Raw genomic sequence first — 66,383 nt, 5'->3', positions numbered from 1 at the left:
GGGCTCTTCACTGGCCATGGCAGAATACTGACATTCTGTCTTACAGGAAATCATGCACAGAACATATACATATATATATATTTGCTGTGTAATATTTTTCTACCATTCACTGCAAAGTTTACCCCGCTATAGTTACTTCCACATTCCAAACTCAGAAAATTAGAAAAGGGTCTTGTTACACTGCCCCCAAAAACACCAACACACTGATCAAACAAACCCCAAGGATAATTGGAATTTGGTGTATGTTCTTGCGTTTTTTTTAGGCCAAATATTAGATATTTTGGGATTTTCCAGTTCTCCCCTTCGTTTTGTGATCAAAGTTGGTGGTATTTATTTATTTTTCTCTCTTTTGTCCCCAAACACCTTTCATTACACATATGGCAGTGGGTTTATTTGCAATGTTTGGGGACTGAGTGATGTTTGAGGTCCTGTTGAGTTTGATATGGGGCACCTCTTCATCCCTGTCCCTCTGAGCTAACAAGCCTCTGGAGGAAGAGTCCCTCTAATTAGTGTCAAAAACAACACTCAGTATCATCCCGCTGTCTCAGTTTCTCCCACGGGGTCTAGGTTGTCATTGCTGTTCCCAGGACAGGAATATGTGTAGAAATGGGGGAAGATAAATCCTTTGTATTGTTCAAGGTCTAGCAATATTTTGGATTTATGGCAATTGTAGAATTTAGACATGTGCCTATTTACTATGTAATTACAGTAACATTACATGAAAATAAGCAACAATTTAATGTAATGTAAAGTAAAACGCTAACATGAAAATGACATTGGAATTATGTTTATATGACGCAAAAGTGCCAATCTGGTTCATCTGAAAATAACTGGATTACTGTGGCAGAAAAATCAACAAGCACTTAATTTGAAGTCAGCATTATTTCTGCCTCTCTTTTCTATTGCCACGCTGTTATGATATGAGGACACTGACAGTAAAGTAGCTCTTTCTTATATGAAAGGTGGAGCAGGGAGCCAATGGAATGAATGAAAGGGAATAATTGTTCCCCAGTCCGGCTGCCTTTGATTACCTGCCAAGCTCAGCCTAGCCTTTAATTAAAGTAATTAACCTGAGATAGACAGAGTAAAAAATTAGACGGAGAGAGAGGGTCTGAGAAAGAAAATGAAAATTGAGTGTCACGAACAGGAACATTTGTTAAAATTGAATATTATCTAGATCTCTGTTATCTCCAAAGGTTTGTAATAAATCCTGTAAAATACAGTTTGTATGCAATTGTTTAATAGTTTTTTTCTAAATCTGCTCTCCTGTTAAACCTCCTATTGTCTTAAGAAACCACCTCATTTTGTCCTTCGGGTCAATTTTGACCTGTTTTGAAAACAATTATAAAACAAATTGTTTATTAGTGTACAATGCCACTAAAGACCCCCCTCAAAGAAAATCTTAGTTGTGGTCCCAAAATGTATTATAATATAGAAAAAAATGGTACATTCTGAATATGCATAAATAGTTATTTTTCAAAAGCAATTATATATATATATAGGTGTGTGTATATATAACACACATATATATATATATATACACACACACACAGGTGAAACTCGAAAAATTAGAATACCGTGCAAAAGTTCATCAATTTCAGTAATTCAACTTAAAAGGTGAAACTAATATATTATATAGACTCATTACAAGCAAAGTAAGATATTTCTAGCCTTTATTTGATATAATTTTGATGATTATGGCTTACAGCTTATGAAAACCCCAAATTCAGAATCTCAGAAAATTAGAATATTGTGAAAAGGTTCAGTATTGTAGGCTCAAAGTGTCACACTCTAATCAGCTAAACACCTGCAAAGGGTTCCTGAGCCTTTAAATGGTCTCTCAGTCTGGTTCAGTTGAATTCACAATCATGGGGAAGACTGCTGACCTGACAGTTGTGCAGAAAACCATCATTGACACCCTCCACAAGGAGGGAAAGCCTCAAAAGGTAATTGCAAAAGAAGTTGGATGTTTTCAAAGTGCTGTATCAAGGCACATTAATAGAAAGTTAAGTGGAAGGGAAAAGTGTGTAAGAAAAAGGTGCACAAGCAGCAGGGATGACCGTAGCCTGGAGAGGATTGTCAGGAAAAGGCCATTCAAATGTGTGGGGGAGCTTCACAAGGAGTGGACTGAGGCTGGAGTTACTGCATCAAGAGCCACCACATACAGACGGGTCCTGGACATGGGCTTCAAATGTCAAACGTCTTACCTGGGCTAAATAAAAAAAGAACTGGTCTGTTGCTCAGTGGTCCAAAGTCCTCTTTTCTGATGAGAGCAAATTTTGCATCTCATTTGGAAACCAAGGTCCCAGAGTCTGGAGGAAGAATGGAGAGGCACACAATCCAAGATGCTTGAAGTCCAGTGTGAAGTTTCCACAGTCTGTGTTGGTTTGGGGAGTCATGTCATCGGCTGGTGTTGGTCCACTGTGCTTTATTAAGTCCAGAGTCAACGCAGCCGTCTACCGGGACATTTTAGAGCACTTCATGCTTCCTTCAGCAGACAAGCTTTATGGAGATGCTGACTTCATTTTCCAGCAGGACTTGGCACCTGCCCACACTGCCAAAAGTACCAAAACCTGGTTCAATGACCATGGTATTACTGTGCTTGATTGGCCAGCAAACTTGCCTGACCTGAACCCCATAGAGAATCTATGGGGCATTATCAAGAGAAAGATGAGAGACATGAGACCAAACAATGCAGAAGAGCTGAAGGCCGCTATTGAAGCATCTTGGTCTTCCATAACACCTCAGCAGTGCCACAGGCTGATAGCATCCATGCCACGCCGCATTGAGGCAGTAATTAATGCAAAGGGGCCCAAACCAAGTACTGAGTACATATGCATGATTATACTTTTCAGAGGGCCGACATTTCTGTATTTAAAATCCTTCTTTTTATTGATTTCATGTAATATTCTAATTTTCTGAGATTCTGAATTTGGGGTTTTCATAAGCTGTAAGCCATAATCATCAAAATTATATCAAATAAAGGCTTGAAATATCTTACTTTGCTTGTAATGAGTCTATATAATATATTAGTTTCACCTTTTAAGTTGAATTACTGAAATTAATGAACTTTTGCACGATATTCAAATTTTTTGAGTTTCACCTGTGTATATACACACATGTACACACCCTTCTCCCCCGATCGCTCAGTTTGGCCAGGCGGCCAGTTCTAGGAAGACTCCTGGTGGTTTCAAACTTCTTCCATTTACAGATGATGGAGGCCACTGTGCTCATTGTGATCTTCAATGCTGCAGAAATGTTTCTGTACCCTTCCCTAGATCTGTGCCTTGATACAATGCTGTCTCGGAGGTCTACAGACAATTCTTTGGACTTCATGTCTTGGTTTGTGCTCTGACATGCACTGTTAACAGTGGGACCTTATATAGACAGTGTGTGCCTTTCCAAATCATGTTCAATCAACTGAATTTACCACAGGTGGACTCCAATCAAGTTGTAGAAACATCTCAAGGATGATCAGTGGAAACAGGATAAACCTGAGCTCCATTTGAGTGTCATGGCAAAGGCTGTGAATACTTATGTACATGATTTTTTTTATTTTTTTTTTTAATACATTTGCAAAGATTTCAAACAAACTTCTTTCACGTTGTCATTATGGGGTATTGTTAGTAGAATTTTGAGGGAAATAATTAATTTAATCCATTTTGGAATAAGGCATTAACATTACAAAATGTGGAAAAAGTGAAGCGCTGTGAATACTCTCCAGATGCACTTTATGTATATGTGTGTGTATATATATATACATACACACACACATACATGTATGTATGACTGTATGAATGAATGAATGAATGAAAATTGCTTTTGAAAAATAACTATTTAAAACAAATTGTTCCTACCATTGTCTTAACGGTTCATTTCGACCTGTAATTTTGACCCATATATATATACAATGTCACAACCTTTGGTTTCAGTTCCAAAAACTATGCGGTATTTATAAAATATTCTTTACATGTGCCGGGTCAAAAATTAACCTCAGAAATAAGAGGATTAGTGGGTGAATGGATGCCTTTTAACAACATGTCCAGGGCATATTACATATAAGATTTGCCTTAATTCTAACTAATAAAAAAATAAATCTCTTAATATTAAAATATGTTGTAGATATCTCTTTGTTCCCTCAGGCACAGGAAGGTCTAGGGCCATTTAAGTAACAATTTAGATAACAGTAACTATTGCACATCAATGTCCCACCGCAGAGAAAATTACTGGTGGGATGGGAGAAAAGAGGAAATACTTTACTAAGGATGGAGAAGAGGTAATGAGGTCTTACTTGCCATTTACTCTTCACTCATTCTCTTACACGCCAAGAGTAGAGACAGCCATGGGTTAAATGATGCAACACGGAATAGCTCTGAACCAGTTAAGTTCCCAAAGCTTCCCCGGTAGAGCAAGGCACTAGCAATGCCAAAGACATGGGTTAATTTCCCATGAAACACACACTGACAAAAATATATACACTGGAATGCACTGGAAGTAGTTTGGATTAAAAAATCATCCAAATACATTTAAATATAAATGAACAAAACTTGTGACACATCAAGCATTCCACAAACTGTCACATCTGACTAATTTATTTGTCTCAGTAATATTAGTAAGGCTCTTACTCTAACCTTAGTTCTACTATCTGTCTTTCATTCTCTCTTTAGATGCCCTCTCGTTTTGGCACTGCTGTGCGGATCTTCACTACCACCTTGTTTGCAGCAGTGGTGCTTTTTGCCATCCTGCTGGCCTATGTGACAGGTTACCAGTTTATCCACACCGAGCAGCATCACCTCTCTTTTGGCCTCTACGGTGCCTTTCTTTCCCTCCACCTCCTGCTGCAGAGCCTCTTTGCCTTCCTGGAACACAGGCAAATGCGGGGTACCACCAGACCCCAGCACCTGCGGCACACCGTGGCCCTCTGCATTGCAGCCTACCAGGAGGATCCGGACTACCTCCGCAAATGTCTGCGGAGCGTTCGGTGCATTTCCTTTCCCGGCCTTAAAGTAGTGTTGGTGGTAGACGGGAACCGACAGGAAGATTCCTACATGATGGATATCTTCCAGGAGGTTATGGGGGGAGTGGAGCAGACAGGCTGTGTGGTGTGGAAGGGGAATTACCATAGCGACGGTGATGGAGGAGGAGGGAAGGGCTCACTGCATGCAGAGGAGGCTGCACAGGTGGCCAGGGTGGTGCGGAGCTGCCGGTATTCCTGTATCATGCAGGAGTGGGGAGGCAAAAGAGAGGTGATGTACACAGCCTTCAAAGCCCTCGGAAATACTGTGGATTACATACAGGTGAGTCTGCAGACACCAATGGAATTGCTCAAAAGCTGCTTTCTTTTTTGTGTGGAACATAAAAGGTTATTATTAAGTGAATAGTGATCTAGTCTGTCAAACTGAAAAAGGATGAAAAAAGAAAACACAGTACATAAAACCACAGAAAAAGTAGCCAATATGACTCCTGCACCATATTACAAGTCTTGTCATGAACAGAAAGAATATTAAGGGAATAGTTTATCCAAAAATTCTTTCATCATTTACTCACCCTCGTGCAATCCCAGATGTGTATGACTTACTTTCTTATGCTTAACACAAACAAACATTTTTACAAAAATATCTCAGCTCTGTAGGTCCTCACAATGCAAGTGAATCGTGACCAGTACTTTTAAGGTCCAAAAAGCGTATAAAGGCAACATAGAATTCATCCATACATTTTGCACTTCAAAGTTTTGGACACTGTTGACTTGCATTGTATGTATCAAAGCTGATATATTCTTCTAAAAATCTTAATTTGTGTTCAGCAGAATAAAGAAATTCATACACATCAGGGATGGCAGGGTGGGGAGTAAATAATGAATTTAAGTCGTTATTCACTCTCAAAGCAAACCATATTAATAAAGTCAATCAAACTTTTTTTTAAATCACCTTTTGTGCTCTACAGAGGGTTTGAAGTAAATAATGACAATTTTCATTTTACAGTTACATTTTCTTTAAAAAGACCCAGATTCATCCTGAATATAAAATAAAAGGGAGACAGCCTTTCCAGAATGTCTCCCTAAAAAAGCAAAAAAGTAAAGCTAATTTGGTGTCTTAGCCAAATCAGTAAAGGGATTCCACACACTTGGCACAGCTTCTTTGTGAGCACACTGAAAGACAAAAATAACCATATTTTAGCAGTACTTCATTGCCTTAGGTTTTCCTGGCATGTCCTGTTACTTACAATTTAGGTTACACAATTCTGTAGGGCCACCATCCTGCAGACTTTAACGCTGCCTAAACTAACTCAAAAACACTTGAACAGACTTTTAAGGTCATTGTGATTACTTTAAATTACTTTGAAAGGTTGAAACTAAACTCAGCAACAATCTACCAGTCTGCTATCAACTCATAGTCTCCTCTGTGTCTCCTCAATGTCATTGTAATCCAAATGTGTGCAGCAGTGAGGTCAACGGTCAGTGTTACTATTTTCCTGTCACCTGTAGTCCTGCGCACACCTGTGTGCTGTCAGCAGCCTTTCATTGTTTCTGCTCAGGATATGATTGATATCTACAGAAACAAAGATGACCTTGAAACATCTGATGGTAAATGTCTGTGGTACCTATAATTGTTTTTGTAACAGTCAGTTATTGTTCAGACAGTCTCCATCAGTGTCAATACTTGCAAAAGATACGTTTTTTAAAAAAAATAATAATAATAATAATAATAACACATCTCTTGAATGTGTGTGTAGGTGTGCGATTCGGACACTGTACTAGATCCAGTATGCACTATTGAGATGCTAAAGATTCTGGAGGAGGATCCGAAAGTGGGTGGAGTGGGAGGAGATGTTCAGGTGAGATTTTTCCTGATGCAAATACTTTTTTAGACCTAATTGTGTGGAAATACAACTTTCACCATAGAAGTAACTCATCTGAGGAGTTTTGTGGTAAATTTCCTCCTGGTTGGTTGTGGCCACCCACAGAGTGTTGTTCTTCCATTGCTTGTTTCAGATCCTAAATAAGTACGACTCCTGGATCTCCTTCTTGAGCAGTGTCCGTTACTGGATGGCCTTCAATGTGGAGCGGGCCTGCCAGTCTTACTTTGGATGTGTGCAATGCATCAGTGGCCCGCTGGGAATGTACCGCAACTCTCTCCTCCAGCAATTCCTGGAGCCCTGGTACCACCAGACTTTTCTGGGCAGCAAGTGCAGCTTTGGTGATGACCGGCACCTCACCAACCGTGTCCTCAGCTTTGGCTACAAAACCAAGTTCACAGCACGCTCACAATGCCAGACTGAGACCCCCACTCAATACCTGCGCTGGCTCAACCAACAGACCCGCTGGAGCAAGTCTTACTTTCGAGAGTGGCTCTACAATGCCCTCTGGTTCCACAAGCACAGTCTCTGGATGACCTATGAGTCTGTGGTCACTGGGTTCTTCCCATTCTTTCTAGTGGCTACAGTGATCCACCTGTTCTACCGAGGTCGGTTGTGGAACATCTTGCTCTTCTTGCTAACAGTCCAGCTGGTGGGCATGGTAAAAGCCACCTACGCCTGCTTCCTACGAGGCAGCCTGGTCATGATCTTCATGTCATTGTACTCACTGCTCTACATGTCAAGCTTGCTACCAGCTAAGATCTTTGCCCTGTTGACTATTAACAAAGCAGGCTGGGGCACATCAGGCAGGAAAAAGATAGTGGTGAACCTGATTGGAGCAGTGCCAGTGACCGTATGGGCAGCCATTCTGCTCGGTGGCGTGGTTTACACTATCTACTGTGAGGTGCAAGAGCCCTTCAGTGAGACAGAGAAGGCCCTTCTCATCACTGGTACTATCCTCTATGCCTGTTACTGGCTCATATTGCTAGTGCTCTACCTGGCCATAGTGGCCAAGCGCTGTAACAAAAGAGAGGAACAGTATCACCTGTCCTACGCTGAAGCCTAACATGGACTCTCTAAAATATCTTTAATGGTGCTGCAGGACATGCTATAAGGGTTCATTTGAAATGACCCTGTCTCTACAAGGTGCTGCAATCCTGGATTTAATTATGGATCCTGTCCTAGGCCATCGGATGTGAGATGGTTTAAAGCTACTTGAGAGGTTTCAACAAGTTGCCATGGTCAAGAGGTTTTGACAGAGCTATAATTTGCATCAGTTGAAATCAGGAATGGTGCTTCTCATGACTATAATGCAAACACTGAGGTGGTCAGCCAAGGTGGGAGAAAAAGTTGAGCCAAATGTTAATGATGGAGTGAGAAGCTCATGTATTTAGGTTGTCATATTATGTTAAAGGGTCATATTGGTGCTTGGACTTATAATTATACTAAATGTGAACAAAACGTTAAAGGAATAGTTCACCCAAAAATGAAAATTCTCTCATCATTTATTCGCCCTCATGCCATCCCACATACATATGACTCTCTTTCAGCTGCAGAACACAAATTAAGATTCTTAGAAGAATTTCTCATTCAAGTGAATGGGATTTTGAAGACTACTGGTTAAATCAATGTCTTCAGAAGTGATATGATTGGTTAAGTATGGGTGAAAAAAAAAAGATCATGTTCACATTCTTCTTGTGTTTTTGGTGATTCACATTCTTCATGCATATTGCCCCCTACTGGGCAGGAAGAAGAATTTCTAGCAAAAAATGCGTTAAATGTTGATCTGTTTCTCACCACACCTATCATATCACTTCTGAATATATAGATTAAGACACTGGAGTCAGAGCTGAAATATTCTTCTAAAAATCAGAAATTATGTTCAGCAGAAGAGTCATACACATCTGGGATGGCATGAGGGTGAGTAAATGATGAGAGAACTTTAATTTTTGGATTATCTATCCCTTAAAGTTTGTTAAAGTGTGTACTAACACACAATGAGCACCGACAATATATAAGACAATAAGCTGATAGTATTTGCCAAAACCAGTCAGTATTTTTTTTAGTGTTTTATCAGACAATCCAGCAGAATTCTAAATAGAACCTTTCGTGGTGCTGCTGATACATTTGTGGTTAAAAGTATAAGGACATTCAAGAGAGATTAAACATCTGCATTTAAATATAGGTTTTATGATGCTTTATAAAGATTAACTGCACTGATCAAATTCAGATCAAGTGCCCATAGATGTGTCAGTCAACCAATGAGGATTGAATAGTGAATAATGAATAAATTGCAAGAAAGAGAACTCAGTTTCTCTGCATATTGTGTTTAAATGTTTTTGTTTGGTTTGTTTTTAATCTTTATTAAAGATGGTGGAACTAAAGCTGTCACCACCATAGATCTCAATCCAAATATTTGCTTGGTGGTCGGCCAATGTGGGTTTTTGCAACCACCTTGATCAGTTGTTTTAACTATTTCCTATAACTTATAAACGTATAAGTTTGACTGAATAAAAGGTTAGCTAGGGAGATAAATAGGAACCACTTCACCAGAGAAACTTAGTTATGGCCAAGCCATATGTTTGAAAAGATTCCTAAAAATTCAGTTTATAAATTACCTTTAATTATGCATTTATATATGGAGCAAAGGTACACCGATTCAGGTTGTTTTTTGTCACCCTGAGCTCTCCAAATGGAACGATTAGTGAATTTACTTCAGCAGCATTTCTCCATAAATGCTAAGGCTAGCTTTTACAGCTCCCTTCCCCCATAAAAACACACATTAAATTCTGGCCTTTTTTCAGAGTGCAGAAATCTAAACACTGTGACTAGTGTGTGCATTTGTGCATGCACAAATTTAAAGAGGAGCTTGAGCTTATGAAACATTTGCTCTTTCTTACATGTGTAATAACTACATGTCGTAACAGTGGATCACTGTGGACTGCCGAGGACTAGGCTGCAACAATACAGTGACAGTTCAGAAATGACAGAGTGCATTTATTCATTTTAAAATCTAACTTGTAATCTAACTGTTCGCATTTGTTTGTGTTATAAGATTTAATGCAGTTCAGTTCAGACTGGGTGCCAAATTGACCAGATTTACATTCTCCTCAGGAACACAAGAGTCTTTTTTTTTTTTTTTAATGATTCAAAATGAGGAATGTGGATAAACAATATACAACAAGAAAAGGAAACTGAGCAATATTTACCATGAAATATAGTTTATTTCAGTCATTCTTTCAAGTATATTGTAAAGTAATATATATTTTTGTAATGTAAAATTCAGAGATATTTTAAACATGCAGGAATCCTGACACATTGATATTTTCATAGGAGACCTTGACTTAAGGAAAACATGTTATTTTCATTATTATTATTTTTTATATTTTCATTTTTAATTTCAATTTATTTTCATAACACTTATAAAATGAGTATTAAAATGGGAATTATACATTATTCATATTCCAACATGGTACATTTCACTGAGGAAATGTAGTGTTTTTTGTTTTTACTACATTTTACAGATCACCACTGTGGCAGCTAGCATCAACTTAAAGAATCCAAAAGTATTGGTGAAACATTTAGCAACAGATAGCCTAGCTGTCACAGCCAACCTATTACTTCCACAGCATTCAATACCTAAATTATGATTATAAATGATAAAGGCCATTATGGTATTTTAACTTCACATGACTTTTACATGTTATATGTATTTGTGTACATCCTAGAGTATGTAAAATGATTCCTGGACATTCCCTTATTGTTATTTTTGCAAACACTTGTAGGTGAGGTTTTGATCAAATAAAACTTCCAATTTTATAATGTGTGATTTGTTCGTTTTCTTTGTTCTTACTGAATTATTGTTCACCTGACAGGTAAAAATGTTTTAATGGAAAATAAATTACATTTTTCTTCAATAAACACACCATGAGAACATTGTCAGTCAACAGTAAATCTGCTTACATTCGTCCAATGTTCAATAACACTGTTAAATTCACATCTGTGTAAGTACACCATTGAAACCTAATTCACAGATTTATACTGTGAATTAATCAGTGATCAGATAGTATTAATACTCAATGAGACAACTTTTCATCCTTTGTGATTTCAAACAGTTAAGAGGTTACTTGAATCCAGCAGTAGAAATGATTACAGAAGTATGGATTCTGAATGTCTGTGCCAATCAGTCAGTCTGTTATATTGTGAAATCGGCTACACTTTCTTCGGTACATTAGTGGTGATTGGTTTGGGTCGGTTTTTAAAGAAGAGCTCCTTTTTAATGAAGGCAGAGACTGTGTAAGATGTTGGTTTCTCTTGGTTGGTTTCCAGAGTTTCCTCTGCATTCTGAGGGAGTCCCGAGTGCTTCATCAGAACAGGAAAGGGCTTCTCCAGTTTGACTTGTTTGCAATAAAGCATGTGATGTCCAAATATAAGGACCAGAACACCCTTGGAGAGAGGACAGAATACATGGCAGGCCATTAACTCACAGTAGGAATGTCACACCAAACACTGAAAAGTTTATATACCCAAGTTGCTTTTTGCAGGTTAAAAAAAAAAGTTTACATTTATATTTGTAATTTTTGCACTTTTTTGTCCTCTTAATCTTGGAAGATTTTTTTCTATGGATATTATGTGTTATCCTTTTCTTTCCTTGGAGACCATTAAATCACAAATTTACCATCAGTAAATAGATACAGAAGTGTTTTCATCATTTCAGACGAATTTCAAATCAATCAATTGTCCTATCAAATAGGACAGAATAAATGACAATTCAAGGGGTACTGCAGGAGTTAGAGTACTTAAAGGTGCACTGCACTCAGTAATTTGCCTGGATGCTGCATCATTCAAATACAGTAGTTCCCTTACGACTCAGTCCACTCGACATTGCGTTTATTAATGCATATGGGAGTGCCTTCACACACAACCTATTTGAAACCTCTCTACAATATTCTAATATTGGCTATTGTGTTGGAGCCCCGCCTGTTTTGGCGTGAAACTGACCGCTATAAAAACAGGTGCACAGACACCATTTCCTCAGAATTTCTTCCTTCAAGACAGCGATCATCTCTTGTCTCAAAGCCCTCTACCCTTCACCGTCGATATGCACGAAGTCAGCGGACGAAATCTTTACGGCAGCGAGAAGACTCTCCGCTCCCCTGCAGTGCTCCGGCGAACATCTCTCTACCTCGCTGGTGAACGGACCTCAGCATCCTGATTCTCCGGCGCGTGACCTTATACGGCATATGCCATCCTCTTTAATGTGGATCATGGGAAAGAAAACAGTTAAGCCCAATTACCCCCTGTGGAGGAGGCGGTAGCGGCACACCTCTTCCCTGGTGGGAAAAGCTTACTCAGCAGCAGAACATGCTGGATCAGCACTCCACACATTGGCGGTGCTCCAGCGCTCCTGACGGGCACAACCCTTTGAAGCGGAAAGCAGAGCCTGCGATTCCCTACATTTGCATTCATTGCAAATGCACGGGATGCTCACACATTCTCAATAAAGAGCCCCTTTTTCCTCTTCAAAGCACACACATTATGTGCAACTGCTTCCAATAGTGAGCGTCGCATCATATCAATGGTGAGCAAACCAAATTGCCCTCTGTCCCATTATGCAAATGCGTGGTGAGCCCTAACGGGTATTTTAGAATGGGTGCAAAAATTATCGAACATGGTTATACGATCCAATTTTGCACACCGGCCACCCCATTTCAACAGCATTCTGTCTTCCACGGTTTCGTCCGATGACACGCCAGTGTTATGAGCCTAAATATCGTGAAAAACTCTATAGAGATTGCGTAAAATTTTCAAACACAAAAATGGTTTTACAGCTTTATTTTCTTGTTCCAAAGAAAGACGGCAGGCTTCAGCCAATCCTGGATCTGATGCATTTAAATCACACACTTATAGAGCGCCTATTCAAAATGATTACTCAGAAATGGGTCTTATCACATGTATGCCTCACGATTGGTTTGCACTGATAGATCTGAAGAATGCGTACTTTCGTATCCAAATTGTACGACATCACAGGATGTTTTTGAGGTTCGCGTTCGAGGGAACAGCGTATCAATTCAAAGGCCTGCCCTTCGGACTGTCTTTGGCTCCTCGCACATTCACAAAGCACATCGGTGCGGTTCTCGCTCCTCTAAGACTGAGCGGCATGCGCATCTTAAACTACCTCGCCAATTGGCAGTTACTGCCGCAATCGGAGGCTTTGTTATGCCAGCACAGACTTACTGCTTCAGCCATTCAACATTGTCAGTCTCAGTTCAAACTGGGGAGAACATTTCCACTGAAGCTTGTTTCAGAAAGCATTGGGATTTGTGGCGGCGGCATCATTCCATTAGGTCTCTTACACATGAGAACTCTTCAGTGCTGGCTGAAGTGCCGTGTGCCGCGATGTGCTTGGCACCAAGAACGTATGTGCATCACTATATCCCGCCGCTGTATAGCTGCTTTAGCACCACATTTTACCAGCGAGGTGTCGCGCTGGGCCAAGTGTCACGCAGTGCCTAAGGCCATCCGCTGTATTTCTAGCCTTAAATGTATTTCAGTCAGAAATATCAAACTGTCATGTCCTGGTTCACTCAGACAACATGACAGTTATAATAAACCGCCAAGGTGGAATTCAGGAGACTTCATCCTCAAACTGTATTGAGGATTTGGGAAAAATCTGTCAAAGCAGAAATCGATCTATTTGCCTCAGTGCAGAATACCCACTGTCCCCTCTAGTACTTGAAATCCCAAGTTGTCAGGCAGAAAGTGGTGACCACGGATGCTTCCAACACAGGTTGGGGGGTGGTGTGCGATGGACACCCAACTTTTAGAACCTGGACAGGTGCGAGGAGGGCGTGGCACATCAACCGCTTAGATCTATCGGCTGTAATTCTAGCCTTAAAGGCTTTAAGTCAGAAATAGTGAGCTGTCATGTACTGGTTTCCTCAGTCAACATGACAGTTGTGGCATATATAAACAGCCAAGGCAGAATTAATTCACCACCACTGCCGAGAATGACGCATCACCTCCTCCTATGGAGCGAGCATCATCTCTCCCTGAGAAATGTCCCAGGCTGCCTGAATTACGGCACGGGCCTACTGTCACGCTAAGGGGTGATACCGGGCGAATGGAGACTTCCTCAAATTATACTGAGGATTTGGGAAATATTCGGCAAAGCAGAAATCAATCTATTTGCCTCAGTGGAGAATGCCCACTGTCCTCACTGTTATTCAAAGATCCAAGCCCCACTGGGAAGGGACGCAATGGCACACAAATGGCCAGTGAAACGCAAATATGCGTTTCCTCCGGTATGCCTGATCCACTCTGTCATATGCAAAGTCCGAGAGGACAAAGGTATGCAGTACGATAAACAGATTAGTGCAGTTGTGAAGGCGAGCTTTTACCAGTTAAGGCTCCTGAGTAAGGTCAAACCATTTCTGTCCAGAGCTGACCTTGAAAAAGCCATTCATGCCTTCATCAGTTCGAGGATAGACTACTGCAATGCCCTCTACATTGGATTGAATCAATCACTTCTCAATAGGCTTCAACTGGTACAAAACGCAGCAGCATGTCTCCTCTGCAATGCCACCAAACGCTCACATATCACCCCGATCCTCCGCTCGCTCCACTGGCTCCCGGTGCGGTTTAGGGTGGAGTATAAGGTCCTGCTGTTCGTGTTCAAGGCCATTAACGGTTTGGCCCCGGCCTATCTCACAGAATTACTAACGGTCCACCAACCAGCCAGAACCTTGCGCTCCTCTGAACACACCTCTCTGGTGATTCCAAAGTCTAAATATAAAAAGTTTGGAGGTCGGTCATTTGCCGTCCAGGGCCCAAAACTGTGGAACGCACTTCAACCACACTTACGAAGTATCACCATGTTGAGTGTTTTTAAATCGCAGTTGAAAACACATCTATTTAGACAAGCTTTTAACACGTAGCCTCCGACTTGACTCGATTGCTATTTTTATGTACACTTACGTTTTTTATATACTGTTGTCTATTGATGTTTTTACTGGAAAGCGCCTTGTGCACCTTTTGGCTGTTGTAAGGCGCTCTACAAATAAAATTTGATTGATTGATTGATTGATTGACAAGGAAACGGTTCTATTAGTTGGACCGAAATGGCCAACCAGCCATGGTTTCCAGAAATGATGGAGATGCTGTACAGCTCACCATGGGAAATACCACTGAGGAGGGATCTCCTCTCTCAGGTGCAAGGCACAATCTGGCATCCCCAGCCCCAGCTGTGGAACCTGCATGTGTGGCCCCTGAACACACGTCAGAACTGACGTGTTCAGTCATGAACACCATTTTACAAGCCAGAGCACCGTCCACAAGACACCTCTACGCACTAAAATGGAAGGTGTTCACTGATTGGTGTCTCTCACACAGCAAGGACCCAGTAAACTGCCCCATACATGAAATTCTAATATTTCTTCAAGAACGATTAAACACCGGACTCACCCTGTCAAGTGTATGTGGCAACTACAGTGCATCCGAAAGGTATTCACAGCACTTCACTTTTTCCACATTTTGTTATGTTACAGCATTATTCAAAAATGGAATAAATTCATTATTTCCCTCAAAATTCTACAAACAATAACCCATAATGACAACGTGAAAGTTGTCATTATGTTATAAAGAAATTTATAAAAAAAAAAAAATTAAATCACATGTACTTAAGTATTCACAGCCTTTATTTACCATGACACTCAAAATTGAGCTCAGGTGCATCCTGTTTCCACTGATCATCCTTGAGATGTTTCTACAACTTGATTGGAGTCCACCTGTGGTAAATTCAGTTGATTGAACATGATTTGGAAAGGCACACACTGTCTATATAAGGTCCCACCGTTAACAGTGCATGTCAGAGCACAAACCAAGCCATGAAGTCCAAGGAATTATCTGTAGACCTCCGAGATAGCATTGTATCAAGGCACAGATCTAGGGAAGGGTACAGAAACATTTCTGCAGCATTGAAGATCACAATGAGCACAGTGGCCTCCATCATCTGTAAATGGAAGGAGTTTGGAGCCACCAGAACTCTTCCTAGAGCTGGCCGCCCGGCCAAAGTGAGCGATCGGTGGAGAGGGCCTTAGTCAGGGAGTTGACCAAGAATCCGATGGTCACTCTGACAGAGCTCCAGCATTTCTCTGTTGCGAGAGGAGAACCTTCCAGAAGAATAAACATCTCTGCAGCACTCCACCAATCAGGCCTGTATGGTAGAGTGGCTAGACGGAAGCCACTCCTCAGTAAAAGGCACATGACAGCCCACCTGGAGTTTGCCAAAAGGCAACTGAAGGACTCTCAGACCATGAGAAACAAAATTCTCTGGTCTGATGAAACAACCTGCTCATAACCTGGCCAATACTATCCCTACAGTGAAGCATGGTGTGGTGGCAGTATCATGCTGTGGGGATGTTTTTCAGCGGCAGGAACTGCGAGACTAGTCAGGATCGAGGGAAACATTAATGCAGCAATGTACAGAGACAGACTTGATGAAAACCGGCTCCAGAGTGCTCTGGACCTCAGACTGGGGCGAAGGTTCATGTTCCAACAGGTCAACGACCCTAAGCACACAGCTAAGATAACAAAGGAGTGGCTACGGGACAACTCTGTGAATGTCATTGAGTGGCCAAGCCAGAGCCCAGACTTGAACCCGATTGAACATCTCTGGAGAGATCTGAAAATGGCTTTGCACCGACACTCCATCCAACCTGATGGAGCTTGAGAGGTCCTGCAAAAAAGAATGGGAGAAACTGTCCAAAAATAGGCGTGCCATGCTTCTAGCATCATACACAAAAAGACTTAAGTATGTAATTGGTGCCAAAAGTGGTTCAACAAAGTATTGAGCAAAGGCTGTGAATACTTATGTACATGTGATTTTTTTTTTGTTTTCTTCATTCACATTGTCATTATGGGTTATTGTTTGTAGAATTTTTAGGAAAATAATGAATTTAATCAATTTTTGAATAAGGCTGTAACATAACAAAATGTGGAAAAAGTGAAGCACTGTGAATACTTTCCAGATGCAATGTAAATCTTCATATCACGCACATGAAACTGGCACCTCTATAGGCAAGCATGATTTAATCATAAAGTTCCTTAAAGGAGCAAGACGATTAAACCCACCTTGGCCGGCTACAGTCCTGACTTGGGACTTTGAGACTTTGGCTCTGTTGATTTGCACATGCTCTCCATTAAGACCACACTACTGCTGGCTCTGGCCTCAGTAAAACAGGTAGGTGACATGCATGCATTATCAGTCGACAATTCATGTTGAGTTTGGCTCTGGTCTTTCAAGAGACACTGTCAAACCCAGGAAAGGCTATGTACCCAAGGTCTTGACCACACCCTTCAAATGCAGGTGGTTTACCTTCAAACCTTCTTCCCTCCTCCTTTTAATTCAGATGAGGAACAATCATTGCATTAGTTATGCCCTGTGCGGGCACTACTCATACTGTCTTATCAGCCCTTTATATGCTATGGAGGATGCACAAAAGGAATGTCTGTCTCCAAGCAAAGACTTCTCACTGGATTGTCCATGCAATTACCCTGGCTTATGAGTCAGACTTGCCCAATTGGTGTTAAAGCACACTCAACTAGAGGCATGGCCTCCTCATGGGCATGGATGAATTATGTATCCTTACAAGACATATGTTTTGCAGCAGGATGGTCCTCGCAAAAACACATTCCCAAGGTTTTACAACCTAGACATAACGTCTCTTTCTTCACAAGTCCTCTCTGTTTAGAGCACTTGCTGGGGCGGCTGTGGCTCAGGTGGTAGAGCAGGTTGTCCACTAATCACATATTGCAGTCGCAGTTTGATTCCTGGCCCACACGACTCCACATGCCGAAGTGTCCTTGGGCAAGACACTGAACCCCAAGTTGCTCCCAATGGCAGGCTAGCACCTTGCATGGCAGCTCTGCCGGCATTGTGTTTGAATATGTGTGTGAATGGGTGAATGAGATGCAGTGTAAAGCACTTTGAATACCGCTATGGTTAAAAAGGTGCTATATAAGTGCAGACCATTTACCATTTAACAATTGCTATTCATTGGCCATATATATATATATATATATATATATATATATATATATATATATATATATATATCCCTTTAAGTACAGGCTCCCCATCATTTACACATCTGCCTGCATTCAGGCCGTTATAATTTATGTTTCCACTCTGGGAAGTTATGTTGTGTAGTGCGGCGTGATGGGATTTTGTTCCCCATATGCGTTACTAAACGCAATGTCAAGTGGACTGAGTCATAAGGGAACGTCTCGGTTAGGTACGTAACGAGACATTGCAAATGCTAGTCGCACTACAAGACTCAGAGTTCTTGAGGCACGAGCGATGCGCTCCTTGTTCTCAGTCAGAAATTCTGAGGAAATGGTGTCTGTGCACCTGTTTTTATAGTGGTCAGTTTTATGTCAAAACAGGCAGGGCTCAAAAACAATAGCCAATATTAGAATATTGGCATTATTTTAGAGAGGTTTCAAATAGGTTGTGTATGAAGGCACTCCCATATGCGTTAATAAACGCAATGTCTCATTCCCTTTGTGTCAGGGAAACAAGGTTATGTACATAAACGAGACGTTTTCAGATAACAATACCATATAGAAATACAATATGCACCGTGTACCATGACTAATTTAATATATAAAATAAAGTGTCCAATAACAGGAAAGTTACTGAGATTAAGCAAGTAGTATTTGGCTAGTCATGTGACGTTAACATGTCTGCCCCAATAAGGGCACCATATTTAGAATAAAATAGCTTTTATAAGGTTACTGATATGACTGAACTCTTCATCTCACATGAGTGGAAATTATTTTATACAGATGTTTCAAAATAACCATTAATTTCTTTAGAAGTAAATATTTTTAAATGAGCGAGTGAACCTTTAAGAAATGTAAGCAAACAAACTGATCTGTGTAGACCATTACTTCTTTCTCAGGAATTCACCTAAGCAATATATTATTAGTGTAAAACAAACCTCTTTTGTGTAGTGGAAGTCTCCCATCAGACGTCCAGCTAGTCATGTGTTCTGTCTGAACACCCACCACTTCTCCCTGAAGCTCCTCCTCAACTGCATTACTGCAGAACACATCATAAATTAGCTCCAAGAAAGGAACAAGCACTTTTATATCCTGATGTAAAAACAATGGACCTACCTTGATATGACTATCTGAACCATTTTTTTATGACCAGATTCTGACCAGGATTCACAAATCACACTTATTCCTGTGTTGACCTTAATTGGGGGATCAAATATTCACCCAAAATTCCGCATTTGATAATCTACGCGAATGTATAGAGATATCCTCTGACATAATGAAGCTCTCACAGTAGTCACTCACTTTTTAGACAGCAAATATTCCACCAGTAGCTGTTTTGTTCCACTAGAGGGCAGTTTTGAATGTCCCTGTTCAACTTGCTTTTGGCAAGAATTTCTGAGATTGAAAATGAAAATGATTTAGTCCTCAACGTCTTAAAAATTTTTGTTAATTTATGTGACATTTCAAAAATAAATCATTTTGTAACTAGGAAAATATATTTTTTTCCCTCAGGATATCCATCTCATGAACAGTTAAAACTGCCCCATTGAGCAATAATTGTGTGCAATTACAGTCCTCTTTTTATATTTATCCAACACATCCAACCTCTTCTGCCACTGCATTCCCTTGCACTGTATACAGGTGCTGGTCATATAATTAGAATATCATCAAAAAGTTGATTTATTTCAGTAATTCCATTCAAAAAGTGAAACTTGGATATTATATTAATTACACACAGACTGATATATTTCAAATGTTTATTTCATTTAATTGTGATTAAAACTGACAACTAATGAAAATCCCAAATTCAGTATCTCCAATTATTTGAATATTACTTAAGACCAATACAAAAAAGGATTTTTAGAAATGTTGGCCAACTGAAAAGTATGAACATGAAAAGTATGAGCATGTACAGCACTCAATACTTAGTTGGGGCTCCTTTTGCCTGAATTACTGCAACAATGCGGCGTGGCATGGAGTCGATCAGTCTGTGGCATTGCTCGGGTGTTGTGAGAGCACAGGTTGCTCTGATAGTGGCCTTCAGCTCTACTGACACGGAACACTGTGAACAGCAAGCCACTTTAACAATTAACTTTTGTGTCTTGCCACTTTGTGCAAGGTGTCAATGGTCGTCTTTTGGACAGCTGTCAAGTCAGCAGTCTTCCCCATGATTGTGTAGCCTACAGAACTAGACTGAGACCATTTAAAGGCTTTTTCAGGTGTTTTGAGTTAATTAGCTGTGGCACCCGGTGTCTTCACAATATTCTAATTTTCTGATATACTGATTTTGGGGTTTTTCATTAGTTGTCAGTTATAATCATCAAAATTAAAAGGAATGAACACTTGAAATATATCAGTCTGTGTGGAATGAATGTAGGCTATACATTATCCAAGTTTCACTTTTTGAATGGAATTACTGAAATAAATCAACTTTTTGATGATATTCTAATTATATGACCAGCATCTGTATAACAGATTTGTATTTAGTTTTGCACGAGGTATGTGTGTGTCTGTATATAAATAACTCAGCAAAAAAAAAAGGAAACGTCCTCTCCTTCAACTGCTTTTATTTTCAGCAAATGTAACATGTGTAAATATTTGTATGAACATAATAAGATTCAACAACACTGAACAAGTTTCGCAGACACGTGACAAACAGTAATTGAATAATGTCTCCCTGAACAAAAGGTGTCAACAGTATCTGGTGTGGCCACCAGCTGCATTAAGTACTGCAGTGCATCTCCTCCTCATGGACTGTACCAGATTCTGCCAGTTCTTGCTGTGAGATGTTACCCCACTCTTCCACCAAGGCACTTGCAAGTTCCCAGACATTTCTGGGGGGAATGGCCCTAGTCCTGACCCTCCGATCCAACAGGTCCCAGAGATCCGGGCTTTTTTTTACATGTGGTCTGCCACTGTGAGAATGATCAGCTGTCCTTCCTGTCTCCCTGTAGTGCTGTCTTAGAGGTCTCACAGTACGGACTTTGCAATTTATTGCCCTGGCCACATCTGCAGTCCTCATCATGCAGCATGCCTAAGGGCGGCACATTCACACAGATGAGCAGGGACCCTGGGCATCTTTCTTTTGATGTTTTTCAGAGTCAGTAAAATGGTCTCTTTAGTGTCCTAAGTTTTTATCTGTGACCATAATTTCCTACTGTCTGTAAACTGTTAGTGTCATAACGACCGTTCCGCAGGTGCATGTTCATCAATTGTTTATGGTTCATTGAACAAGCATGGAAAACATTGTTTAAACCCTTTATAATTAAGATCTGTGAAGTTATTTGGATTTTTATAAATTATCTTTAAAATAGTCTTTTAATATCTTTAAAAAGGGACATTTCTTTTTTTGCTGAGTAAGTGTATATATATATATATATATATATATATACTGTCTTATAGTGTTTTCTATATATACTTTATCTTCTATAAAAACTGTTTTCAATGTATAAATATTTTGTATTATTATTATCTGTCTTGTTGCTGTTTTGTATTGTTGTGCACAGGAAGCTTCTGTCACCAAGACAAATTCCTTGTATGTTTAAGCATACTTGGCAATAAAGATGATTCTGATTATATTCATCAGTAAGTGGAGAGATTTAAAACGACTCGGTTACTAACGTAACCTCGGTTCCCTGAGAGGGGGGAACGAGTATTGCGTAAGTAGATTACGCTATGGGAAAACTCCGTTTCTCGAGAAATATTGAAGTCTTTATGTAAAACGCATTGCAGCTGCACAGCAGACAGTAATGAGCAGGCAGCTCGGTCATTGGCTGTGCGGCAACTTGCTCGAACCAATGACGGGCGACTCTGAACGCTGCGACCAATGGGCGCGCACGCTGCTCAGCGCTCAGAGCCCGCAGAAATTAGCATAGCCAGGCTATATAATGGGCACCCCGTCATACGAGTTCCTTTAGGTTCAATCGACTGAAGCTGAACTGACCAAGCACAAGCACGGCAGCTTACGCAATACTCGCTCCCTCCTCTCAGGGAACCGAGGTTACGTTAGTAACCGAGTCGTTCCTCATCGAGAGGTCTCTCCTATTAGCGTAAGTAGCTTACGCTATGGGAACACCATGTAAAACGCCGTGCGTGCTGACTTCGCTCTATAAAGCCAGAGGCAGATGCCTGAGCCTTAAAGCAAAGTGATTATTCCACGAGCCGCCAACGGCGAGCTACATAATGGGATAGTATAGAGCCCTTCCAAGGTGGTCCATGGTGGGGCGCTCATAGTACAAACACAAGCACATATCTTATGTACTGAGTTTTCTATGTACTGATATGCATAAAAAATCCTTTAAGTCAGTCAGAGACGGACCTTGTAAGGGAGGAAATAATGCTCAGCATATACATACTCCAGTCCATTCTACAGTCAGGCTGATAGAATGTTGGAATGCATTTTTCTATGTACTGATATGCATAAAAAATCCTCTAAGTCGGTCAGAGACGGACCTTATAAGGGAGGAGATAATGCTTAACATATACATACGCCAGTCCATTCTACAGTCAGGCTGATAGAATGTTGGAATGCAATGAGGGGACCTGTAGGTTATAAAACCTGATAAATGTTGAAGGCGAGGCCCAGCCCGCTCCTGCACAAATATCTTCAATGGGTATCCCACTCGACCAAGCCCACGAGGAGGCCATGCTCCTCGTAGAGTGAGCTCTGACGCCTAAGGGGCATTGAAGGCCCTTGGCTTCATAAGCTAGCGCTATAGCATCCACTATCCACTAGCGATATTCTTTGCTTTGAGACTGCGAGACCTTTAGTGCAGCCGCCAAAGCATACGAATAATTGTTCCGTCTGTCTGAACAGGGCAGAACGTTCCAAATATACTCTGAGCGCCCTGACCGGGCAGAGTAAATTAGCGTCGCTTTTGTCTGCTGGGGACGATAGCGCTGCCAGAGATATCACCTGTGCTCTGAAGGGTGTGGAGAGCACTTTAGGAATATACCCGTGCTTTGGCCTAAGGACAACTCTGCAGTCGTCAGGTCCAAATTCCAGGCAAGCAGCGTTGATGACAGCGCTGCAGGTCGCCCACTCTCTTGACTGAGGCGACGCCAGCAAGAGCGCAGTTTTGAGCGAGAGCTGTTTAAGGTGCACGGTTCGGAGAGGTTCGAACGGGGCACTCTTGAGTGCGTCCAGGACCGTGGCCAGGTCCCAGATCGGCACCGAGGGGGGCGAGGAGGGTTCATCCTCCTAGCCTCTTAGGAAAAGAATGATTAGGTCGCTTTTCCCTAATGAACGCCCTTTATCAGGATTGTGTGACGCCGCTATGGCAGCCACATAGACTTTGAGCATGGAGGGTGTGCGGCCCGCCTCCAGCAGCGCTTGCAAAAAGGCGAGTACGCTTGGTATCTCGCACGATTTGGGGTTCAAGCTCTTGGTATCACACCAGTCACTGAACACTTTCCACTTTTGGGCATATAAGCCTGTAGAGGGTGCTCGCGCCTCAGTGATGGTTCTCAAAACGCCACTGGGGAGGTTCTCGAGAACCCGTTGAGGGGCCATGCATGGAGGGCCCACAGATCGGGGTGGGGATGAAGAATCATCCCGTTGGCCTGCCTGAGGAGGTCTAGCCTCAACGGAATCAGCCATGGGGCAGATTGCATCATCTGCATCAGTTCTGGAAACCACGTTTGGTTGTTCCAGAGTGGGGCTACCAGGAGCACTGCACATCTCACTTCCCTGATCCGACTGATGACCTGAGGTAGCATCGTGATCGGGAGAAAAGCATACAAGGGGCGGCTCGGCCAGACTTGGGCGAAGCGTCCGTGCTCTTTGAGAAGAAAAGGGGCATTGCGCGTTTTCCCTGGAGGCTAAGAGGTCGACCTCTGCCTCGCCAAAGTTTTGCCATAACCACTGAACCGTCAGGGGTGGAGAGACCATTCTCCTGGGAGAACCTTGTCTCTGGACAGCATGTCTGCTCCCTGGTTCAGGGCCTGGCACATGCGCTGCTCTCAGCGAGCGCAGGTGGTGTTGTGACCATAAGATGAGCTCCCTGGCCATAGAGTGCAGGGAGCTCGACCTGAGTCCACCCTGGCGATTTATATACTGAAACTACCGTCATGTTGTCCGCTCGGACCAGGACGTGTTCGCTTTTCAGGTACGGAAGCAGGGCTCTGAGAGCCAAGGCGACCGCTTCATTTCCAGACAGTTTATATGTAGGCGCTTTTCCGGTTTGACCAAAAGCCGGATACAGGCCTGCCCTCGTAAAGGGCCCCCATCCTATTTTGGAGGCATCTGTCGTGATCATTTTTCTCCGCAGTATTTATGCCCAGACTCACGCCGGTTTGATACCAGTTGACGGCTTTCCAGGGCGTCAGGGCTTTTATACAGCCGTGATTCGCTCTGATCAAAAAGTGGCCCGAGCGCCACGCGTGAGTGGGGACACGGCTCTTGAGCCAGCGCTGGAGAGGACGCATGTGCAACAATCCTAGCTGGAGTACCGCTGATGCCGAGGCCATGAGACCAAGTATTCTTTGAAATCGTTTGACGGGGCGCAGCGCTCGTTCTGAATGATGTTGCAAGGCGTCGAATAGAGAGCGTGCGCTCTGATGAGAGGCACGCTGTCATCTGTACTGAGTCTAGCACTATTCCCAGAAAAGAGATATTCTGGCTGGGGGATAGCACGCTCTTTGCAAAATTGATTCTCAGATCCAGGCATTCTAGATGGCTGATAATCCAAGATCTGTGCGTCGTTAACTGACCCTCTGATTGTGCTATGATTAGCCAATCATCGAGGTAATTCAGTATTCGCACTCCCGCTGTCTCAGGGGAAAGTGCCGCGTCCATACATTTCGTGAATGTACGGGGGCCAATGATAGGTCGAATGGTAGTACTGTGTACTGGTATGACTGTCCCTCGAAGCTGAATCTCAGAAAAGGCCTGTGATGAGGCGCTATCGAATGTGAAAGTAAGCGCCTTTCAAATCCACTGATAGAAACCAATCCCCGGGCTGAACTTGCGCGAGGATATGTTTGGTTGTTAACATTCTGAACGAGCTGAATCATTAAAGCTTTGTTCAGATGTCTGAGATCTAGGATGGGGCGGAGGCCACTGTCCTTTTCGGACAAGAAAATAGCGGCTGTAAAAACCCGCCTCGCTCATAGAGGGAGGAACAGTTTCTATAGCCCTTCTCTATCAGTTTGAGCACCTCGGTGCGTAGAACATGTGACACATCTTTCCTCACTTTCGTCTCGACCACCGCTGAAAAGCGGGCGGTCTGCGAGCTGAATTGAAGTGAGTAACCGTGTTTTATTATGTTCAAAACCCATTTTGGCATGTCGGGATTTTTTCCCAGGCTTTTGCTCGCACAGATATGGGCTGAATGTTGGCTGGGGCGTGTCGCAGTGAAGTATGGGCCCCACCGGCAAATTGCCTTGTGCTAACACTGAGTTTACAGCTCCCAGAGGCGCAGGTGCGCGCTGAGCAGCCGTGTTGAGTGCCGAGTGCAGGGGTGCATGTGAGCTTACAGGCATGCACGCTATCTCCGTAATGCTCGCGATCGTGAGCTGGAGAAATGTTTGAAACTGTATAGACAGTGTTTACAGGTGGGGTGCATACATTGTAATAGGCACGCCGCCACTTTCATAAAGCTTCCGCTCTTAGCGGGAGTTTATTAGCTCACGCGTCGCATCTATGATGCTTACGGCATGAGACAGAGAACTGTTTGAAACTGTATGTGCAGCTCTTATGGGTGGGGGTGCATCTACTGTAGTAGGCAGCGCCACTTTCATAAAGCCTCCCGCCGCGGTGGGGTGTTTTTGGCCATGCATACAGTGTTTGTAACTGCGGGAATGCGCACTTTAGTGTGGACACGTGACCCCTTAGTAACACAGGCAGAAAATGTGCTAACACTGAGCTTACAGCTCTCAGAGGTGCTGGCGCGCTGAGCAGCTGTGTTGAGTGCCGAGTGCAGGGGTGAGATTACAGGCACGCTGCTATCTCCGTAATGCTCGCGAGTCGGAGAAATGTTTGAAACTGTATAGACAGTGTTTACAGGTGGGGGTGCATACATTCTAATAGGCACGCGCGCACTTTCATAAAGCTTCCCGCTCTTAGCGGAGAGTTTCTAGCTCGCGGCGTCGCATCTGTGATGCTCGCGACATGAGCCAGAGAATTGTTTGAAACTGTATGGGCAGTGCTTATGGGTGGGGGTGCATATACTGTAGTAGGCACGCCGCCACTTACATAAAGCCACCGGCCACGGGCGGGTGTTTTTGGTCATGCATACAGTGTTTGTAACTGTGGGAGTGCGACTTTAGTGTGGACACGTGACCCCTTAGTGACACAGGCAGAAAATGTGCTAACACTGAGCTTACAGCTCTCAGAGGCGTGGCGCGCTGAGCAGCTTTGTTGAGTGCAGGGGTGCGTGTGAGATTACAGGCACGCCGCTATCTCCGTAATGCTCGCAGCAAGAGCCGGAGAAATGTTTGAAACGACAGTGTTTACGGGTGCGGTGCATACATTGTAATAGGCACGCGCCACTTCCATAAAGCTTCCCGCTCTTAGCGGAGAGTTTCTGCTCAGCGTCGCGATCTGTGATGCTCGCGGGCGTGAGCCAGAGATCTGTTTGGAACTGTATGGGCAGCGCTTATGGGTGGGGGTGCATCTACTATGGTAGGCACGCCGCCATTTTCATAAAGCCTCCGCTAGCGGCGGAGTTTTTGGCCATGCATACAGTGTTTGTGTGTAGGGTGCGTGCAGGACAGCAGGCACGCCGCTACATTTATAGTATTTCCGCTTTTACTGGGGAAGTGTTTATAACTGTGGGAACAGTGCTTGTGTGTAGTGGTGCATACATGACAATAGGCACACGATCTACATTTATGGGGCGTCCAGCTCGAGCTGGGAAAGTATTCGGCACTGTTTGGACAGTATTGATATGTGGGAGTGCGACTTTAGTGTGGACACGTGACCCCTTAGTGACACAGGCAGAAAATGACTCTTTTTGTGATTTCTGTGTGTTGCCGTGAAAACGGCGTTTGATTGCAGGTGAGCGAGTTCTGTGACTGGCACATTGACTGCTGTACAGACATTTCCAGCCACCTGTAAGGGGACTGGGTAATGTTTTACACGTTTTGCTCACTGCAGTGAAGCGTTCAGCGAACTCTCTTACCGTGCTGGTGCCCGTGCTCGTGTCCGCTAATGTCGACGGCACGGGGTCGAAGGCCGAGCCCGGCCAGTCGTCGGATGCAGCGCCAATTGGAAAGGCTGTCATCCTTTTCACCGTCGCCCCCACCGTCGTTGGAGGGGTGCTGGTCCGTCTGCGTGAATTGGACTGGCGGCGGGGAGTTCTCGGGTGGTGGTGAAGCACGAGGGGACTGGCCCGGCGTGACGTCACTGAAGTCCGCGTGCTCTGGCAGCCTCCGTGAGCGGCGCTTTTTCTTGAGCGGCTCGAACAGAGGGGACGGCAGCACGGTGGTAGCAGGCTCGTTCGCGGCGAAGGCGGCGGCGAAGCGCGTGCTCGTTGAGGCCCAGGGAGTCACATTCGGGCATCCGCCGCAGTGAAAGCAGCTTCTGCGTGGTCAGGTCCCAGGCAGCGAGTGCAGATAATGTGACGGTCCCTGTCAGGAAGAAGGCCTCTGCACGAGGCACAGGTCGAAGGCATTTGGAACAACGCTCGAATTTGCTCTTTACTAAATACAAAAAGTGTCGCAAAGGCTGAACACTTGCAAAGTAGCTTAGTAAAAAGGATATAGTGATGCGCGCCGGATGGCGTAGCAGAAGGCTTCGAAGGCGGCTGAAGGCGCCGGGCGTCCTCTTAGCAGTCCTGCTGTAGGCTTGTCAACGGCGGGCGAAAGACTCCAACAATCCGGAGGATCCAGCGAAGAGGAGGTCTTCGCTGAAGGAGATTAAATCTAAAGGAACTTCGTATGACGGGTGCCCATTATATAGCCTGGCTATGCTAATTTCGGCGGGCTCTGAGCGCTGAACGTGAGGCGCTGCCCATTGGTCGCGCGTTCAGAGTCGCCCGTCATTGGTTCGAGCAGTTGCCGCAGCACAGCCAATGACCGAGCTGTCTCGCTCATTACTGTCTGCTGTGCAGCTGCAATGCGTTTTACATAAAGACTTCAATATTTCTCGAGAAACAGAGTTTTCCCATAGCGTAAGCTACTTACGCAATAGGAGAGACCTCTCGATAGGGAACCTAAATTTGCTCATTTCCAGACAGCCTTTGACATTCATTTTGAGTCTATAAAATTTCCACCCAAAAAAAAGGAAAGCCAGGAAAACTGTCTTCTTTAAATTAATTTGATACATGTATATAGTGAATAGTTTGAATTTGTACTGTTTGCATTGAAAGTCTGAATTGCTTTGTATATTAGGAATGTTTAATAAAACAACAAAAATAATAATAATTAAAGCATGTAATTTATCAAAACGCACATTAGGCCTATTTGTTGTTGTGTTTATGAAGGCACTCAATAATAACATTTTCAATAATAACAACAATATTCATTTGATAAAAAAATATATCATATATGTCATATATTAAAACGCACATGTAAAAAGAATACTAGGAAAAAGAATATCATGCAATTTATTAAAATGCACATGTATTATTATTAATAATAATTTTATAATAATAATAAAGAAAACAATAATCATTATTATTATTTATTAATATTATTAGACTTCAAGTTAATTGTTTATTATGATTACTATTGTTATCATTAACAACATCAATACTAATAGTCATTTTTTATAAATAAATAATATAGGTAATTTATTAAAACACACATTTATTATTATTATTATTATTATACATTTTATTGTAATTATTATTAATACACATCAAGTTATTTGTTTATTTTATCATTACTCTTTTTATTCAACGTAAAGTGAGGCGCTGGCCATGCGGAAGATGACTCGTCAGTGTTGTTGTGAATCGCTGACAGGCACGTGAGCGATGCTGCTACGTCGTCTAGTTAGCAGTCGACATGGCGGCCACAACTTCTCCCAAGGTACTGAGCATGCTGCTTTTAAGCCAATACACCGTCAAAAATGGCAGATAGCTTCAATTTACCCGTGATTCTAGGTGGAGATTGGTGTAGGTATTCTGTTGGACTAGATGTGTGAGCATTCGGTGGTAAGAAATTGATAATATGCTGGTCTGATAAGCTGCTGTGTCTAGCAATAGTTAGCCAGGCTGCTAGCAGCCAGCAGATCAAACTGCGAAAAACACGAACATCGAAAGAAGCCTTTCCGCTGCCAATAGCGTCAGGAAGTCAATACTGTTCGTATATAGGCCGTCTGGATAGTGGAAACGCATAACCAGTGTTATTTCTATGCTTTAACTTGTGTTGAGTCATGAATTGGCTGGCCTTTATTGGAAACTAACAAATAAACTAGTCAAGTTTTATGTAAATCATAGAAATTGTCTGAGTTACTCGAGAGGTTATTCAGTAAAAGTCAGGTTAGGCCACGGGGATTCTTTGGTCAATATTGTAAAATGAGTTTCGCTTCTCTTTATGAACTACATATTGGTACTAACTTGACTTTTTAGTGGGTCGTTTTCTCGTCTCCGTTACTGCTGCAAGAGCACCATAATGTTTGATTATTAATATACTTTCAGCTTCCATTAACATACAGATCTTATATTAATGCATAGGACTAGGAGAAATGACCACATGTGAAATGCACATCGTTTTAAATATCAGAAATGCATTACCTGAGCTATAACATCTGTCAAAGTACTTGGAAGAAAATTTGGATTGTGTTCCTATGACTGATATAAATCAGTGGTTCCTACATGACATGAGCTGTCAGATCCTCAAGCACAAGCCTCCAACTTCATACTAACCTGCCATGTCACAGAAATTGGTGTACTGAATCAAGTTCTTGAAGTGTTTACTTTCACTTACCTATTTAGAAAGATGGATGGGCTTAAAAGTATATTTCAGGCTCAATACAAATTAAGCTCAATCGACAGCATTTGTGGTATAATGTTGATCTCGCCTTTTCTTTAAAAAGAAAGAAAAAGCGAGGCACTTGCAATGGAAGTGAATGGGGTCAATTTTGCTTCGAGTGTATAAAGTCATAACATTTTATAAAAGCACTTGTATTAACTCTTCTGATAAAACGTGTGTATTATTTGAGTGTAAAACTGTTTAAATCATTGTTTTTATGATCGTTTTAGGGTGAACTATGTTGTGTCGATATGGCAACTAAATTGTAAATACCATTACAGAGAAAAAGTTATGCAATTTTATCACACTAAAATAATGTTACCATGCATTTTATTTACGTTTAGCGACTATACTTCTGAAACAGTGAGTATTTTATCGTTTACGGATTGGCCCCATTGACTACCATTGTAAGTGTCACACTGTTACCTTGATTTTTGCCTCTTTTTTTTTTTTTTAAGAAAAAGTTATGTCAACATACATTTTTGTGGAAATCAACATTATGCCACAAATTCTGTTGGTTGAGCTTGACTTAAATTGACCCTGAAATATTCCTTTAAGAGCTGAGAATAATTAAAAATATTTCTGTTCTCTTGATATGTACTTTTTCTTTTTGCAGGTGGTGTTTGAACATGAGGGAGTCTTCATTCACTCATCTCAAGCTGAATCTGAGGATCAGGATTTAATATCAGGGTTCCTCCAGATTATTGATAAAGTATGGTGGTTGTCAGTTGCCTTTTTTAATTAAATAATTATTTTTTTAATGTGCTGGTGTTGTGAATCATGATTTTTATGATTCAGTCATGTTTGACCTGATTTGGATCAGGCCTACATAATTAATAAAGATGTTACATCACACATTTGTATCATGATTAAGACAGCTAATATATTTAAATGAAAATCATCTCCTACCCAGCGAATTTAATTGTTTAAAATTTAGAGTCATCAATTTCTCTTGTTTTTTTTGTTGTTGTTTTTTACTACAGAATGGTGAAACCCTTGTGGAATATAAACCTTTGGAGGATGCAGATCCCTTGAACATGCTGTGTGCCTGCAAGGTTTGTTTATTAGTTCAGTATTATGCATTTCCTGTTTCATCTGTGAAAGTTTGAGCATTTATGTTGATTGAGAGTTACTGTCAGTCAGATTATCAGCCTGAAGTCCTCTCCAGTTCTGCAATGCTCTGTACTGTTCTTTTAAGATTTTAAATATTTTTTAAATATGCTGATTTCTGTTTATTTTTCTTACTCTTGCGTGAAGGACTCCAGCTCAGTGGTGGAATGGACTCAGAGTTCAGAAGACAATCCTCATCGTCCTGTTGACCATCAGGTCAGCTATGAAACTGAATGGGACATGATCAATGCCGTGTCATTTAAGAGGAAAGCCCACACCCATGGAGAAGGTAAATATTACACATCTGTTATCTCATGTTTCTCATGTGTATTTTATTATCAAACATGTATTTTTATTTTATTTTAAATAAACATAATTGTATTGATTATATTTCTGCCATTCCGCATTCTTGAATGACCTTGTAGTGCCCTTGCTAAAATCCTTCACAACTAGCTGTGCTTTTAGAGGTCTGTTTCAGGTCATGTTTTGAAAGAAGCTCTATATAAATTAAGTTAGTTGCCAGTATGATGTCATGGTAGAGAATTAAACAAATGCTGCCATGAATGATTTATTTTTTACTACTAAGAAATGTTTTGATTCTAAAGTTCTCATGACTGTGGGGCTTTTGCTAAAGCCTTTTTTGCATCAAATTGCTGTCAATCGGCATGTATTCCCAGTATCTAACAGGAGATGTCAGCATGCTAACTCATGCATCAGCCAATGAATAATGGGCCTGGTTCTTTTTTCACTTTGCGTCCAGTGGTTCTTTGCCACTACATTGTGCATTTAACATACACCTAGCCGTGGATTATCCCTTACTTGTCTTGTTGTCACAGGAGGATCAAACCACATAAATGACCGGACCAAGTGGGCCTTCTCCTTTAATGTGTATGACCTCAGGTCTATCACAGTCAAATCTGAGGGCTGGTCATACCTCATTTTCCGCTTGAAGGATTGCACAGCACTACCAACCATTCATTTCCACCAGGGAGGAAGCACAGCATTCCTGGATAGCCTGAGGAAATCAGTTCAGATCAGCGAGTAAGTGAAGAATAAGGGGTTTATTTTTTGTCTGAATGGATTAAGCCTCATCATTGGCTTGCTATAGGCAAACTTATAAATTAGCTTAAAATGTACGAACATTCTGTTTATGACAGATGTGAATGAATTTGCAGTGGTGTTTGTTTTTAATCGCAGCAGCTGACAAGTAGAGTGCACCCCAGTTACAGACTTTCGCTCAAAACAATTTTAAATCTGTTTTAAAGGTGCACTTAGTATTTTTTTACTTATTAAAAAAGTTGTACTCCAAAATAAATAAATGGTAATTTTGAAACATGTGTAAACTCAGGACCACTCATACGAGTTAAAGACTCCAGTCACATCCTTAAAGCTGTTTAAACTATTCTACATGGAGAGGGTCTCCGTGTAGTTCTCCAAAAAATTTAAACTCACTCATCATTTACTCATCCTCATGTCATTGCAGATGTGTATAGTTTACTTCTCCAAAATAACGCACAAATTAAGATTTTTAGAAGAATATTTCAGCTCTGTAGGTCCATAAAATTCAAGTGAATGGTGGCCAGAGCTATGAACATCCAGCTTATTTAGGCAGCATAAAAGTAATCCATACGACTCCAGTGTTTAAATCCATACCTTCATAAGCGATATGATAGGTGTGGGTGTGAAACTGATCAATATTTATGTCCTTTTTTACTATAAATATCCAGCCCTGACCAGTATGTGGTGATATGCATGAAGAATGCAAATCTGCAAAAAATAAAAGAAGATTGTGAAAGTGAATATTTATAGTAAAACAAAATAATTACATTTTGATCAGTTTCTCACTCACACCTATAATATTGCTTATGAAGACATGGATTTACCACTGAAGTATTGCTTTCCTTTGTGCTCAGTGTAAATTCAAGACAGCATATTAAAAAAATGACGAAGTGTACATCTAATAGGGCCAGACTGAATCTTTGGTGTTATTTAACATTTTGTATGCTTATTGTGGGGGGATATCTACAGAATTCATTATTAAATTATGCAAACATATTCAAGTTTTAGTAGAAAAATATAGCATACTGATGATAACCACAGACAATACATAGACTCTCATACTGAGAGCTCTCTTAGAATCCCAAAACTACACTAACGGCACCATCTTTAGAAAACGTAATGGTCAATTGAAAATGTTAGTCATGGCAATATTCACAATGTTGCTTTAATTTTATATCACCAGAAAAATCATCATGAATATATGAAAATGTCATATATAGCCCAGCCCTGTTTGGTTGTACATAACCATATGTAACATCAGATCTCTTCCCTTGAATGAATAATCACTATCCTTAATGCTTTCATTCTTCCTGTCATTATCTTAAAAGTGCCCCCTGATCTTTTAATTCGGTAAATACCACAGGCATTAAGATTACTCTCTAAGACTCATCACATTTTGACCAATCATCATTTTTTATCCAAAGACTTGCCCCTTTAAAACTGAACACATCAAAATACAACCCAATACTGCTGGAATATCTCCGCACTTTTGAGGAAATCCAGCATGTGTTCTGTTGCGAGAGGCCATGCTTGTGACTCATGTGAGGTCAAACCACAGCTGTTTGTTAGAGTTGAGGCTTCATGAAAGGGACAAGAAGACTCCTCCATGTTAAATATCACAATGGTCTTGTTGAGCGCATTACCGCGAAGATACAGCGCATGTGGAGGCTTCACACCATCCACCGCGGCATCCACGCACAACTCGCCATGTGGCCCACCGAGATCGAACCACATTATAGCGATCACGAGGAGGTTGCCCCGTGTCGCTCTACCCTCCCTAGCAACCGGTCCAATTTTGTTGCTTAGGAGACTCAGCTTGAGTCACTCAGCAAGCCTTGGGATTCGAACTCGCAACTCCAGGGGTCGTTGTCAGTGTCTTTATTAGCTGAGCAGCCCCTATAATTATTAAAGTTGTTGCATTATTTTGACTGTACAATTAATCTAGATATCAATAGGCTATGTCCATTGTCTTTAAAGGAGTCCGGATGATGAAAATATCCTGATCGTTAGCACCTATAGCAAAGCTTTCTCGCAGTCCTTTGAAAATCTTCTGGATGATACACACTATGGATTTGTACAGGTATGTTACTTATAGTGAGAACGCTCTGTGATAAGAGTGTTATACTTGTAACCATTCATGCATTGATCTTTATAAGGTGTTTACTCAAAGCTATGCTTAGCATTAATAACATATATACAGTCAGGTCCATAAATATTGGGACATCGACACAATTCTAATCGTTTTGGCTCTATACACCACCACAATGGATTTGAAATGAAACTAACAAGATGTGCTTTAACTACAGACTTTCAGCTTTAATTTGAGGGTATTTACATCCAAATCAGGTGAACGGTGTAGGAATTACAACAGTTTGTATATGTGCCTCCCACTTTTTAAGGGACCAAAAGTAATGGGACAGATTAACAATCATAAATCAAACTTTCACTTTTTAATACTTGGTTGCAAATCCTTTGCAGTCAATTACAGCCTGAAGTCTGGAACGCATAGACATCACCAGACGCTGGGTTTCATCCCTGGTGATGCTCTGCCAGGCTTCTATTGCAACTGTCTTCAGTTCCTGCTTGTTCTTGGGGCATTTGCCCTTCAGTTTTGTCTTCAGCAAGTTCGCATGCTAAATCGGATTCAGGTCAGGTGATTGACTTGGCCATTGCATAACATTCCACTCCTTTCCCTTAAAAAACGCTTTGGTTGCTTTCGCAGTGTGCTTCGGGTCATTGTCCATCTGTACTGTGAAGCGCCGTCCAATGAGTTCTGAATCATTTGGCTGAATATGAGCAGATAATATTGCCTGAAACACTTCAGAATTCATCCTGCTGCTTTTGTCAGCAGTCACATCAATAAATACAAGAGAACCAGTTCCATTGGCAGCCATACATGCCCACGCCATGACACTATACCACCACCACGCTTCACTGATGAGGTGGTATGCTTTGGATCGTGAGCAGTTCCTTTCCTTCTCCATACTCTTCTCTTCCCATCACTCTGGTACAAGTTGATCTTTGTCTCATCTGTCCATAGGATGTTGTTCCAGAACTGTGAAGGCTTTTTTAGATGTTGTTTGGCAAACTCTAATCTGGCCTTCCTGTTTTTGAGGCTCACCAATGGTTTACATCTTGTGGTGAACCCTCTGTATTCACTCTGATGAAGTCCTCTCTTGATTGTTGACTTTGACACACATACACCTACCTCCTGGAGAGTGTTCTTAATCTGGCCAACTGTTGTGAAGGGTGTTTTCTTCACCAGGGAAAGAATTATTCGGTCATCCACCACAGTTGTTTTCCGTGGTCTTTCAGGTCTTTTGGTGTTGCTGAGCTCACCGGTGTGTTCTTTGTTTTTAAGAATGTTCCAAACAGTTGATTTGGCCACACCTAATGTTTTTGCTATCTCTCTGATGGGCTTGTTTTGATTTTTCAGCCTAATGATGGCTTGCTTCATTGATATTGACAGCTCTTTGGATCTCATATTGAGAGTTGACAGCAACCGATTCCAAATGCAAATAGCACACTTGAAATGAACTCTGGACCTTTTATCTGCTCCTTGTAAATGGGATAATGAGGGAATAACACACACCTGGCCATGGAACAGCTGAGCAGCCAATTGTCCCATTACTTTTGGTCCCTTAAAAAGTGGGAGGCACATATACAAACTGTTGTAATTCCTACACCGTTCACCTGATGTGGATGTAAATACCCTCAAATTAAAGCTGAAAGTCTGCAGTTAAAAGCACATCTTGTTCGTTTCATTTCAAATCCATTGTGGTGGTGTATAGAGCCAAAAAGATTAGAATTGTGTCGATGTCCCAATATTTATGGACCTGACTGTAGATATGAATATACAGTTCTGCTAAAGCACAGGAAAGTGAAAATATATATTATGTCTAGCGTTTTCTACAGAGGGTCCAAAATGTTAGTGGTGTAAAGCTATTTTTACATTAATAGTTAATGTTTGGTTAATGTTACTAATTAAAGGTTTTATACATTGTTATTGATAGAAACATAGCTTTTTTTATATTATGCAATTTTTTGGATTCGATAATAATAATAGTTTGAAAAAAGGTTGAGCCACCCCTAGATTGAATGTCAATAATGTTGTAGCCTTCACAATGCTTTCACTATCTCAACTCCCCCAAACAGAAATTCAAGAAAGATCCCTACACTACGACACTGGGTGGCTTTTCCAAAGTCACTAACTACATTTTTGATGCGTTTCGGGGGCCTGAGTTAGAGTGTCACCAGCGGCCAGAGGAGGAGGTGGCAGACCTGTTGGGAGAACTTATTCCCGGACTAGAGATAAACCAACAGGAAGAGCCAGGATTTGAAGTCATCACAAGAGTGAGTGGATACGGATCTAAATTTAATCCGTGCCCAGATTCAGTCTTGGCACAGACAGCCAACCTGAGGCATCCCGTACAAAACAATACTGCGACTGCAAATGTGTGGTTGTAAAACAATCTACTTGAGATGTGTCTGTGTGTTTTCCAGCTTGATCTGGGACCTAGGCCAATGGTGCAAAGGAATGAGCCAGTTACAATGGAAGAATGGACAAAGTACCAGGACTCTGAGGGAAGAATAAACAACATACCTCACTTAAAGAATCTTATATTTAAAGGGGTAAGATGTTGCTTTGAAAATCATCTCATTTTAAGATAATATACGTTGTTTTTTAAAGCAAAAAACTTTTAATCTTGTACCGTCTCTTGCTACACTGTTAGCAAACATCACAATCTGACCAGTTTGGATGTATTTATTACCTTTTAAAATTTTAGACTGATGACGGAATTGAAATTGAGTCTGAATAAGGAATGAGTCTGAGATGAGCAGTTGTCCTGTGACCTTTTGTCAGTCTATCAGAGATTGTTGTTATATTGTATTGTTGTTTTGATCTTAACAGGGTCTTTGCCATGCTGTGAGGAAAGAGGCCTGGAAGTTTTTGTTGGGTTATTTTCCATGGAACAGCACCCACGAAGAAAGGAAACTCCTCCAAAAGAGAAAAACGTATGCATGGCGCCCCCAGAGAATCAACAAAGACCCCGTTTACACCTGGTATTAAGATGTGTCTCAGGTGATTTGATCACTTGTGGTCAGGCGAGTAATCACTGTTTACACCTGGTCGCTCATTTGCCTCTCCTGTGACCACTTGTGTTCGGATTCTGAGTGGAGGGTCTCTGATTTCATGACAATATATATCAATCACTATGTCAGTGTGTTACTGCTTGATAATGGACCACTAAAAGACTAATAAAGTATGAATAAAACCTGCATGCTGTTTTTCCGAGATGCAGTTGAAATTTAATCGAAGCACAAATGCAATATTTCGAACAGAATTCTTTATTATTTTAGTGGAGTACCTGTATTAGTTGAGCTACAGATGTTTGTGCTTGTCATCTGTGTCACTGAATGTTGATATCAGAAAGTTAAAAGCTACTTGTTACTGGCAATGTTTATACTCTTGTTGTAGCACAGCAGTGGATTGACAGGTGAGGGATGGTGTTTCACTGCTGTCTGGGACGGATTAGCTTTTACACCTAAAGTGCGATGTGGTCACATGTTTTTGACTGCCTCCATATGTGGTTTTTGTGATCTGATCACAAAATATTTTGCACCCTGTTTACATCTGTAGTTAACGCTGACCACTTGCGATCGAATCACCTGAAATGCATCTTAGTACCAGGTTTGAATGAGGTCATAGAATTTGATTAGAGCATGATTATTAATTCTAGTTAGATCTTGTGCTCTCTTTTCAACAGGGATGAATACTTCAGAATGAAGCTTCAGTGGAAGTCCATCAGTGAGGAGCAGGAGAGGAGGAACTCTAGGTTACGAGATTACAGAAGTCTCATTGGTATGTCTGTAATCATATTGCAAATTTTATTCTTGTTTTCTTATAATTGTTCTACACTAAGAAGTACAGTTGCTTAAAGGAATTACTTTTGGAAATATATTAAACACATGCAACTTTACCTGGGATGAATCTCAATTTGTTATTGTTGAATCTCTCTAGAAAAAGACGTCAACCGAACCGACCGAAATAACAAGTTTTATGAAGGACTGGACAACCCTGGTTTGATATTACTACACGACATTCTGATGACATACTGCATGTATGACTTTGATTTAGGCAAGTGACTACATGTCTTTGAGTCATTTGTTGTGGGAAATACAGTGCAATAGCAAACTCTGTTATGTGTTCTGACATGTTGGTAGATATTTTTTTAATCCTTGTTTTTAAGAATTGTCTTAACTCTTTTGGCTGATATCATTTTGACTTTAATTGCACATTTAATTATTTAGATTATGGGCAATCTTAAGTGCTTTTTAAAGTAGTGTTGACCTGTATTTACAAAGTTTCCTGTTCTTGTGCAGGGTATGTACAGGGCATGAGTGATCTGCTGTCTCCAATTCTCTTTGTCATGGAGAATGAAGTTGATGCCTTCTGGTGCTTTATTTTCTTCATGGATGAGATGGTAATGACTTTATCTTGATAACCAACACATGGGTTTCACAGAGTAGACATTTACAGTTTAAATGGAGTAAATGAGCTAATCACTGCATTTCAAATGTCACAATGAGTTGTACAATGTATGGTACAGCACGAAAACTTTGAGGAGCAGATGCAGGGGATGAAGACCCAACTGATCCAGCTCAGCACTTTGCTACGGCTGCTAGACCTGGCTTTCTGGAACTACCTAGGTAAGAAACCCAGAAGAATACTTATTAGAATTGTATTTTCTCCATAGTGACTTCATAATGTTCTGACTTATGGTGATTATTAGGCTGATTTTGTGCTTCTGTTTATGTGTTTTGCAGAGGCACAGGATTCTGGTTACTTATATTTCTGTTTTCGGTGGTTATTGATCCGATTCAAGAGAGAACTACATTTTCAAGATGTCCTTCGCCTTTGGGAGGTGTGTAATAACAATCCATTGTTTTCTTTTCTGTATATTGTAACACCTGTTTATGCTCAACAGTTTGTAATTGTACACTACAACTTGAGTTGGTCTGTCAGAATTTTCATTACACTTGTATTGATTTTTTTGCATTTTACAGTAATATTTTCTTCAATTAATATTTTTCTCAACAGGTCATGTGGACTGGACTGCCTTGCCAAAACTTTCACCTTCTGGTGTGCTGTGCCATTTTAGACTCAGAGAAGCAAAAAATTATGGACAGAAAATATGGATTCAATGAAATCCTAAAGGTTAGCTAATAGGCTTAACTATATCTCCAAGTGTGTCTAATAAATTAATAAAGTCTAATAAATTAGCTTACGCATAAAATTAACCGATTGATATGTTATCTTTACAGCACATAAATGAACTTTCCATGAAACTAGACATTGAAGAAATTCTTTGCAAATCTGAGTCCATCTGTATACAGATAAAGAATTGTAAGGTATGCCTGAATACTAATTTAAAACCTATTACTCCAGTACTCTGATCGATATAACTCTTTTCTTGTGTATTGAGAGGAAAGTGTTGCAGTAGTATGTGATTTATTGTGTTATTGATATTTATTTGTACATTAATATCCAGTTTTGTTTATTTTAATTCCTTCTAAGGACTTGCCTCATTCAGTGAGTGAGATACTGGGACTCAGCACAGTCCCTGAAACCTCTGGACCATTAGAAACCAGTGAATATGGAATACTTGAGTCACCTCAAACCTCACCACGATCCACACACAGACAAGATCAAGTCATCTTCAATGGCCACAGTCACTTAAAAGAAACAACACACAATGGCAGCAAAGAAGCCTTTAATTCCTAGTGTACAGCACCACATGATGTATAGTACAGATGTTTTTAATCCCTGTATCCCAGCAGGATAAACGGTATTGGATATCATTGTAGATATCTGCTACCAAATGGCATATTGTAAAATATCTCAGAGAAAATATATGAATGTAATACTAGGATCTAAAGCATTATTTTTGTAATTTCTTGTACCATATTTTCTTTCACTGAAATAATAATTTTTCTCAAGGTATATAGATTTCATAATGTTACAGATGTGGGGCTTCCTTTGTTTAAAATTAAAATATTTTCTTATCAGTTCTCTTTAATCATCCACAGATTCAAATTAAAACCTGTCCTCTTATTAGCCTGTGGGTTATAATTCAGAATATAATTTGTTTGTAACTGGTAAAACTGAACTGAGATCAACTATAGAGTTAGTCGTTATTTTTATTTTTTTTTTTAAGAAAAAGGAAATTTAGTGGTGGTGGAACTGAATTTATATTTTACAATGAAACTTAATCCAAAATGTGTCATGCTTGTCCTTAATGCTTGCTGTTTTCCTTGTCAGTTGAAGTGAGACATTCTGTACCTTATATTTTTACATAGCTAATGTGTTACACAATTGAAAATTACCCATAGATAAATTATAAAATTTAGTTTTACTTTAAATTTGTAGAGCCACAAATATCAAACATTTGTGTTTTGGTGTTAAAGTGAGAGAAAGATTTGTGGACCCCTATATACATAAACTTAAGTCAATCGTTCCAACTGGCCTGTAAATTTGGCCTCGGAAATGGCTCAGATTATTTGTAGCCAGTAGTATTCGCTCAGTCTGCCTACATAGCAGATGAGATGGGGAGACTGAAATGTAATTTATCCATTCGTAACAACTGCTCATAACAAAGCCCCCTCAGAATCAACTTTAATTTATTTCCTGGTCCACATGATGTTGCCTCAGAGGCAGCTGATAGCTCACTACAGTAATGTTATAGCTCTTCCAGCTCTCTTTCATTAAAGAAACCCTAGCATCCGGTGCACTGACTATCATTCACTCATTTAGCAAAACACGTAAACAATATGGAGGACAGAGGGCTATTTCCAGTGCCCTGGACACGTTCTTGTTGGATGCAAGAATGTAAACCACAATCATGCTGAAATTTGATTTAATCCTACACCGTTTTTGCTCAGTTCTCACTATAGCTCTTTCTTTTTTTCTATACCGAAAATTCCTGTTTAAACCCAACATCTAAAGAATTCAGTATACAAAGGCCTTGAATTCACACAAAATCAATAGCTATGTGGTGAGTGAAATTTTTGATTATCTCTTCATCTTCCAGCAGTAAGCAACTAAATCAAAATGTCTGGAAATCTGAATTCTTTTGCACTAGATTTAAATTCACCTCTAGGTAAAATTGGGCATATCCACTTCAATCAGGGGCTGAACATGTCAGCATTTTCTAATGGGGGAGCAAGCCCCTCAAAAGCTAATATCTCATACACTGTGAGAGCAGCCTTTATCAACATAATTTGTCACAGTACATAATTCAATCTCTGTTACTGACAAGGGAGAAGTGTCAGCCAAGAAACTCCCCATGACTTCGGGGTGGCAGTTCAAGAAGAAATAATCTGGGGCATTAGTTCCTTCTCCATATGACATGCAGGGACAGACGATGTCCCAAGAGTCACAAGCTATGTCCTCTGAACTGCTAGCTAATCCCAAGGGGAACCCAACAGCCCATAAATCACCCGTGTAACTTCTAAGGAAGAGAGGTCAACAAGCGGTCCCCAAGATGCAACCTGCTTTGATAATGTTCTTTAGCAAGTACTGGACTCAGCGAGGAATATCTTTGGATTCAGCTATGTTTGACCAGCAACACCTTGGAGCCTCCATGGTGAGTACTGAACAGTTTTCATAGACTTAGACAATGGTGTCCTTGTTTTGATGGTGCATTCTATATCTTTGAATTAACATTTGAGAAATCCTGATTTTTCATTTGGGGAAACAGTGATTTCACTTAGGGACTATATGAAATAATAGTAGATTTATGTCATTTTTTTTTTTTACCTCATTCTTTCATCAATCTTTAATTTATACTGGCTTACTGAGAGGTGTGTCGATTAGGGATGCTAAATGCAGAGACAAATCTAATGAATGTGAAATTCACTAAAGGATACTGGAACTGGGCACAGTGATAAAATGTTATTAAAGAGAAAAACGGAAATCAGTCAAAGGCAGTTCAGGGCAAAGCGTATCAATGCAAATTCTGTTTTTAGGTCCTTTTTTGTTATCTGATGCTTCACTCTGGTTTATGCACTTTTTTTAAAAGATCTGCTTTTATCTCAGCCCAATTTCATGGTTACATCTTAAGAGTTGTATAATCACTGAACATCTCCACACAGCTCCATAGGACATCCTTTAATCAGATAGAAGAAAAACTTGACAAAGAGGAACATAAATCCACTCGTGAACTTGGGAAACAAGCAGTGATTTTCTCTGAAGAATGAAGTGGGCTGTCTGGTCAAAGCCTTGAGGCTCTTTCAGGTAAGTAAATACAAAATTTCAATAAATATGTCCAATACGCACATTCATCTCTTTGCAAAAATCTTGGCGAAATTTTTCTGAATTCACTAAACTAATGAATAAGGTTTGATGGACTTCAAGCATCTTGAAAAGTGTATTTATTCGGTCAAGTTAACACTGTGATGCAGGCGTAACAGCAAGAGTAACATCACACCATTTCAGTAAATTTAATGTGCATTGACTATAGTTTGCTGTACTTATGTTTAAAGAAAAACCATGTGAAGATTGAATCTCGTTGATCCAAGTGAGTTACCAATGAGGTGGAGTATGCAGAGTGCAGTTGCACAAAGAATGAGTTTAATGAGCTGGTGCAGTACCTGAAACATCATGTCAACGTTATCTCATATAACACACTCCTAAACGTGTAGTCTGAAGAGACTGGTAAGCCTCTCATATGCATATGATATACGGGGCAGTGGAGGCTCAGGGTTACTGACCAGAAGGTTGGGGGTTCAAGCCCCAGCACCACCAAGATGCCACTGTTGGGCCCTTGAGCAAGGCACTTAACTCCAGGTTGCTCTGGGGGGATTGTCCCTGTAATAAGTGCACTGTAAGTCGCTTTGATAAAAGCGTCTGCCAAATGCATAAATGTAAATATATACACCTGCATGCTTCTTTATTCAATATCACTTTGATATTGCTTTGCAGTTGCTTGAGTGGAGTGTGTTCTTGGTTTTGCAATGATGCTATTGTTGTTTTGACTCTTTTTCTGGACTGTGTGTGCGTTTAGGATGGGTTGCCCAATGGGGAAGGAATACCCTGATTTCCCTAAAAGATCTCTGTGCTGCACTAATGCTTTCATAGAGTGCAAATGTATGGTTCTGAACTGGATGCTGACCATCCTGTAAGTAAATCTGCTAATGGTTTAGTGGCACAGTGGTATTTTGAATGGTACCTACTTTCAAGGATGAACAATATTGACTGTTTACTCTTGATTTTAGAGATTTTGTGGAGGTTGCAATGAACTACAAATTGTTAGTACTTTATTTAAGTGTAGTTGTATTATTCCCATTTAGTTCATATGGGAATTGGGTTTCTGTAGCTCAACTAGTAGAGCATGGCACTAGGTCTATGGACTATGCCAAGGTCATGCATTTAATTTAAAAAAAGTTGCAAAGGTTTATTCCATTTCTTTCTGAAAATGTATTGGAATCAGAGTCAGAAATTAACTTTTCCATTAAGAGGCAATATTTGTCCTCTGTTTTTGATTTTCAGGGGCATTTTTTCTAACCAAATAAAAAATATACAGTATCATTGTTTTATGTCAAAAAGTTCTCAATAGGACAATAAAACTAGATTGAGAATTTATACATATTACACATAAATTCAAATGGAGTTTTTATCAAAAATATATTTAAAAAAAACCTTAAATAGGGTTTTAATCACTATACCTTTTATTGTAATTGACTTGTCAGTGCTATTTCTTTACAACTCAAAAAAAGAGTTTGGCCTGTGTGAACAGGCTGGCCCGTTGAGAGCCTATGGAGCAGGTCTACTGTCTTCTATTGGAGGTTATGAAGCCCTTCTGCCCTTTCCATAATCAAACATACAGTACATGTAAATTATTATTTGAATGCACAATCCTCTTTGTCTGACAAAGCAACAGTGAAGATGTTTGATCCCAGAACCACGTGCTACTAGGAGTGCCTCATTACAGCTTTTCAAAATACTGTCTTTGAGAGTTTTGAAGAGGCAAATGAAAAAATGAGGTATATACATCCATGTAGTCATGAACAGAAATCTGTGTAAAAGAAACACTTTTGGACTTGAAAAAGAATGTCAATTTAAAGGGACAGTTAATCAAAAATGAAAATGTTGACATCATTTAAGCACCCCATTGATGTTCCAAAACATTATACCTTTTCTTCTGTGGTGCACAAAATATGTTGGCAGAATATCATCCTCGGTCACCATTCACTTTTATTGCATCTTTCCCATACAATGAAAGTGAATAGTGACTGCGGCTGTCCGAATCTAACATTTGTGTTCCACAGAAGAATGAATGTCACATGCATTTTGAATTGCATGAGGATGAGTAAATGAAAACAGTTTTTATTTATTCAGTGAACTAACCATTTAATACATGATCTAACTATGTTCCTTTTGAACAGGGACGCCCTGGGAAAAAATGTAGTTTGAGATCTAGAGCCTAAGTTAACAATGCATCCATTGAAGATTAATTATGAATTCAAATGTAAATTTGTGTTACAGTAGAAATATGGTCTAATTCAAATTACATACCAGTAAACTAATAACTGTAACAGGTACAAGCTTTTGATATGATAAATGGTCTGCACTTATATAGCGCTTTTTTTTTAACCTGATCGGTATTCAAAGTGCTTTACACTCATGGTGTGACTCATTGGCGGCACACCAATGGCAGCAGAGCTGCCATGCAAGGTGCTAGCCTGCCATTGGGAGCAACTTGGGGTTCAGTGTCTTGCCCAAGGACACTTTGGCATGTGGAGTCGTGTGGGCCGGGATTCGAACTACCACCCCTGCGATTAGTGGCCGACCCAAAATATCTGGGCTAAAGTCCATTAGTCTTCGCCCTTATAAGATATCACACCAGTCTCTGTGACTGCACTATATGTAAGCAAACAAAATTGTGACTGTGGGCTGCAGGCACATTCTTTTGTCAACCTATCTGAAGACTTTGATGAGCTTTCTGCCTGTTTTCATAGTGTTGTAGCTGAAGCAGAATATTTTTTTAATGTCATATTCAAATTCATAACAGTTGTCAGCTTATGGCACTAATTTACTGTTTTGTTTCACAATTGGTAGAAGATGCACGGCTGCTCCGAAGATAGTCTCAATGCTATTTTTTTAAGGGCAGTGTTTTATAAAAGAGGGACGTTGCAGAATGGCTAAAATCAATTACAGCACCTTTAACTTCATATTGCAGCATGTAGCAAGTGAAGCAGGTTGATATATATATATATATATATACACAAAAAATAAATATAAGTATAATCATGAAGCACTGCTCTGATTCCAAGGTAAAGAGTTGGTTTGTGGTATTTGCTTTATTTGTGCAAACAATGTCAACTTCAATAAAGCATTATATTTTAGCATTACATGCTAACCTGCCTTTTAAGTGCTCTGCACTGTTTTGAGAACACTTGTGCTATTTTATCTTGACAAAATCTTTACGAGTAATTTACTGATGATTACATATTACATTTGTGTAAAAAAGTTATAAAATCATAGGAATCAATTGCATATTCTACACTTCAATATACCTATTAAAAATCACAAGCAGTGTAAACATAAATCACATTTAATTAATTGTACTTCACATAACCATCCGTGAGGGTTTTGGAGTAATACGTCTGAAAGAATGCCATGCTTATGCAGTCTTGTCAATGGATTTCATCTTCATCATCAACAAGAAAGGCTTTCTCCTACAGACAATCAGATTGCAATAATTTGATTAATGTTTTGCACATTATATAGGTATATTATAAAAGTAAGAATAGTTTATATTATTTAGTAAACTAGCTTTGGTATACAGCATTCATGGACGTTCAGTGGTTAAAGTGACAGTTCATCAAAAAATGAAAATTCTCTCATAATTTGCTCACCCTCATGACATTCTCGATGCCTATGACTTTCTCTCATTTGCAGAACACAAATTAAACATTTTAAAGAATTTCTCAGTTCTGTAGGTCCTCACAATGCAAATAAATGGTAGCAAGAACTCTGAAGGTCAAAAATGGACATAAAAGCAGCATAAAAGTAAACCATAAGAATCCAGAGGTTAAATCCATGTCTTCAGAACCGATATGATAGGTGTGGGTGAGAAACAGATCAATATTTATGTCCTTTTTAGAAGAATAGAAGCCTTTTGGTCACACATTATACATACATTTTTGCATATATACAGTGAAAAGTATTTGTTTTCACATATCCCAGCTAAGCTGGGGTCAGAGTGCAGGGTCAGCCATGCTACGGCGCCCCTGGAGCAGATAGGAACAAGGATCTTGCTCAGGGGCCCAACAGTGGCATCAGTAACCCAGCCTCAACTGCTGAGCCACCACTGCCCCTAAATAATAAATCTCCACCTTTGACCTAGCCCGACCAGAAGGTGGCTGAAAGTGTAGATTTTCAGTAAAAATAGACATACACTCACCTAAAGGATTATTAGGAACATCATACTAATACTGTGTTTGACCCCTTTTCGCCTTCAGAACTGCCTTAATTCTACGTGGCATTGATTCAACAAGGTGCTGAACGCATTCTTTAGAAATGTTGGCCCATATTGATAGGATAGCATCTTGCAGTTGATGGAGATTTGTGGGATGCACATCCCAAAGATGCTCTATTGGGTTGAGATCTGGTGACTGTGGGGGCCATTTTAGTACAGTGAACTCATTGTCATGTTCAAGAAACCAATTTGAAATGATTCAAGCTTTGTGACATGGTGCATGATCCTTTGGAAGTAGCCATCAGAGGATGGGTACATGGTGGCCATAAAGGGATGGACATGGTCAGAAACAATGCTCAGGTAGGCCGTGGCATTTAAACGATGCCCAATTGGCACTAAGGGGCCTAAAGTGTGCCAAGAAAACATCCCCCACACCATTACACCACCACCACCACCAGCCTGCACAGTGGTAACAAGGCATGATGGCTCCATGTTCTCATTCTGTTTACGCCAAATTCTGAATCTGCAATCTGAATGTCTCAACAGAAATTGAGATTCATCAGACCAGGCAACATTTTTCCAGTCTTCAACTGTCCAATTTTGGTGAGCTCTTGCAAATTGTAGCCTCTTTTTCCTATTTGTAGTGGAGATGAGTGGTACCCGGTGGGGTCTTCTGCTGTTGTAGCCCATCCGCCTCAAGGTTGTGCGTGTTGTGGCTTCACAAATGCTTTGCTGCATACCTCGGTTGTAACGAGTGGTTATTTCAGGCAAAGTTGCTCTTCTATCAGCTTGAATCAGTCGGCCCATTCTCCTCTGACCTCTAGCATCAACAAGGCATTTTCGCCCACAGGACTGCCGCATACTGGATGTTTTTCCCTTTTCACACCATTCTTTGTAAACCCTAGAAATGGTTGTGCATGAAAATCCCAGTAACTGAGCAGATTGTGAAATACTCAGACCAGCCCGTCTGGTACCAACAACCATGCCACGCTCAAAATTGCTTAAATCACCTTTCTTTCCCATTCTGACATTCAGTTTGGAGTTCAGGAGATTGTCTTGACCAGGACCACACCCCTAAATGCACTGAAGCAACTGCCATGTGATTGGTTGATTAGATAATTGCATTAATGAGAAATTGAACAGGTGTTCCTAATAATCGTTTAGGTGAGTGTATATTGATCTGTTTCTCACCCACACATATTATATTGCCACTCAAGACATGGATTTAACCACTGGAGTCATGTGGATTACTTTTATGCTGCCTTTGTTCTTTTTATACCTACTGAGTTCTGGCCTCCATTCACTTGCATTGTATGGACCAACAGAGCTGAGATATCCTTCTAAAATCTTAATTTGTGTTCTGCAGAATAAAGAAAGTTATACATATCTGGGATGGTATGAGAGTAAATGATGATTAGAGAATTTTCATTTTTGGGTGAACATATAATTGATGGGTGCATAACTCTCACCCAACCACCATGCTGATGAATCCAGGGACTGAAGTGCTGTTGCAGGTACTGAGCCCCAAATCCCATGATCCTGTTCATGGGCTGTAGGTCTAGAGCATCGAGTCTGCTGGTGACCTCAAAGGTCAGAGCGATCTGCTCACGATTCATTCTGCTCCGCTCATGTTCTGGCACCACACTCCCAATGAAGGCTGAGGTCAGTCTGTCAAACAAGCTATAAGAGAAACCACTCTGCAGGCCTCTTAAAAGCTCATGGTTCTTCTGAATCTGAGAAGGCAGAGGAAGTGTTTAAGAGACAAAAAAGACTAATGTTAAGTGGTGCAGAATGACAAAGAGGTGGATAGACTGGAGGAGAATTAGTTTAGGCTGAAGATATTTTAATAAAACATTTTCTTCTACTAAAAAAACAACAAATGTAATTTTTTTTGTAGCTCTCATGAATGTGCTAGGATGGAGGGATATTGATTAATTATGAAACATTAGCAGGTGATATAAAATAGTAAAGATTGCTTAGATTTGCTCAGATTTAAACTTAAATGAAAAACAAAATTAAATTCGATATATTTGCTTAATTTTCACGAATCAGTTCTGAATTAACCTTTTTTATTGCATCATCTATGGAAAATGGCATTATGGATAACATGCCTTTAATTATTACAAAAAGAAAAATAGATTTTTACTTTATTTGACTTTTTACAATAAACTGTAAAATGTTTACAATGGCTGTATGGTTGAAATGATAGTTCCACATATACAAAATATATACATATATACTCTATATAGTACAAAGAAGACTACAAAAATGATACATATTGTTTATGCTAATGTCCATCCATAATTTGTGCTAGGGCTGCACAATTAATTGGAAAAGTAATCGCGATTATTATTACGGCTGCCACAACTATGTAATCATGAAAACAGACGATTACAGCATTCAATTTAAGTCTGCCCCTGTTGTGTCAGTGGTTTCTAATTACAACATGTTTTTGCAGCGGTTGAGTATTCTAACAATTCTCTAACATTTCCATTGAGCAATGAAATGGCAATGGCCAATCAGAGCTGCTTAAATTAATGATGACAACTGTCTGAATGCCCAGATTCTTGCTTTATGTTCCACCTCTGTTCGCGGTGGCACACGAAAATGAAAACTGAAGAAACATCACCCGACATTTGAAAATAAGCTGTAGAACAAGAGCGAAAAGCACTTTGTAATTATTTTGGATTCATTACATATTGCACCGCTCGCTTTGAAAGTAGATGTTAAATACACTGAAAATGAGCAACACGACAAAACTAAAGCACTCCTGTTCTAATCAAGGCACAGACGTGGTGTAAATAATTGATTTATTATGCTGATTAGACAGCTTTGTTTTTAATGAGAGCATTCGTGAGAGTGCAGAACATTGTTTTGAGCGTCATTGAGCTTGCGTCGAAATACAGATCTCAAACAGTGTAAACCTGCAGTCATTGTAATGGGAGAGTTTGTTGCATTGCTTGAATAGCATATTTCAGGAATCACCTTCATTGTTATCGCGTCTGTTCTAATAAGACCCATTTGGTACGCAGCTGGTATTAGTAGATTTAACATTTTCATGAATCACACAAACTCCAATTGCAAATGAATATTTTTAATTTCCAAAGTGCACCCAGTGAGGCCAAAAACTATCTAACGATGATCTTACATGAACAAGATCACCATTAAAAATCAAACGGGATGAATGATCCACTGCATCTTACTGAACAAATTAAGTAACTTAATTAACTTAACTAATAAATTTAATTGAATATTGAATATGTCATATTATTTACTGCATGTGGACTAATAATTTAAGCAGTAATTTAGCAATAATTAAATGTATTCTATAATATAGATATCCATTTAAAATAATTTTTATTTGGCCAAACATTAACAAACATTATTACAATGTTTAATGCTAAAAATATGCTTAAAAGAAACTGGAGCACAGCTCATACCCATACCTGCTACTCTGAAAAACCACACAGTTGCTTACTTTGGCATGTCACATAATTGAATATTTTAATCGACATTAATAATCGCGATTACAATATCAAGGGCAATAATCGTCAATTATGCTATAATCGTGCAGCCCTAATTTGGGCTATATTAAAGCCAAGTGAGTCAAGACTACAGATAACAAAGAGATTATAATTACCTTCTGGTTTAGCTCATCTCCTGATTCCTTCAGTAATTCAACAAGCCTTTGTATAACATCTATGTATAAAAAAAAAAAAAAAAACATACAGCATAATTATTTTTCTTTCTTTGTCCTTTATTTAACCAGGGAATAAAACTCACTGAGATTTGACACTTCTGTAGAACACTTCATTTTGATGACATTAGCTCATTATCTAGTGATGATACATTAAAGTTTGCATTGCAGTTTACCTACCGTCCATGGACTCCTCGCCGTCTGCTTCCACTCCATCTCTGACAAGAAGGCCGCTGTCTACAATCTGGGTCAGTTTTTCAGCCACATCACCAAATATTTCACCACCTAATTTTGAACAGACATGTCACTGAAATAATGAAATAGGATTCATTTAGATCACAGAATCCAAGTTCATGAGCAGTATGTCTATTATTCTGACCTGTTTTTGACCCAGTTCTACACATGTAGAGACTTGGCCCCTGTCTGAAGATTGGCTTTCTCCTTTTCTGGTGGTATACTTCAAGTAGTCGATATTCATCACTAAATGTTATTAAAGATGAATCTCCTTCCATCATGTACGTCACTCACAACCAGCTGATCAGATACTGAAACAGGAAATTGTTTGGCTATTTCTGCTATAGTCGCAGCATGTCAAAAGTTTACAAATCCAAAATCTATTATTTGAGCATATTAACATTTAATATATGAAAATAATTAGTCTTTCACTGTTTAAGTTTGTAAATTGTTCTGAAGTTACGAAACTATTATTACTAATTTAAAAATTGTTCACGACGTCACTGATGGCTGGTTTCTCAAACTAATGCAAATCCCAATGCAAAACGGATAATACATTGTTTCACTTTTCTAGGTATTTTAAAGCAAACTGGTCTCAAAAGCACACAATAATCAATTTATACCAACTTACCGGTGAACTTCAGCTCATCGAGCTCGGGACGTACACACGCACGTCACGTACGTTAGTTTTCTTGGTGACGTCACACGTAAGCGAAATGCAAAGTTTCAAACGGCAGAAATTATGTCTTCAGAGGACACTTCGAAAGAAAGCAACCGTTATCGTCTAGCTGTAAGGTAATTTCCAATTTCAAACGGAATTTGAGTCCCAGATTACCTTTATTTTTCGAACACCACTCTTTTCAGCACTTCAAAGGTCTCCCGGTCTGTGGTAAAGGATTATTACATTTGAATGGTACGCATCCAAAGACAGAACGCCTATGCGAAATCATTGATCTATTAAAAATAGCTGCATCTTATGGAACGCGAACGGGGCCAATAGTCTATTTACGAAACGCGTGAAATATGACCGCGTCTATGGAACGCCAGGCAGGTCAAATATACGCGAATTTTAACACGTAGACAACGCGTAGACAACACGTCAACAACACGTTGTTTGCACGTTGTCTACGCGTTGTCTACGTGTTAACTTTTCACGCGTTGTTTACGTGTTGTTAACGTGTTGTTTACGTGTTGTTAACGCGTTGACAACGTGTTAACAACACGTAAACAACGTGTCGATTTCATGTGATTCTGAGCCATTTGGCCACTTGTCCAGTTTGAAGGGGTGAGTGTTGCACTTTTCCATTGGCTGCTGAGTAGTAGGGTTAAACCATTTCTGTAAGCCTGGGGGGTTTGCCTGCCACTATTTAACATACTAAGGATCCTCTAATTTCTTGGTCCTTTTCTTCCTTTTGTGTGTAGCCTATAAAAATGTAATATTTGGATTGCAGTTTTAGGACTTAAAATAAATGATTATTATTATTTTCATCAAGATAAATTGCCACTTTTGCTCCTTTACTGCCTATTTTGTTAAACAAACACATTAGAGGGAATTCATGCTTTTTACACCATTCAGCAACTTTAGTTTTTTATCTTAAAAATCATTAACAGTTGTGCGGGGTAAAAACTAACAGCAGTGGTACTCATTTAATGTTGGTGTAGGATACAGACCATTGTAATAAATACTGTATATGTCTTTTGAAAACAACATGAACCTTTTTCAGCATTTTAATTTAATGTATGGCTTTGACCAGCAGAGGGCACAATGTGACTAATTATGGGGCTTGTTAAAACCTAAACGGACCTCTTTTTGTTTAGACCAGGGGTGACCAACCCTGGTCCTGGAGAGCTACCTTCCTGCAGAGTTTAGATCCAACCCTAATCAAACACACCTGAACCAGTTTATCAAGGTCTTTAGGATTACTTGAAAATGACAGGCAGGTGTGTTGGAGCTAAACTCAGCAGGAAGGTAGCTCTCCAAGAGCAGGGTTGGTCTCCCTGGTTTAGATATTAAGCACTCAGACATATGTACACAGGTGATATTACCCATTTTGATGAAATGTACAGCCTTCCAAAGACTGTCAGGATTAGAATGAAAGTTTGTAATTAGGTTAGATAGTAACTGATTTGACTTTCCTGACAGCAGATGTACACTACTGTGCCAAACTCCTAGGTCATCCTTAAAATTCTTATTAAAGCCTAAAACCTTATTAAAGCCAGTTTATTATTCCCATCTTTTAGTGGAGCTAAAATATTCTGTTTAGAACCTGCCTTAATGTTAGCCCTGCACCAGCTTGTTGCATAAGTTAGGACCTCTTCTATAGACAAAGAGGGAAGATCATTAAAATGCTGGGTATGCTAATGCTTATGCCGGATCAGAGGCCAAAATAGGCCAGTGTTTAAGAATAGTGTTCTGACAGAGTAAATTTTACCCTATTTGACACTTTTTTGTAAAAGATCAAACTAGAATTTAAATGCACCTTGGTAAGCCTCATCAACACACTGTAAAGAGGAGGCTCTGTCCCAAAAGCTTTATTTTTCATTGCAGCAGCTTTATCAATTAGCTCCTCATTAGAATGACATCTGAGCTCTTGGGTAAACCATATTCCTGGCTATGCAGATTGTAGTCTTATCTATTTATTTTTTATATGAGGCTGCCACTGCATAATTCGATTCACATATCCAAAAAAGACAAACGTTTATGATCATATTCAACTGAGAACGTAAGGTCAGGAGGTGTCTGTTAGTGTTAAAAACATAACTGTGTAAAATAGTTATTCTATGAAACGGCTGCCATTTGTGTCCATAGCGTTTGATGAGATGCATAAGGCACAAAAAATGTCCCAAAGTGTGTTTCCAAAGCTTAAAATTATTAAATGATGTGTTCTTGTTAACATGATATATGATAAAATACTATTCTTAAAGAGTAGCATACTATTTTTAATCATTTTTCATTCGTACATGTCCAATTTCACATGTCCGTGTTGATCAACATGACATTTGCATCTAAAATATCACCAAATAAGTTATACATTTTTTTCAAACATTTATTATTTTCAGGATTTTATGTGTGTCCCTGTATATATGAGATATATTTATTCAAAATAAATCGTATTTTTGGGTAAATATTTTATGATTTGTGTACGTCCCTCAGTTTGACTTACCACCTGTCACACTAACTTGTTTTATCTATAAATAATGTACTGTTGCTTTAAATGACATCACAAAGTGGAAATGACATAATTTGAGCCTTATAGCCACCATGAACAAAAGCAGGCAAGTACTGACATTCTTTTACTTTGTTTATTTGTTGCTTTTTCATGTTAGGCAGTGTCCGTCAAGCTGAAACCAACCACCCCATCATGGAAAATAGATAGGGAAAACTGTTTTTTATTACATTTTTTACATTATTAATGCAAAGAAAATTATATTATAATATTTCAGATTGAATGCATTTATTCTATGTGAGGAATTTGACCACATGTGAGATCTGCAGCCATTTTGGGATGAAATGTACCACCCCATCACATGTTTTATTGTGACGTGGTGGTAAGGGATGTGATGGGGTGGTTCTGCTTCCTGTCTTGGTTCACTCACTCACTTACTATCACTTACTATCTCTTTCAGTCACTCATCACTCACTCACTCACTCTCTCACTATATCTTTCAGTCACTCACTCACTCTCTCACTCACTATATCTTTCAGTCACTCACTCACTCACTCTCTCACTATATCTTTCAGTCAGTCAGTCAGTCAGTCACTCATCACTCACTATATCTTTCAGTCAGTCACTCACTCACTCACTCATCACTCACTATATCTTTCAGTCAGTCACTCACTCACTCACTCACTCACTCACTCACTATATCTTTCAGTCAGTCAGTCAGTCAGTCACTCATCACTCACTATATCTTTCAGTCAGTCACTCACTCACTCACTCATCACTCACTATATCTTTCAGTCAGTCACTCACTCACTCACTCACTCACTCACTCACTCACTCACTATATCTTTCAGTCAGTCACTCATCACTCACTATATCTTTCAGTCAGTCACTCACTCACTCACTCACTCACTCACTCACTCACTATATCTTTCAGTCAGTCAGTCAGTCAGTCACTCATCACTCACTATATCTTTCAGTCAGTCACTCACTCACTCACTCATCACTCACTATATCTTTCAGTCAGTCACTCACTCACTCACTCACTCACTCACTCACTCACTATATCTTTCAGTCAGTCACTCATCACTCACTATATCTTTCAGTCAGTCACTCACTCACTCACTCACTCACTCACTCACTCATCACTCACTATATCTTTCAGTCAGTCACTCACTCACTCACTCACTCACTATATCTTTCAGTCAGTCAGTCAGTCACTCATCACTCACTATATCTTTCAGTCACTCACTCACTCACTCACTATATCTTTCAGTCAGTCAGTCAGTCAGTCAGTCACTCATCACTCACTATATCTTTCAGTCAGTCACTCACTCATCACTCACTATATCTTTCAGTCAGTCACTCACTCACTCACTCACTCATCACTCACTATATCTTTCAGTCAGTCAGTCAGTCAGTCAGTCACTCACTCACTCACTATATCTTTCAGTCAGTCACTCACTCACTCACTCACTCACTCATCACTCACTATATCTTTCAGTCAGTCACTCACTCACTCACTCATCACTCACTATATCTTTCAGTCAGTCACTCACTCACTCACTCACTCACTCATCACTCACTATATCTTTCAGTCAGTCAGTCAGTCACTCACTCACTCACTCACTCACTCACTATATCTTTCAGTCAGTCAGTCAGTCAGTCACTCATCACTCACTATATCTTTCAGTCACTCACTCACTCACTCACTCACTCACTATATCTTTCAGTCAGTCAGTCAGTCAGTCAGTCACTCATCACTCACTATATCTTTCAGTCAGTCACTCACTCACTCACTCACTCATCACTCACTATATCTTTCAGTCAGTCACTCACTCACTCACTCACTCACTCACTATATCTTTCACTCACTCACTCACTCACTCACTATATCTTTCAGTCAGTCAGTCACTCACTCACTCACTCACTATATCTTTCAGTCACTCTCTCACTCACTCACTCTCTCACTATCTCTTTCACTGACTCATCATTTATGTTTTTTATTTATTGTACAACTTCCTTTTATACAGTTGAATGCAAAAAGTATTGTGATGTACTGTATATGAACAAAGTCTAGAAAATGTTCTTTCATTATTACAAGGAATAAATTGTTCAAAAATTGTTTGTTAATCATTTTTTTGTAAAATGTTCAAAATATCATTGGTTCTAAAGTTTGCATCCCCATTTCTGAATGTAATAGCAATGTTCTCAAATAATATCTTTGTATCTTTTTCCATTAAATGTTCATCCAACCTCTTTGGGTACTCTTTGAGCAGCTTTTTTTGTAGTTTAGAGGGATGTGTGGATGCGACTCTCCCATTCACCATTATGATGCTCTTTTCAGATATTCAGAGCATGACCAAAGTTTTCCATTACATCTCCAATTTTAATGTTTCCCATCCCCCAGTTTTATAAAGGTTAAAACCAGCAGTTCATATAGAGAAACACTTTGTCCATACCACCCTGTAACAGTGAACCACCCCGCCACATCAGTTACCACCCTGTCACAGGGACATTTTGTTAAAATTTTATGGAATGGAAATGAAATGTTACATAAATGAATGTTGAATGATGTTCTTGTTGTGTGGCCTAATCAGATAAATGTAACTTTATTTGTATTTTTTAAGTGAATTTGTTTTTTCAGTACAAACAATGAGGCCATTGAAATGTCAAATTCATATTTCAAGATTAAAAATCTAAGAATACATTTTTTTTATTAAATTACAGACTTTCTATTGATGGTTTCCAAAAAAGGACATTTTACTATTAGGAAAACATTAGATTTTAAAAATCTATTTCTTGTATTACTACTCTAACGGGGTGGTACAAGAAAGGCTCCCTTGCCTGAATAAAAAGGATAATATTAATAAGGATTTTGTGCCTGAGGTGGAAAAATATGTATTTTTTGGAGGATTAACATATCTTTCAACTTGTAGGTTTAAAAAAAAAATTGTTCTTCATGAAAAATTAGTGGAAATGGCACCCGTTTGGTAAAAACAAAAACATATAAATTATCATATTCCAGTGCAAAAGTAGAACCCATTAATGTTCCTTTACATTGTAGGAAGAAAACTTCAATGAAGGAGAAGTAGTTCAGTTTAAGGACCAAATCAGCTCACAAATAAATGTACAGGGTTGTAGTGCTTCCTCAGTGCAGTCTTAAATAATACTCAAGAGCCTCAAGACCTCTTACAAGGAAGATATTTGTGTAGAGGCTTTCCACATCTAAAGTGGCCAGAATAACATCATTGGGTAACTTTTTTAATGTTGATATCTTGTTGAATAAATCAATCTTTAATATATGATGGAAGCCTCTGAACAGATGGTATAAGAAAATGATCAAAATAGTTAATTAAAAGATAATGGTTCTAGTAGACAATCATTGATGGCTACAATAGGTTGGGCTTTGGGTTTAACCAACCAAGTAGAGCAACTGTTGCAGGAAGCATGATATAATTGTTAAGCTGTGGCCTATCACTCATTGCCTAGATTATATCTGCTCATATTTGGCTGCTTCAACTCAGTTTTGATTATACTGAATTCTCAGTAAATTATTATAATTACACAATTTGTGATTATGTCTTACATTTAACTAACTGTGCATCAGGACACTTATTATAAATTAGGTAGCCTATATTCCAATTATTTTTAACTACCTAAAATCAGTGCATATAACCTTAAACATTTGGATCTTCTGATACTGGTTTCTAGTGTTGTAATACAAGTGCAAGTGTTACAGGCTGCTTAATTGCTTGTTAAGCTGCAGCCAATCACAACACTGCCTCCCCTCCTCCACTCATTTGCAGCCTCTTTGATCTGTGCGTGAGACCTGTGCGGCTTGCTTCAGTCCGGTTGTTTGGATGCGGACGGTGCAGTATGCTGAATCGCGAAGATTACATGAGTAACAGATATAATCATATAATTGAACGAATTCAGAACAGACAGGAGCAGCCGAGTTCTTCTGAGAGTCTTGTAGAAAGGTGAGTACTTTGAATTAGCTGGGAAATATCTGTAAAGGACCCCAATTCACCGTGTGTTTCAAAAGGTATAACGTGAAGTTTGCGTTCCTCATGCAACTTTATTAATGTTATTGGAGTCTCCTCTTAACCATAATAAACATTTGACGGAGTAATTTAAGTAAATCATGTTAAAGTGGTGTTAATAATATATTCTGCGTCTCGGTGAATTTCATTGGGGTTGAAGTGTGTGTTGTAGTGTTTGCCAACATTAGCCTAACTATGTAGCAAGCTAACTTGGCAAAATGCAATGCGTGGAAATGGCACCTTTTGATAGAAACATTACTGCAGTTAAAGGTTTTAATAATTGGAGGACTGCACTCACGTTGAATGTTTCAGCAGCTCAGTTTAAAATATTTATTGATGGCAGTGGAATTATGGTCTGTCAGTAACGTTATCTAACTTTCATCCTGCCTTCGAGTAACATGTCATATTATTGATTGTTTAATCTTTGAATGTAGCATTCTTTGTCAAGTGAACGCAAGATCTCTGTATAAGACATGACACCTTGTTGACATCACCATTTCCATGCTTTGGGAAAGGATCGCTTCCCCCCCTGGCCAGGCCCCCAACTGTGAACAGGTCGGTGTGACTGTAGCTGTATGGTGGTCATTGTCGTTTGTCACCCATCAGTTGTAGATCTATTTGGTCAAATTTGTGTTGTATCATGTTTAGATGTCAGTTGACTGGTTTAGTTATCCTTTGTCAGGCAGCCATTTGTGGGGCAAGGAGCTGGATTTTCCATATACATCAGATTTATATGAGATGCTTTACATGGCTTTTGTATTCAGCCAAAATTCTGCCTCACTGCATACAAGCGCCATCTAAGTTTAACATAGTACATCTTATGATTAAAGCAGCCGAGGATGTCCTAAAATGACCACTTTGCGTGTATAATATTTAATAGGCCTATTTTAACATCAACTAACCACTTGCCATTAGTTATGGATATGTTATGTATGTTTTTCTGGACATGGTCTATATAGGCTTTTGGCTTTGCATTTCCGGTCTCACATTTTCTGTCACTTTTTCAGGCTGAGGATGTTCAGACAAAATACTCCCATTAGAGGACCAAAGCGAAGGGGGCAAACAAGATTTGCAACTTTCAGAGTTGGTCTCTTCCTCCATCCTGCTATGGAAACATTCCACCCACATAAAGGTATGTTTAATTACATATGCATTGTAGTGTTACGCTGTGGCACATTGATGGGAACCACAAGCTCATCAGGTATATGCAGATGATAAATTAGTTACAGTGAGACTAAACACTCAACTAACACCGTCTGTAAACGGCCCCTCTTTCTGAATCAAAACATAATCATGCACTGGAGGAAGGATTGTTGACGGCTTTTCCACGCAGAGAAGATTAGTGAATCAATCCGAAGTTGAATGGTTAACGTTAGTATCATGAACACCGCTGCGCAAATCTGTTCAACACAATGCTGTCAATTTCTGAGACCCACTTTCAATTAAATTAGTAAGCATGTACGGAGCCTAGTTAATAAGGATAGTTATGTTAAGAATAGCCTACAGCTGGGTGGCCGTGGTTGGCACAATGTACATAGCTACTAGTCAATATCAATTGCCACCTACCCCCGGGCCGTTCGCCACAGTTAGCCATTCTGTTTAAAACACTGCATTACGTACAAAATTGCACGTATGTGTAATGAATGTTACCATGCTCACACGGTGTGCGAGTGAAAATCATTAGTTGCTTTTATATACAGTCTGTTTGTTGCACTTGATAATGATAACCCTGTGAAATTTTTTTAGCGGCAGTCATAATTCAGGAGCAGCGACGTGCCGAATAGGGGGAACACTGGTTTATGTGTACGCCACCAACTGTCTGGCTGCACTTCCAAGTTCTGCCTCTTTTGTTCTGTCGACATTAAGTTACCAATTAACATTTAGGGAATCCATTCGAATCCTCCACTTCCGCATCGCAATGCATCAAAGTATTGATTTATTTACTTATTTCCCCCCCACCCCTACTAACCACAGTGGTATTGATAAACATTTATTTTTCTCCTGTAGACTGCTGTATGGAATGTCCAGTGCATAGAGAGAACTTCGCAGTGGGAGAGCCAGACAGACATCTACCCTGTAACCACTTTCATTCAGAATGTATTGTACCATGGCTGGAAATGGTGAGTCGTCATAACAAAGTTGCGCTTTTGTAAAATAAACAAACAAAACAGATCCTTAATGACATTTAGTACTTTATATGATATTCACACTGCTCAATTCAGGTATTAGGACCTAAAGGAATTTAGAACATGCTTTGGCTACCTGGTAGAAACATTTATATGGGGTCGACTCAAACATTTCCTATTGTAATGAAGGAACAGAGTGTTGCCCAGTGCAAATATGTGGCTAATTAATGTGTTAATAGTTTGGAGAGGAATGGAGGTTAATGGTACAGAACAATAAGCTCTTATATAGCATTTTGCCAGCTTTACCTTTAGAATTGCCTTAAAGGAATGTCAAATTACAATCAACTATACATTATTAGATGCTAAATTAATCACCAATGCTGAAGTTGCCCTACTATACCAGTCATTTAACATTAGCAATGGAGGATTTTGCTGAGGTATATTTGACTTGCCAGACAATGGTCAAAGAACAGCATGAGCATTGTGTGAAATAGGACTAAAATAAAACTGCCCAAATCTAATGTAAACTATATTCTGTTCTATGGCCACACAGCATGTCCAGTGTGCAGGAAGAGTTTAAACGGAGAAGACGGCAGCAGCCAGACCCCATCAGAATATCTGCCCTCTCCATGGATGCCACAAACAGGAGAGATTGTCCTTCTGAGACACCAGTCATCCCTCGGTTCTTCACGCCGAGAAGACAAAGCGCTTGTCACGTTCTCTTTGCTATCTGTTGCAGTCATAATCATCTCAGTCTGATATTCCTTTGTATTTCTTTGTATTTGTTTAATTTATTTAATGCCTTTCTGCACCATGTAAACTGTTACCAATACAGGCGTCCTAACAGTCGGTTGAGTTCAAGCCCATGTCTTCACCTCTCAAGCAACTCCATCTTTCTTGACATGCACTGCGGCAATATGCTATTATGGGGAAATGCCAGACTTTATATCATACCATGTCCTCTTTACACATCAGAAAATTTGCTAATCCTGCAACTGAGCACTACATTTACATTTATGCATTTGGCAGACGCTTTTATCCAAAGCGACTTACAGTGCACTTATTACAGGGACAATCCCCCCAGAGCAACCTAGAGTTAAGTGCCTTGCTCAAGGACACAATGGTGGTGGCTGTCGGGCTCGAACCAGTGATCTTCTGATTACCAGTTGTGTTAGACCACTACACCACCACCACCACTGGTGGTGACTACAGCATATGGGATGGCTGTAGGGGTTACTTTCACTCTTGGCATTTACAGGGTCTGGACCGAACAATATGAACACAATATTGCCCTGAAATAAATATGTTTATGAAGGATATAATATATTTGAGATTTTTGTCAGGAAGATCTTGATTGATCTCTGGTTACTTATTCTGGTGGTGTTTTATTGGATTGCATTATAAAACCATGGGCCAATGACTGGGTGATGGGCAATCGATGGGGTATCTTTAAAATGTTATGTTTGTGAAATAAAAAAAACCTCTCATGATTGTCTAGCTCTGTGGGTGTTTTTGATGGAGTCAGATGCAGATTGTAACCTTTTCTGTCTATGAAATGAAGTAGGCATCTTCAGCAGTATTCACACTGTGCTTGCTTGATATATAAATTAAGACTTGTCATCTTAAATATGTTAACAGTGTTTCCCACCCAAAGCACCTGGTTAAATCATGACATTGTCATTATTTTACCATTTCATCGGGATATAAGGTTACCCCCCTCCTCACGGGTCATAACCTACATTCAATAAAAATGTTCAAAGACTAAAGTTACATGTTTTCCAAATACATATTTATTACAATGGACTGTATCCTAAACTAACATTTAATGAGTACCACTGTTGTAACTTTGCAGCCACACAATTGTTGATGTAATGAGAACTAAAGATTGATGAATGGTGTAAAAAAGCATGAATTCCCTCTAATGGGTTTGTTTACCAAAATAGGCAGTATTGGAGGCAAATTATCTTTTTGAAAATGGGTTTATAACTTTACAATTTATTTTAAGTCTTAACTGCACTCCAAATATTAAATTATTATAGGCTACACACAAAAGAAAAGGACCAAGAAATTAGAGGATCCTTAGTATGTTAAATAGTGGCAGGCAAACCCCCCAGGCTTACAGAAATGGTTTAACCTTACTACTCAGCAGCCAATGGAAAAGTGCAACACTCACCCCTTCAAACTGGACAAGTGGCCAAATGGCTCAGAATCACATGAAATCGACACGTTATTTACGTGTTGTTAACGCGTAGTCAACGCGTTAACAACACGTTGTCAACACGTAAACAACACGTTAACAACACGTAAACAACGCGTGAAAAGTTAACACGTAGACAACGCGTAGACAACACGTTAACAACGTGCAAACGACGTGTTGTTGACGTGTTGTCTACGCGTTGTCTACGTGTTAAAATTCGCGTATATTTGAACTGCCTGGCGTTCCATACGCGTCAACACGCGCTGTTTGTTCGCGTTAACGCGGCAATTTTTTATGAGGTGCCCCTAGGGACATTATTCAGAATTACCATGCACATACATGTACTTTTCCTCTCACATACACATATGAAACCAAATTCATTCACATACTATAGTGAAATGCTCACACACATACAAGTGAAATGCTTTTACAAACACAACTGAAACGCTCTCATACATACAACTGAAAATATTACGCTCACACACACAACTGAAATGCTCACACACACACACAACTGAAACGCTCTCACACACTCAACTGAAACGCTCTCACACACGCAACTGAAACGCTCTCACACACGCAACTGAAATGCTCTCACACACGCAACTGAAACGCTCTCACACACGCAACTGAAACGCTCACACACACGCAACTGAAACGCTCTCACACACGCAACTGAAACGCTCTCACACACGCAACTGAAACGCTCACACACACGCAACTGAAACGCTCTCACACACGCAACTGAAACGCTCTCACACACGCAACTGAAACGCTCTCACACACGCAACTGAAACGCTCTCACACACGCAACTGAAATGCTCTCACACACGCAACTGAAACGCTCTCACACACGCACAACTGAAACGCTCTCACACACGCAACTGAAACGCTCTCACACACGCAACTGAAACGCTCTCACACACGCAACTGAAACGCTCTCACACACGCAACTGAAACGCTCTCACACACGCAACTGAAACGCTCTCACACACACAACTGAAATGCTCTCACACACACAACTGAAACGCGCTCTCACACACACAACTGAAATGCGCTCACACACACAACTGAAACGCGCTCTCACACACACAAGTGAAATGCTCTCATACATACAACTAAAATGATTACACTCTCACACACACAACTGAAAAGCATTTCAGTATGTTGTATGAAAGCATTTCAGTTGTGTGTGTGAGAGCATTTCAGTTGTGTGTGTGAGAGCATTTCAGTTGAAACGGAAGCACATTTCAGTTGAAACGGAAGGTGGTTAAAGTACCCACTCCACTCCAGTTGGTGGCAGTAGTGTATGGCGTTTAATTTTGGACAAAACAGCGCAAGCGCAAAAACACAGCGCGCAAGTGAATTTCAACAGTGTGAGCACCATGACACAGCTCGCACGTAAAATTTAAACCTGCAGAACTTGCAAATCACAAACTCGAGCACAAAAATATGATTGTGCACACAAATTAACAAGTCCCACACACGCGCGAGTTCTTTTCTGCACACGCACGAGTTCTTTTCCTATGGGAAGCCAAACAAAGCAAAAGTGGGACGAGACAGCGGGGGTTTACAGAGCTCGCGCCCGCTGACATGTCATCTGCGCGGTTCAATGGTCCGAGCAGCGGCCAGTTCGATCAGCGCAGCTGGACGTGTTTCCTAGCGACACCCAATGGGCAGCGGCGCGAACAATCCTCAACAGCGCTGCGCTGACCAATTTAAACAGCGCAGTGCAAACCATACATGCAAATTAATGTACAATAAAGAAACCCCTCCTTCCTTACAAAAATTGGTTCTCTGCTGAAATTTAGCAGTTTTTCCCTACAGAAGACAAAGAAGAAGAAAGACAACATGAAAATGCATACATTTCTTATGTTTATTATCTTTAATAGTGTTAGTAAAGAGTAGTGTTGTAGCGTCGATACCCTACTTTGAAGAACTGCACATATGTATAGAGGCTACGGAAAGAGCTGTACAAAGCAGAAACTTCAATGACTTTCAATATCGTAGTCGTCTTGAGGAGCACGCCAACCTTCTGCTAAGGTCATTCTAAAACATTATACAGATATATATATATATCACAACACTACTCTTTACTAACACTATTAAAGATAATAAACATAAGAAATGTATGCATTTCATCTTGTCTTTCTTCTTCTTTGTCTTCTGTAGGGAAAAACTGCTAAACTTCAGCAGAGAACCAATTTTTTGTAAGGAAGGAGGGTTTCTTTATTGTAGGGCCTACATTAATTTGCATGTATGGTTTGCGCTGCGCTGTTTAAATTGGTCAGCGCAGCGCTGTTGAGGATTGTTCGCGCCGCTGCCCATTGGGTGTCGCTAGGAAACACGTCCGCGCTGCGCTGATCTAACTGGCCGCGTGCTCGGACCATTGAACCGCGCAGATGACATGTCAGCGGGCGCGAGCTCTGTAAACCCCGCTGTCTCGCCCCACTTTTGCTTTGTTTGGCTTCCCATAGGAAAAGAACTCGTGCGTGTGCAGAAAAGAACTCGCGCGTGTGTGGGACTTGTTAATTTGTGTGCACAATCATATTTTTGTGCTCGAAGTTTGTGATTTGCAAGTTCTGCAGGTTTAAATTTTACGTGCGAAGCTGTGTCATGGTGCTCACACTGTTGAAATTCACTTGCGCTGTGTTTTTGCGCTATGCTGTTTTGTCCAAAATTAAACGCCATACACTACTGCCACCAACTGGAGTGGAGTGGGTACTTTAACCACCTTCCGTTTCAACTGAAATGTGCTTCCGTTTCAACTGAAATGCTCTCACACACACAACTGAAATGCTCTCACACACACAACTGAAACGCTCTCACACACACAGCTGAAATGCTCTCACACACACAACTGAAATGCTTGCATACAACATACTGAAATGCTTTCATACAACATACTGAAATGCTTGCATACAACATACTGAAATGCTTTTCAGTTGTGTGTGTGAGAGTGTAATCATTTTAGTTGTATGTATGAGAGCATTTCAGTTAGCGTGTGAGTGCGTTTCAGTTGCAGTGTGAGAGCATTTCAGTTGTGTGTGTGAGAGCATTTCAGTTGTGTGTGTGAGTGCGTTTCAGTTGTGTGTGTGTGAGCATTTCAGTTGCGTGTGTGAGTGCGTTTCAGTTGCGTGTGTGAGAGCATTTCAGTTGCGTGTGTGTGAGCATTTCAGTTGTGTGTGTGAGAGCATTTCAGTTGTGTGTGTGAGAGCATTTCAGTTGCGTGTGTGAGAGCATTTCAGTTGTGTGTGTGAGAGCATTTCAGTTGTGTGTGTGTGAGCATTTCAGTTGTGTGTGTGAGAGCGTTTCAGTTGCGTGTGTGAGAGCATTTCAGTTGCGTGTGTGAGAGCATTTCAGTATGCGTGTGTGAGAGCATTTCAGTTGCGTGTGTGAGAGCATTTCAGTTGCGTGTGTGAGAGCATTTCAGTTGCGTGTGTGAGAGCATTTCAGTATCGTGTGTGAGAGCATTTCAGTATCGTGTGTGAGAGCATTTCAGTTGCGTGTGTGAGAGCATTTCAGTTGCGTGTGTGAGAGCATTTCAGTATCGTGTGTGAGAGCATTTCAGTATCGTGTGTGAGAGCATTTCAGTTGCGTGTGTGAGAGCATTTCAGTTGCGTGTGTGAGAGCATTTCAGTATCGTGTGTGAGAGCATTTCAGTATCGTGTGTGAGAGCATTTCAGTTGCGTGTGTGAGAGCATTTCAGTATCGTGTGTGAGAGCATTTCAGTTGCGTGTGTGAGAGCATTTCAGTTGTGTGTGTGAGAGCATTTCAGTTGCGTGTGTGAGAGCATTTCAGTATGCGTGTGTGAGAGCATTTCAGTTGCGTGTGTGTGAGCATTTCAGTATCGTGTGTGAGAGCATTTCAGTATCGTGTGTGAGAGCATTTCAGTTGCGTGTGTGAGAGCATTTCAGTTGCGTGTGTGAGAGCATTTCAGTTGCGTGTGTGAGAGCATTTCAGTATCGTGTGTGAGAGCATTTCAGTTGCGTGTGTGTGAGCATTTCAGTATCGTGTGTGAGAGCATTTCAGTATCGTGTGTGAGAGCATTTCAGTTGCGTGTGTGAGAGCATTTCAGTTGCGTGTGTGAGAGCATTTCAGTTGCGTGTGTGAGAGCATTTCAGTTGCGTGTGTGAGAGCATTTCAGTTGCGTGTGTGAGAGCATTTCAGTTGCGTGTGTGAGAGCATTTCAGTTGCATGTGTGAGAGCATTTCAGTTGCGTGTGTGTGAGCATTTCAGTTGTGTGTGTGAGCGTAATATTTTCAGTTGTATGTATGAGAGCGTTTCAGTTGTGTTTGTAAAAGCATTTCACTTGTATGTGTGTGAGCATTTCACTATAGTATGTGAATGAATTTGGTTTCATATGTGTATGTGAGAGGAAAAGTACATGTATGTGCATGGTAATTCTGAATAATGTCCCTAGGGGCACCTC

The 66,383-nt window shown here is 40.2% G+C and overlaps 5 protein-coding genes across 5 annotated transcripts in view; 3 read left to right on the top strand and 2 right to left on the bottom strand.

Moving 5' to 3' along the window:
• Positions 1 to 7,949, top strand: part of has3 (hyaluronan synthase 3) — a 9,265-nt gene extending 1,316 nt beyond the window's left edge. The window contains exons 2-4 of the mRNA XM_052097691.1: positions 4,668 to 5,297; positions 6,733 to 6,834; positions 6,992 to 7,949. Coding sequence (XP_051953651.1) covers positions 4,668 to 5,297; positions 6,733 to 6,834; positions 6,992 to 7,921 — 1,662 coding nt within the window. The 3' untranslated portion in view covers positions 7,922 to 7,949. The remainder of the gene's footprint in view (positions 1 to 4,667; positions 5,298 to 6,732; positions 6,835 to 6,991) is intronic.
• Positions 7,950 to 10,918: 2,969 nt separating this feature from the next.
• Positions 10,919 to 18,939, bottom strand: chtf8 (CTF8, chromosome transmission fidelity factor 8 homolog (S. cerevisiae)). The gene is made up of 2 exons (XM_052097819.1): positions 18,858 to 18,939; positions 10,919 to 11,301 (listed from the first exon to the last, which is right to left on the bottom strand). Exons 1-2 carry the CDS (start codon positions 18,882 to 18,884, stop codon positions 11,068 to 11,070), a joined length of 261 nt encoding a protein of 86 aa, XP_051953779.1. The 5' UTR covers positions 18,885 to 18,939; the 3' UTR covers positions 10,919 to 11,067.
• A 9,878-nt stretch (positions 18,940 to 28,817) lies between these two features.
• Positions 28,818 to 40,687, top strand: tbc1d15 (TBC1 domain family, member 15). Its single transcript, XM_052097338.1, has 17 exons — positions 28,818 to 28,890; positions 30,452 to 30,547; positions 30,819 to 30,890; positions 31,093 to 31,234; positions 31,782 to 31,986; positions 33,982 to 34,084; positions 36,160 to 36,357; positions 36,508 to 36,636; positions 36,917 to 37,020; positions 37,773 to 37,867; positions 38,027 to 38,143; positions 38,389 to 38,489; positions 38,616 to 38,715; positions 38,833 to 38,930; positions 39,107 to 39,223; positions 39,331 to 39,417; positions 39,584 to 40,687. Exons 1-17 carry the CDS (start codon positions 28,867 to 28,869, stop codon positions 39,788 to 39,790), a joined length of 1,995 nt encoding a protein of 664 aa, XP_051953298.1. The 5' UTR covers positions 28,818 to 28,866; the 3' UTR covers positions 39,791 to 40,687.
• Positions 40,688 to 41,414: 727 nt separating this feature from the next.
• tph2 (tryptophan hydroxylase 2 (tryptophan 5-monooxygenase)) lies at positions 41,415 to 43,880 on the top strand. The gene is given in 6 exon segments (XM_052097231.1): positions 41,415 to 41,651; positions 42,160 to 42,245; positions 42,247 to 42,301; positions 42,550 to 42,721; positions 43,003 to 43,184; positions 43,803 to 43,880. Coding segments are annotated over 6 exon segments (810 nt in total).
• Positions 43,881 to 45,353: 1,473 nt separating this feature from the next.
• si:ch211-218c6.8 (apoptosis facilitator Bcl-2-like protein 14) lies at positions 45,354 to 51,451 on the bottom strand. Its single transcript, XM_052097603.1, has 7 exons — positions 51,254 to 51,451; positions 51,050 to 51,176; positions 50,564 to 50,729; positions 50,365 to 50,469; positions 50,128 to 50,186; positions 47,957 to 48,220; positions 45,354 to 45,744 (listed from the first exon to the last, which is right to left on the bottom strand). Exons 3-7 carry the CDS (start codon positions 50,697 to 50,699, stop codon positions 45,703 to 45,705), a joined length of 606 nt encoding a protein of 201 aa, XP_051953563.1. The 5' UTR covers positions 50,700 to 50,729; positions 51,050 to 51,176; positions 51,254 to 51,451; the 3' UTR covers positions 45,354 to 45,702.
• Positions 51,452 to 66,383: the final 14,932 nt, after the last annotated feature.

The sequence above is a fragment of the Xyrauchen texanus genome, chromosome 29, assembly GCF_025860055.1.
Source record: "Xyrauchen texanus isolate HMW12.3.18 chromosome 29, RBS_HiC_50CHRs, whole genome shotgun sequence".
NCBI classification, from domain to species: Eukaryota; Metazoa; Chordata; class Actinopteri; order Cypriniformes; family Catostomidae; genus Xyrauchen; species Xyrauchen texanus.
The sequence above is the reverse complement of the archived record's forward strand: the minus strand, read 5'-3'. Positions and strand labels throughout refer to the sequence as shown.

Excerpts from the sequence above, each read along its gene's own strand:
- tbc1d15 (XM_052097338.1), top strand. The coding sequence starts at position 28,867 with ATGGCGGCCACAACTTCTCCCAAG. Across the intron at positions 31,987-33,981 it reads AAATCAGTTCAGATCAGCGA|GAGTCCGGATGATGAAAATA; the intron begins GTAAGTGAAGAA and ends TTGTCTTTAAAG. Across the intron at positions 39,224-39,330 it reads GATTCAATGAAATCCTAAAG|CACATAAATGAACTTTCCAT; the intron begins GTTAGCTAATAG and ends TTATCTTTACAG.
- chtf8 (XM_052097819.1), bottom strand. The coding sequence starts at position 18,884 with ATGGGAGACTTCCACTACACAAAAGAG. Across the intron at positions 11,302-18,857 it reads ACTTCCACTACACAAAAGAG|GGTGTTCTGGTCCTTATATT; the intron begins GTTTGTTTTACA and ends CCTCTCTCCAAG.
- si:ch211-218c6.8 (XM_052097603.1), bottom strand. The coding sequence starts at position 50,699 with ATGATGGAAGGAGATTCATCTTTAATAACATTTAGTGATGAATATCGA. Across the intron at positions 50,470-50,563 it reads TAGAACTGGGTCAAAAACAG|GTGGTGAAATATTTGGTGAT; the intron begins GTCAGAATAATA and ends GTTCAAAATTAG. Across the intron at positions 48,221-50,127 it reads GAGATGAGCTAAACCAGAAG|ATTCAGAAGAACCATGAGCT; the intron begins GTAATTATAATC and ends CTGCCTTCTCAG.